General features: G+C 36.9%; 2 protein-coding genes across 4 annotated transcripts in view; both read right to left on the bottom strand.

Annotated features, from left to right (window-relative positions):
- Positions 1-7,006: 7,006 nt before the first annotated feature.
- On the bottom strand, positions 7,007-33,149 carry EPYC (epiphycan). 2 transcript variants are annotated; one of them, XM_026868662.1, is made up of 8 exons: positions 33,016-33,149; positions 31,409-31,518; positions 30,683-30,860; positions 16,136-16,289; positions 13,305-13,463; positions 11,568-11,770; positions 10,480-10,575; positions 7,007-7,883 (listed from the first exon to the last, which is right to left on the bottom strand). In XM_026868662.1, the coding sequence occupies exons 2-8, from the start codon at positions 31,501-31,503 to the stop codon at positions 7,713-7,715; spliced, it is 1,056 nt and encodes a 351-aa protein (XP_026724463.1). In that variant the 5' UTR covers positions 31,504-31,518; positions 33,016-33,149; the 3' UTR covers positions 7,007-7,712. The 2 variants fall into 2 exon arrangements, with proteins under 2 accessions (XP_026724463.1, XP_026724464.1); XM_026868663.1 differs by lacking the exon at positions 31,409-31,518.
- A 21,803-nt stretch (positions 33,150-54,952) lies between these two features.
- Positions 54,953-63,011, bottom strand: part of KERA (keratocan) — a 9,602-nt gene continuing 1,543 nt past the window's right edge. For both annotated transcript variants that reach the window (XM_026841059.1, XM_026841060.1), the window contains 2 exons: positions 61,921-62,813; positions 54,953-56,910 (listed from right to left, as the gene is read on the bottom strand). In XM_026841059.1, coding sequence (XP_026696860.1) covers positions 56,738-56,910; positions 61,921-62,806 — 1,059 coding nt within the window. In that variant the 5' untranslated portion in view covers positions 62,807-62,813 and the 3' untranslated portion in view covers positions 54,953-56,737. The remainder of the gene's footprint in view (positions 56,911-61,920; positions 62,814-63,011) is intronic.

The following is a 63,011-nucleotide window of genomic DNA, read 5'->3' as shown; positions in this document are numbered from 1 at the left end:
CCAGGTCCCTCTCTGACTGGCAGCTCTCCAGCCACTTCTCCCCAAGCCTGTAGCGCTGCTGGGGGTTGTTGTGGCCCAAGGGCAGCCCCCGGCATTTGGCCTTATTGAAACTCCTCCAGTTGGCCTCAGCCCATGGCTCCAGCCTGTCCAGGTCTCTCTGCAGAGCCTCCCTACCCTCGAGCAGATCAACACTCCCACCCAACTTGGGGTCATCTGCAAACTGACTGAGGGTGCACTCGATCCCCTCGTCTAGATCATCAATAAAGATGTTAAACAGGAGTGGCCCCAAAACCGAGCCCTGGGGGACACCACTCGTGACCGGCCGTCAACTGGATTTATCTCCGTTCACCACAACTCTTTGGGCCCAGTTGTCCAGCCAGTTTTTTACCCAGCGAAGTGTGCGATTGTCCAAACCTCAAGCAGCCATTTTTGCCAGGAGAATGCTGTGGGAAACGGTGTCAAAGGCCTTACTAAAAGGTAGGTAGACAACATCCACAGCCTTTCCCTCATCCAATAAGCAGGTCACCCTGTTGTAAAAGGAGATCAGTTTTGTCAGGCAGGACCTGCCTTTCATAAACCCATGCTGACTGGGCCTGAGCATCTGGTTGTCCTGCATGTGTTGTGTGATGGTACTCAGGATGAGCTGCTCCATCAGCTTCCCGGGCACTGAAGTCAAGCTGACAGGCCTGTAATTTCCTGTATAATCCTTCCAACCCTTCTTATAGATGGGTGTCACATTGGCCAATTTCCAATCAGTTGGGACCTCCCCGATCAGCCAGGCCTGCTGGTAAATGATGGAAAGTGGCTTGGCGAGCACCCCAGCCAGCTCCTTCAGCACCCTTGGGTATATCCCATCAGGTCCCATAGATTTGTATGTGTCGATGTGATGCAGCAGGTCACTGACTGTCTCCTCCTGGATTGCAGGGGGGTCATTCTCCCATTCTCTGTCTTCTGGCTGAGGAGGCTGGATTCCCTCTACAACTGGTCTTACTATTAAAGACTGAGTCAAAAAAGGCATTAATCACCTCAGCCTTCTCCTCATCACTTGTTACCATGTTTCCTTTTGTGTCTAGCAGGGGATTGAGGCTCTCTCCCTGGTCTTTCTTTTGCTGTTGACATACTTACAGGAACATTTATTATCCTTGATTGCTGAAGTCAAATTAATTTCCATCTGGGCTTTAGATCACCTGATTTCCACCCTGCATAGCCTCACAGCCTCTTTGTAATCACTGTGAGTGACTAGCCCCTTCTTCCAAAGGCTGTAAACTCTCCTTTTCTCCCTGAGTTGCAGCCAAAGCTCCCTGTTCAGCCAGGGTGGTCTTTGTCACCGGCTTCTCTTAGAGCACCTGGGGACAGCCTGCTCCTGTGCCGTTAAGACTTTCTTCTTAAAGAGTGCCCAGCCTTCCTGGGCCCCTATACCCTTCAGGAGATTCTCCCAAGGGATCCTGACAAGCAGGTGCCTAAACAAGACAAAGTCAACCCTTTGGAAGTCCAGGATGTCAGTCCTGTTTAGCCTTTTCCTGGCCTCTCTAAGAATAGAGATCTCTATTATTTCATGATCGCTGTGCCCTAGTCGGCCTCCAACCTCCACGTTGTCCACCAGCCCTTCTCTGTTCACAAAGAGGAGATCCAGCAGGGCACCTTCTCTGGTCGGTTCACTCACCAGCTGTGTCAGGATGTTATCTGCCACACATTCCAGGAATCTCTGGGACTCATCCTGCTCCACTGTGTTGTATTTCCAGCAGATGTCTGGGAAGTTAAAGTCTCCCACAAGAACAAGGGCAAGCGATCGTGAGATTTCTCCTAAATGCCTATAGAGTATTTCATCCACCTCTCTGTCCTGGTTGGGTGGTCTGTAGTAGACTCCTACTACAACATCTGAGCAGAACATATGTTTTCAGACTGTGGATTCAAAATATTTAAAAATACCATCCTACAACACAGAAAAGAGAATGAGGCAAGTCTGAAGACTTGGTGCCACATCCACTGTGTCATTGTAACCAACTGGCAGGAGCTGCAGCTGTTTTTGTTATGTTCCATGGCATTAAGGTCCTGCAGTGTGGAAGGCATCAGACACCTCACTTAGTGTCACACGCTGAAGCCAGTAAGTCAAGCAATTGCAAGTGTTTTCTAAAGGCACACATATTATGTATTATAAGAGTAGAATAGTGCACAAAGGACAAAGGGAGAAAGATAAGAAACTGTATTCAGTAAAACACATCCAATTTACTCAAATAGGGCTTCGCTACAGAAAAGCTGGGAATCACCCTTTGTTTTGTCTTCTTTAATTTATTTTTTATTCAGTTCTTTGTTCTTAATAGGTTTTCCAGGTTCTTGCACCAATATTGAGTATTTGGCAGAGAACTATCTGCAAATCTAACACTTTCATTTGTCACTCAGGTAGTTAGACTCTGCATACAAAGGATTTTTTTTTTTTTTCTTCAGTCTGGGGGTCAAATAATTTAAATTAAAGGAGTACAGCTGTTTTCCTGTGTTGAAAAAGTACCCCTCTGTATCCCATTAATTAATTTTTAAGAAATTATTTGATGTTAGGGTGGTCTAGGTCTGGGTTTGCTCCTAAAAATTCTGACTAAATCAGTTGCCAAAAGATGTGTTTGCATTATCAACTTCAGAGAATTAAGATTCTCTCCCTTTCTGGTGTCTTTCTGGCTTCCTTACTTTTTCAAACTCACCCACCTGGGCACACACCCTTTTGCCTACTATGAGTTTTCTATTTTATTGCCTGAAATTCGTGTTAGTCTCCCTTCTTTTTAATAAATGAGAACCCCAAATCTCATCTACATTGCTCTTGAAATAATTACAGAAACTCAGGAAAACAGTGTTTCTAAATGCAACCAAATAAGAATGTGGATAATGTTCTCACAGATGTTAATAATATTGAATGGTGAAAGGTAGTAGACTCAGTGGCAGAGAACGGAAGAGTTTATTATTTTTGCATTAACATCCACCTAACAATATAAAGGGATCACAACTGATATTCTAGATATATAATGAACGAGAATATAGTGAGTGTGCTTGGCCTTGTAAACTTGCACCAGAATAATGTCCTTATTAATGGTTTTGTTTGTTTGTTTGTTTTTCTTAGGAAGCAGGGACTTACAGTATGGGCACAGGACTGGGCACAGTATTTAATGCTTAGTTTTTTCCATTACACAGTTTTCAAGGCTCTTAGTTGTTCTGGTTTTGCACATTCATTTTGTGAAAGTAGTGTTGAGTAGAAAATTTCTAAAAGCTATTCTCTCACAAAAGTCTGTCAAAATGACATCTGTGCTACTGCTCATGGCCTTGATAATATTCCTTAGGAGTCTTCACAGTCACTGGAAACAGAAGCCAGTATTAATAGCGTTGTCTAGTTTCTGCATCTCCTTCTGGTGCATGCCAGTCAAGACATTTCTGACAAAAGGACACATTGTAGGAGGTTTTGTCTGCTTCTCCTTCGGTGCAGTTTTGGTACAACTTCTCCTTTTGGTGAAATTTCACATTGGCTTTTGCCAGTATCACACATTCACAGTTGCAGAAGTCAGAACATTTCCTTAGAATGGGGAAGTCAAGCAAGACTGCTTGAAAGACAAGTATAGGCTTAGACTTTATGTTTGGAACTGCAGTTGCAGAATACTGAACTGCAGAGGAAGACAAGCTAAGGCTCAGGCAGGGAAAATTAGCAGAGCAGGTAGCACATGCACTCTGCATGCTGAGCACCTCTCCCAAACCTCTGAAGAATGGAATTTGGTAGAGAGCTTCAGGAAGTCTGTCCACATGAAGCAGGTCTGAACCTGAGCATCACAACTGAATTCCATGAGACCTCATCTGATTTGTAATGTGGAACAGTGACTGAAGTTCAGAGAAACCACACAAAAAAGAAAAATATATACACAGAAACTATGAACTCCCTGGCTAGATTTCCACAACTGGACGAGGTCTGCATTAGATAAGTATAGCTGACCACTATACAAAGGATGGAGCTCTGGTCTGTGGTTTTGGAGGTATCTTCCAAGGCATAGTTTAGAGAGATTATATTCCATTCAATATTTCTTGACTTCTGGAGTACAATAGTTGATTTTTATCTCCCACAGAAATTTCTGTGCTTTTTTTTTTTTTTTCAACATACCTTTTCCCCACTGTCCTTGATCTGAGAGCAGCTTTCAAGTCTTCAAATTGCAGGTACACACCATATAGAATATGCTTGAGGGCCAGATATCTGAACACCCATGTTCCTTTGTATAATTGGAGTGCACTGTACTCATCATTATTAGCAAGGGTTGCCCTCTCCGACGGATACGCATCTTCCCTGAAACAGATGTGGCACGGACACCAAATCCATCAACATGGCATGGTGCTTGACCTCTGCCCAAAAGCTCAGGGACTCATTCAACCTACTGCAGCAACTGTGAAAGAGGCTTTAGTTCTCTCCTTCACTCTCCCTCACTTCCCTCTCAACCCTTGAATTTTTATCTTTCCCAGAGCACATGTGCTCCACTGAGAACATGAAGAGCTGGTGATGGCATGAGGGGTGAGATGTGAATGGAAAGACTAGAATCTCTTGAGCATAAAAATAAATGCAGCTAGAGTCTGAGACTTCTGGGATTTTGCTGCTTTCCCTGTGCTTTCAGCAAGACAGGAGAGAACAAGAATAATCTCTCTCTGCTCTCAACCCTGCTTTCTTCCTCTCTTGCTTCATCACGTCACTCCATATCCTGTCCCTGTGTCACTGCACCTCCTTCCTTCCAGCTCCATCACCTATTCAGTTCCTAGAAGTTCTCTGGCAGTAGAGATCTCTATGTTGTATTATATTCTGTGACCCTTTGAAAGCTATTTATCCTTTTTTTTTGTCCTTGGTAGGCAAGTCATTCGTTCAAACCCAGGAATTCTTTTGCTTACATCTCCATTTTCTGGAGGGGAAAAAGCTTCACAATAAGGGTCTGAAGTAACTGGTGGAGGTTGATATTCAGACATATATTTTATAGGTATTGAAACACATCTGGGTATGAAAATGTCCTTGTAATGTAGGAATCTAATATTTATGTTAATTAGATTACCATAAAATGTTGCAATAGAGTGGTTTTCTGGTTTGGGTTTTTTTTTTAAATGTTTTCTCAGGATCAGTTGTTTTCTGACCATTTCCTTCATTTATGTGATACTGCTGGGTTAACTACATGGTTACAGCCAATTGTGAGAACTTCTATCTACCTGCTGGGCACTGGAAAAGGACTTTACTTGAAATGGAGTGTAAGCCAGTGTCTGCACCTGTGTTCACATGTGCACATGTGAACTTGACTGACTAGTTCTCTTAAGAAGTCTTTGGAGATAAATTTACACTGCAATAGTAGGACTCCTTAAGCAGTAAGCTTGTTTGCATGTCACTGGCCACACCTGTGAGAGCTCCAAAAGATGCATTAATACTGCAGGCTAAATGGCTATAGATTAGGCAATGGTCAGTCTGTCTGTATATTGGGGACACGAGTGCATAGACATTTAAACCCAACATGGAATCATGGTTGTTTTTCAAAGCATGACCCAAAGCCAGCCTAAAGCTTTTGTCTGAACATAGGTGTACTCCCAAGCAACTCAAATGCACAGAAAGTGATGATGGGTGCAAGCTCTGGCTGGTATCGAGAAAGCAACGCATATCCACTATTAGTGCAGCACATTGACAGAGGCAGTTTTCAAAGAAAACAACAGCCCGGTAGAACAAATAATTGTTTTCCTTCTCAATATTCATCTTCATTTGATTGACAAAGCAATGTCAAAACAATGTAAAGCTGATTATTTAAATCTAGACTGACAGAACAGGGAAACTGAGTGCCAAAACCAAGACAAAATGGCTACAGAATAAAGCACTGTGGGTTCTCTGTATTTAAGAATGCACTGCATATTGTCCCTTTGACCACTAAACACAGCCCCTTAGGCTCAGATTTTAAGCCTGAATTGAAGGCTGTAGCTTGGAAAGTGTTTGTTTGTTTTGGTTTGTTTTGGTTTGGTTTGGTTTGGTTTTAAACCATTAACCTTTCAGTTACTATTAGAGAGAATGGAACTGGAGGGTAGAAGAAAAAATATTGTCTCAGCTGTAAGAGCATGTATCTAAGAGCAACTCGTGTCTTTGGAAGGAAATGCTAAAATTAAGATAGCTGTTGCTCTACAGTTTGCTCTGTATAAGTGTCTGAAAACAAAGAATAACTATTTTAAACAGAAGTGAAGGGTCCAGCCGTTAGTTTGGTTTGGGTTTTTTTTGCCTATTTCAGTTTCAAGTAAGACCGCCAAAATGGTAAAGGTACAGTCATAAAGGCACAAACATTGTAGCCTGTTGTATTCAACTCTGATTTTAGCCTGTCCAACGTTGTTGCCTACAAACATGCTGTTCATCTTCCCTGCATGTTCTCTTCTAGAAACTGGTGGTGAGGGTAAAGAACGTGGTCTCTGTGAGCAGAGTTTCCACTGCCTGGCTTGACAGAAATTTAGCAAGTCAGCTACACTTGCATTTTAAATGAGCATGTATGTTCAGTTAGATGAAAGGGAAATACCAACTTGTATAAGTGGAAGGATTTGTTATGTTTTATGGGAATATTTTTAGCTTTCATCAGACCTTATCACTGATGATGTGCATGTATTCTTTGTTGCTTGTGACTGTAGAACAGTATGCCCAAGTACCTGTATTGTATCTAGTAGATCTTTCCTGGAGGCTTTCTCCCTAGAAAAATATGTCAAAGCTCCCCCCCAAAAAGGACAGTTGTTCAAACTATCCAAAGGGAAGGAATTTCCTAATCTTTAACTGGTAAGGATCTTAAACAGTAAAGCAAAAAAGCTCAGTGAAATTGTTTCAAATATTGAAAACTGAGCCATGGCTTCACAAAAATATTTGTGACTTGGGTCTCTGAATTCTGGTCCTTATTATACTGAATTGCAATATTTTGTGTGACTGTGTAAATATGTCAAGGGGACTTTTTTCAACCTCCTATGCAAAATAAAGGTCACTGTTTCTCGTATAGGCTATTTTACGTGAGATTTATATTAGCCAGATAATCCGTCAGGCAAGTTTATTAGATACAGAAGACAGCTTTGGGCCTCATCAGCATTACAAAGACCAATTATGACTGCAAAGTTATTAATAGTTTATGTACTTTTGGGGGGTAATCTGATACAAGTTTAAGCTCTATATTTCATTACTGATTTAAAGAAAAAATTGTTTGCTAAAGAAAACATGGGTTTTGGGACATTGCTAGTACTTTTCTAAAATGAAGGGACCTTTAAGGAAAGAAGTAGGAAAATTGATGTGTCTCTGACAAAAATATTTAATTAAATATAAAGGGGATAAATATTCAATTGTGTACACATTTTACTTTTATTATTTACTATATTATGATTAGATTTAACATATAAAATTATTTAACTTCAGAATTCATACAGTAGATCTGAATAATTAAACATGAAATTTTGCATTTTATTGCCTTCAGTAGAGTTTTTGTAGTAAAATATATTTCTTGATACTGTTATGCACTTACAGTTGGGTAGATAATAGAGTTGTCATAGTACTTCACATTATTCATTGTATCTCAGTAACTGATTTAATAATTAATGGAAAAATTTCTCAAATTAATGAGATTGAAAAAAATGCATCTTGCTTAGTGTAGCACTGAGTTAATAATTTGTCCTTAAAGATTCTTAAAGCGTATGACAGTATTGGCTTCTGTCAAAGATTAGATGAGGTTACCAACTGGCAATCGGGGTAGACAGATGTATGCATAAGGTGTTTTACTCAAATTGATGGGATTACCATCCAGTCTGATGTCTTCAAGAGCCCTACGTACATAAGTAAAATCCTTCATTTTGCAGAAAGTGTCTTCATGCATCTCTTGAATGTTGTTGTTCTAAAAAAAAAAAAAAAATAGTTGCCTGAAAGTAATTTTTTAATATTTGAAGAAAAATTTATGGCTGTATTTTCAGTGCCTAGAGAGATACTTGTTTGATCCCAAGGGCTGTAAACCATCCACAGAGAAATTTTCCAAGTAGCAGGAAAACTCCTTGGCCAATGCAAAGCTTCAAAACTAAGTAATTCAAACCTTGTACCAGAGACAGGCTTTGCAGGAGAGGAAAGGTAGAAGTATAGAGCATTTTCATATCCAGGATCATATTGAAGAGCCTTATTAAAGCACATTGGAATCAACATAGGCCACTCCAAAAATCATAGAACTGTAATTATCATTCTGACAGCTTTGATACACCTCAAGCTGCAAAAGCACAAATCTGCAGTTTGATCTGGGACAAATTTTTTCCCTCAGGCCCTCTCACATTAGATTAACGTTAACCCCATCTAAATATATTTATAGAAAATTGAATGCTTTAGGTTTTATTCCTTTGAATTAAATTCCTCTTATATACCTTACCTTTGCTGAACTTTTGTTATTGAAGTGAACCATTTTCAATAATGAATTGCTAGAATACAATATTGTCTGGAAATTGAGACAGAATCACAGAATCATCTAGGTTGGATAAGACCTTGAAGATCATCCAGTCCAACCATTAACCTAAAACTGACAGTTCCCAACTATACCATATCCCTAAGCAATATGTCTACCCGACTCTTAAACACCTCCAGGGATGGGGACTCTACCACATCCCTGAGCAGCCCATTCCAATTTCTAACAACCCATTCTGTAAAGAAATGCTTCCTAATACTCAGTCTAAACCTTCCCTGGTGCAACTTCAGGCCATTACTTCTTGTCCTATCACTTTTTACTTGGCTAAAGAGGTAGCTGTAGAGGGTGATGAGGTCTCCCCTCAGCCTCCTCTTCTCCAGATTAAACACCCCCAGTTCCCTCAGCCGCTCCCCGTACGACCTGTGCTCCAGACCCTGCACCAGCTTCGTTGCCCTTCTTTGGACACGCTCGAGTCATTCAATGTCCTTTTTGGAGTGAGGGACCCAAAACTGAACACAGGAATCGAGGCGCTGCCTCACCAGTGCCGAGTACAGGGGTCAGATCCCTTCCCTGTCCCTGCTGGCCACGCTATTGCTGACACAAGCCAGGATGCCATTGGCCTTCTTGGCCACCTGGGCACACTGCTGGCTCCTGTTAAGCCGGCTGTCAATCAACCCCCCCAGGTCCCTCTCTGACTGGCAGCTCTCCAGCCACTCCTCCCCAAGCCTGTAGCGCTGCTGGGGGTTGTTGTGGCCCAAGGGCAGCCCCCGGCATTTGTCCTTATTGAAACTCCTCCAGTTGGCCTCAGCCCATGGCTCCAGCCTGTCCAGGTCTCTCTGCAGAGCCTCCCTACCCTCGAGCAGATCAACACTCCCACCCACCTTGGGGTCATCTGCAAACTGACTGAGGGTGCACTCGATCCCCTCGTCTAGATCATCAATAAAGATGTTAAACAGGAGCGGCCCCAAAATTGAGCCCTGGGGGACACCACTCGTGACCGGCCGCCAACTGGATTTAACTCCATTCACCGTAACTCTTTGGGCCCGGCCATCCAGCCAGTTTTTTACCCAGCAAGCATGTGCCCATCCAAGCCCTGAGCAGCCAGTTTCACCAGGAGAATGCTGTGGGAAATTATGTCTAAACAGTGACTAAAAAGGTCAACTCCTGAAATGAGAGCTGTCTGAAAATTCTTCCCTTCTCCACTGCTTCGCTAATCAGAAGTTGGTGTGGAAAATGTCCAGCTCATTAGCTTTTGTCTGTAACACATAGCACTGAATATTTAATTTACAGGTAGGGGCAGGTGAATAAAAATGTCAGCTAGCAGGCTGAGTCATTCTATAGATTTATTTATTAAAAGATAGAGGTCAAATTATATATGGTACAACAAGTTATTTAGTCAAAGTTTTTTTGCTGTATTTTGGGATAAGTGAAAACATCTGATAATCCAAATTGCACATTGGTACAAGATGAGATAAAGGGAAAGAAGCAGAAATTAAAAGGTTAAAAGAAAGAATGCAGAAACAAAGGTTTGTGTAAAAGCAAATGCAAAAACCAAAAAAAGATTACAGAGGGATTATGCATGGGATGTTCCAACATAGTTAAATGAAAAGTTTGGCTGAAAAATGTTAGCAACTGGGAATTACCTTTATTAAGAGAATGAAATGCGTTTCTCTGGGTATCGAAAAGTATTCCTGTTTGAAGATTTGTATGACCAGTGTGAGGGATTTCTGGTTTTGAAGTCTCTTACACTGATGTTACTTTTGACAGCTGTGAACATAACTTTAATCTTTACTATCAATAAATCTAGACTTTTATGTTTGAAAAATATTGTATTGCAAATTCTAATAATTAATCCTTAGCTGAGCTAAGTTTTGCTTCTTTCAAATACTGCATTCACTTTTTCAATTTAATATAGTTGTTAATTGTATTTTTCCAATAATTTGTTTAGTCAGGAAAGTATACTTTTAGATAAACAGAAGAAACAAAACAAAACAGTTTTACTTACTATTTGAACATGATCTATAGAGCCATTACTATTGTAGTGTACCTGAAGATGAAGAGCTTGGAGGCTTTCAGGGAGTGGAAAGGGAATGTGATCCAAGTTATTGTCAGTGATGTAAAGATGCTGCAGTTCATGAAGATCCTAGAGGATGAAGGAAAAAGGCAGGGGAAAACTGTAGACATTTTTGAAAATCTCTAGCAAGTAAGTTTGAAATCTATCACTGCAGTGAGCACCACTGATTACTATCCTAACACACTTCATTTCAGCATGATATGTTTGAAAAGGCAGAAATTCAGACAGTCATGATATAGGCTGAGACTCCTTCATAGCTAAAATCAGGAGAGTGAAAAAGAAAAGGGTGCTAGGCCAGAGTCTCAATCTGAGGGACTGATTTTTGCCCATCATTCCTACTCCCAAGAACTGCCTTATGCTGAGCTAGGAGAAAATATCTGATTCAGTAACTGCTCTTGGTTGCTTCACTGAGAAGCTGTCTTCCAAAGGAGGAATTCAGAGATGGCTGGTTACAACTGCCTTCTTGGATGCAACTGAATAGTGCATATGAGCCAGGTCTAACATATGAAACTAGCCTATATTCTATGACTTCAGATTTCACGTACAATTAGGAGCAGTACATGTCTGCTTCTCCCCACCAAAATTCTCAAGGAAGGGCAATCACTCAAAGATTCCAATTTCTTTCCTTTTCAAGGTGGAAAGAAAGTATATACATTTAGTGAATCCTCTAGGAAGTTCCCATGTAGGTACGTGGTAGAGTAAGTTTGAAGCAGCAGCATCCATAGCTTTGCCCTTTCCTCTTGCCTATTTGTAAGGGTACAGCAAAAACAACTTTCTGGAGTCTTGCTAGTCATGTGGGTAGTTGGTTCGTAGATACAAACATAGTATGCTATCATATGTCTTGTGTGGATCTTTGTGAAGAGGAATAAAAAGGGTTCTAATGTCCTGCTGATACTGCTCATACATCTCCCTCCATCTTTATAGATTACTGAGCAGCCAGCACAGTCATAGTGTCTATAATCTTAATGGTTTTACTAGTGTAGAGTGACACTTAGGCTGCTCTTCTGACCACATCCTTTGGAGAGAGGAAGAAAAGATTTTTACATCAAATCCAGACTTACTTTAAACGCCTCATTACGTATTCCTTTGCGACCAAGCCTGTTCTTACTAACATCGATGAATTTTAAGGTAGATGGTAACTCAGGGAGTTGTCTTATCTTATTGTCACGGAGCACCAGCTCCTCAAGTTGGGGCAACCTCTGGAAAGCATCTTCATGGATCTCTGATATAAAATTTCCAGTCAAATCAATCCTTTTTAATTTTTCTGGCAGAGAAATAAGATACAACAAACATCTAAGAATATATTTCCTGAAAGCTTTTTTTAAAAAGGCAAAGAAATACTAAATTACAGGTGAAGTGTCTTGAATCAGACCCATTCCCGACCCACAGTGTCACAGTTTTCTCTCTGTATATAATACAATAATCCATATTTGAACAGTTCCCCTAAGGAAGAGGATCAACATTTCCTTCTTGTTGTGCTTACAATTGCCTGTGTCATTCTCAGTATATCTTTCAGTGAAAGATTTTATTTAACAGTTTTAAAATTTGTGTGTGTCCTGGGAATCTTTTAAATTATTATCTTTTGGAAAAATAAAATTTCAAGGAAAATAAACATATTCTCTGTCACCTTGTTTCACGTTTCTTTATTTTCAACACTTTCCTATATGTTAGAATTCTGATATATTGGCTTTTTTTTTTTTTTTCCCCTAAAACATGCTCGAACGAATTTTCCAAACAAAAAAAGAAAATGAAAGTTATTTCTGGCAAAAATACAACAATGTCTAAATATCAGTGCATCAATATGTGTTAATTTTAAATGAGCTATTCTTTATCTTACTTGTGTTTTCCACCCAGAATGTTTTTAATAGTTATTTTATTTTATTATTTTATTCTTATGTTAACAGTATATTTTGGCCTAAATAATTTTTCCCTCTTCTTAGTCTTAATTCCCCTTGTTTTTTTATATACTAGTTGTGTTCCTTCCAAACCTTCATCTTGTTTTGAGCAAGCCAAACCATTATAGTTTTCTTTCATAAAAGGATCTTTACATTCCCTTGAATTATTGTAGTAGCCTTTTTTGACACTGATTCCACACTTCTCATCATGAAATCAGTAAGCATTTGTTACACAAAGTTAGGTCTAAAACAAACAAACAAAAAAAGCATGTGGCTTGATATTCAATCTGGTGAGTATATAGCAGCTCCTGTCTCTAAACAGGGTAGACAATACTGCTTGAAACATCAGGTATCTTTAAGAATCTCAGGTTAGAGATGTGAAAATAAAAGCTCCCTAAATCACCAATTTTGGGTAGTTTTAGGCCAGAAGTGGGTTTGGATTAGCAGTTTTCATTTACTGATGATTTTCTTAGATAATTCTGGAGTAAACCGATGAGTGTATACTCTAAAGGTAAAATTTAAAGATAAAATGCCTTTCATATAGATACTTTGTGGATATTTGATCTTAAAACTTGTCTGGTTTAGGAAAATTGTACTTTCTAATATTCTACAAATGTTCCATGACATTTGGGTTTTTTCCTACCTTTCTAAAGCTGATTAGAAGTAACAGCAAAAAGATAGATTAATGTTGTTATTTCTAATAATTCAAAAATTTGACAGAGTCTGCATTTGAAGTATTGACCTTTATGTTCAAAAGTAGCAAACTATTTTCCCATGTGTGCATTTATGTGTACAAACCTACCATCATCAAACATTACATAAAATGAATCACTATGTCTTAGATTAGTATGAGCCAGAACTAATAGTAATTAAAGCTAATTGCAACAATACTACTATCCATACTTAAGTTAGAAAAGTCATTTCTGTTGATCTTCCTGATTCTGTTGTAGCGTGAGTAGAAATGCGTTGTTTTCTTAGGCAACGGTGGAATGGCATGAAGCTCATGATCATCACAGTAGACTGTGGTCCCTAGGCATGTACACAAAAGGCAAGTAGGAAGACCTATCAAAGAATTTAAAAGAAAAGTTTGTTACAAAAAAAAAAAATGTACAAAAATATGTAAATTACTACAATTGAATGCTCACCTAAGCACATAATGATAAGATTTTGTTTATGATATAGTTTGCTCCCATTCTGGATCACCACAGCATATAATTGCAACAAGAAAGTGATTAAATTCTGCTTAAAACTGTATTTTTTATTTCCTATGTCTATTAGAAGGTCATTTAACTTGTTCTGATACAGTGTTTCTCAGGCTATAACAACCGAATATTATGTGACTGCAGCCAACCAAAGATCAGTTTCCCCCTAAGCTGGCAAGTGTGTACTTCCATCTAGATAGAGAAATAACAGCTGATGACTGAAACTTGCTATGATTTCCCAAGTTTGGTTCTATAAATAGTACTTCTGAATAATTTGCAAGAAAATTAATATTTTCCTACAGAGCTATAGAGAAGAATATCAATTTCCTTTGCATGTTATTTAATTACGTTTTGTGATTCAGAAATTCAGCATCATGAAAAACTTTTCTATCAGTCTGAGTTAAGGTAACTTGGAAACCATGTTAACAGAACATTTGGTTACCACCAGAAGTTCATGAAAATGAAAAGTGAAGCCATTTTACCTCAGTCATAATACTGCATGAATACCGTGAGCTCAGAAGCTTCTGAAAGTACTCTTGAGATTTGATGAGAGTAGTGACACCGACTGGTTTGTATGAGTGTCATTTTCATTAGGAAATGTTGTTAGTCGCTATGTGAGTTGAATTTTTGATGCATCTTTTCTTTGATTATGGGTATAAATATCTTTTTGTCAGTGTTTAATCCCATAGAAATACTTTTCTGTTTTATGTTTTTCTCCTCCTTGTAGCAGATGGCTGGTTATTTGTTCTGCTTACTTTACAAAATAGTAGCATAATTAATCAGTACAAAAATGTTTCTCTTGCAGATGAAATTTTTTTCTCCATAACAGTTGTGGCTACGTAGAAGATTTCTTAATCTGTATCAATTACCAACAGGCAGCAGTAACTAACTGAAGGACAAGCTATATATGTGTTATCTTTTCAAGCAAGATTAAAGCATCAGTGACCAGAGTACTCTTTTATTTAAGATTTTCTACTTGGGCACCCAGGATTAACATTTCTGGAGAGAAAAGACTCTTTTTTATACTTTTCCTAACTTTCTCCACAGGACAGTTTAAATTAGCCACAGGGAGCAAGCCTGACACCGAGAAAAAATAAATTGTCACAATTTGAACCATTCCAGGAAATCTGGGCCTAAATGAACATAAAGTTCAGGATGGCTGACATTTTTTCGAAATATTGCAACACAGTACAGGAAGAAAATTTCCCCTTCTGTCCTATTTTTGATCTTTGAGGGGTGCTAGTTGTCACGTATGGCTGGTGTAGACTGAAAAAGGACAGAAGTATGGGAAAGATTCAGAAAGATATCAACAAGAAAAATGAACTTGGCTTGGTGTTCCTGAGTCTTGTAGTCTTCTATTCAGTACCAAGCCAAGAACAGCAACAACATCTGACAGGAAAATATGTTGCTGAAAGGAAATAAGGACACAAAAAAACCCTGATTTGATATTTTACAGCCTTGAGCCTCCCATGCATATCTTTAGTTGATGCAGTAGTTGATTTGCATTCAGTGTTGCAAAAATATTGACAGATACAGAATTCATCATATATAATATTTACATGAAGTGTTTTGTAACATCCTGAATCTTTCAGAATTGAACAAATTTGTGTGTTTTTTCAGACCTCTCCTGGAAAATTCTCATTTCCATTTTTGTTTGTTTTCACATCAGTGTATTTATTTTTTGCCTGGTCAAGTCTCACTAGTAATATGTATAAAAACAAGATGAGAAATTATTAATTTCTCAATTTCTCTTCACTGAACACACAGTTTTAGAAGTATGAATTATCTTTTTTTTTTTTTCCTTTTAATTCCTCTTCTGTGGCACTCAGTAATAGTTTTAGGCATAGTAAAAAGTAGAATTTTCCTGTTGTATGTTGATCATCATACAACACACAGACCCATCACAGCAATGGATAACTCTAGTAAGCTTCAACTACAAGAGCAGAGTAGCTGCTAACAAATGCCAGTTATAAGCATCACAACGACTGTGTGGGAGAGGGACAGATTGTGTTTTACAATTTTAATTCCCCTGTGAGATGTTGAAAGTTCTGATTTCACTGTAGCTATTCAGAACAGATAATCAGTTTCACTCAAAATTTCTAAATAGTTCCCTTTCCTTCAGTTTCACCAGTTTTAGTTTTCATGATCAAAAATTTTTCAACCTTTAAATTATATTTTGTATGAACACATTTATGAAAAACATGTAACAAATAATTATAAAATAAAGATAGTTGGTAATGATATTGAAATGAAAGTAAAAAAAAAAAAAAAAAAAAAAAAAAAATTTTATTTGAAAAAATCTTCACTGGCACAGTTATCTTCATAGTGAAATAGTATGTAAACATTTTGTCTAGTCACCTATCTGACTTCAGAGCATTCAAGATGGACATGTTATACCTCTATTCAGTAAGAGAGGTACAGAAATTATATACCTCCTCTTCAGTAAGAGAGGTAGATATTCGTAATCAAGCACAATGTGGTCACTCAAAAGCAAAGCTGCACATGCAAAACTCATTTCTCTTTCCTACTAACCATCTTGAGTTTGGAGTCCAAGAACCCCAGACCCCTGTGCTGAAGACCCATCAATTAATTTTGGCGTTGATGCTTCCTCCTCGGGTTCTTCTGTCAATGGTGCAGAAGAATAACTCTCTTGAATTATAGCACGTAGTGCTGTCCCAATATCTGTCTAGGAAAAATTAAGAGGAAACAGGAAATGTTACTATTTACTTCCACTGGCAGCTGTTTCTCTTCCGGTTATTCATCTTCTCCCACTAGAGGTCACATATGTTCTGAGGTTTAGTGCTTGAGCTACAATTTATCTGGCAGCTATAATGAATTCTGATGATGTGTAAACAATGCATGAAACTCCAACATCCTTATTCACTTTTTATCTCAGTCTTTTAAATGTCTTGATGCATGCACACAGGCATATACTTCATTAGTGAGAACATGCACTAATAAAATGCTTTTTCCACATTCATTTAAAGTTAAATTAGATTTTTGATAAAAATTTATATATTCTGTGTGACAAATGAAACACTGCTGTGAAACATCAAAAAGATGCAAGTCATTTAACCATAAAATTGTAAATTGCACCAGCATAAATCAAAATCCAATGTAGTTGTTCAGGCTGTGTTACAAGAACACTAACATGATTTTAAAATCTTATTATCTAAGAATTCTAAAGTGTAAGTTTACATATTACTTGCTAATATGTTGGCAGTGGTTTTGTCACCTTTTTTTCTGAATTTAAATACCATAAAGCTTTGGTTAGCTTCATTTATAAGTGGCTGCATTATGTAGTGTGAAAAATTAAGAATATAAGTTAAAAAAAAAAAAAAAACTTGATTTAGAAAAATCTTTAAAAATTTGGCAGATCCTTTCATGGAACTAGAAATCTTGTTTTTTCTTCTCCACTCAACATAATTAGTCAAATCAGTAAATTTTATCATGTTAACTTTAATTCTAAAGATGCATTCTGTTAATTTAACTATATGATAACTTCAGGATAAAAATGAAGATACAAAAATTTTCTTGCATCATATCAACCCTCATAAAAAGACTATTTCAGATTTGCCGGGCTGGTTGCAGAGGGGTCTACCTTTGCAAAGAGACAGAGTAGTTTACTGTAATCATCTAGACACTGAGAATGAACTCTAGTTGTGTGATCTTTGCAAGTTATTTTACCACTATATCTTGATTTTCTCATGGGTAACAGTATTGTTTGACCATGTCAGGGCCTCCTTTGAAAATGCACTTTTTATTTTTTAGATCCCAGACAATGAATTAGTGTCTTTATAGGCACATCTGAGGTATTGTTTAAAAATTAGGTACTACCTTCACGCACTACACTGTGCGTGCTGCACCCCTGTACTGCAGTTAACACTCCTTAGCCTATATCTAAGTTGTGACCAAAAATAGGAATTTTGTCACAATATCTTCATCCCAAGTATGAAGGCACTAAAGCCTAAAATTATACTTTAATAAAGATTTTCCTCACTGCAGCCTTCTAGCATAACACCACTTGAATCCCAAGTTTTCTGCCTGATCATCCCCCAACTATTGCTGACTTTGCTGTCTCCACGGAGAACAGTTGTTGAAATCACTCACACTAGTGCTCATAAATTCTAGTTGTAAAAGACAGGTAAAAGTAGATTGCACCCAGACTGGATGAGTCGTTAGGATTTTTTAAATTAGGCTTTCTATGTAGACTATACAAGTTAAAGGAACTAACACACCTGAGATCTGGGTTCCAAGAACGAGTTAAACTTTTGCCATATTCTGATCCCTGTTTGAATCTCTTAGCTTAACTATATAATATTTAGCAGGTAGAGTCATTTTTGTCTTATTAATCCTGGATAGGACAGATTTAAAATATATTTTTATTAAATACCTATATATATTCGTAGGTGTATATACGACAATTTTGGAAGAAAACACTTTACCCTTTATAATAGACTCTCCGGATCTCTTTGTGTAGCTATATATCACTACTAGCAAGTTTAAATATTGCAATCCTGAACCACCTGAGAACATCTAAACCATCTAAAATCTACTCTTTGCACAGAAATAATTTGGTTTAAGTTATATAGTGGCTATAGGTTCAAATATTTTGTATCAATAAATTTCACTTGAAGACAGAGAATATGGAAGCAATGAAAAACCAGGAAGCACTCTGAACCTAACAGACTCAGATTTCAACTGAGCACACTTCAGGTTCTCTAGTTGTATTCTTTAGTTGTATTCCAATAAACCATAGACACTATTACTAAGTAGGGTTTATGGGTAAAAGTGCCCTGATACAGTTACTAGGATCATAGCTTTACAAAACGCATGGTGATCAAGTGAGCAAAATGAACTTCAGCTGAACTATGACTGAGTAACCTGTTCGTGTAAGGATGTACCTTGTTGCTTTGTGCAGACAAATACACAATGTTCCCATCTGCAGCACTGACAGTAAGACAGCTTAACCAGGAATGGACTTGTGGACAAATCAAAAGAAGACTTTGGGAACAAAGGAAATGGGACAGATGTTCTCTGAATGGAGGAGGCCTAGAGGGACAGATGCATTCCAGACGTTTATTGACCCAGGGTAGTACTGCACTAAAGTGTTTGCACATGCTGTCTACTTCTTCACCAGCTTTGTGGAAATCAGGTAACAGCCCCTGTCCTGAACTTTGGAACAAAATCTAGAGATTTTGAGACACAATAACAGCTTTGTGTGCATCTTTTGTGGCAGTTCTACTGAAAACAATATTCTAGAGAATGGCAGTTTCAAGATACAGTTTGTAAATAGGCTTCAGACCCAAGATAATGTTCCTTTCTCTTGTCACGGGATTGGGGTTATCTACACTGACTGTTACTTCTCTGAATACTAGAGGGAATACTTTATGGAATTCACTAGCTTGGGATTTGCGATTTGCTTTATCCTCTCTCAGTTGTTCTTAGTTGATTGACCACTATAGCTGTTGGGTACCAACGACAGAGGTATTAACTTCTGGTAGTTCTGTTTCTACGCTGTTATCTGTCTCTTACAGGATGTTATCTAGTTTTGGAGATGCACAGTTTAAAGTCTCCCCATAGTTTCCTTGCCAGCATGTTAAATCTGGGTTCTAGAGAAACTATTCCAAGCAGTTATCACTATCTATTGAGGCTCCTGCACTAGTTGTGACTGTCATAAAAAGATACCAGTTATTACAGTGAATTTAATGATGTTGCTACTTTTACACTGATAGTGGAGTAGGAGTTCACTGATACATATGTATGACATACCAGACCTAGAGCATGAACAGTATTTACTTGTTGTACATAGGCTGGACTTGAACCAGTAACCTAAAGGAAAAAAAGTCTGTTCCCCATTATTGGTTATCTGATCCATGCAGCTTTCTATCTTTTACATATTTGATAAATCACGCAAGATTGTAATAAGACAAAGATGTTTCTTGGACTATATACTGTACAGAATGATTCTTTATCTTCCAGATGTTTATTTATTTTTGGCAACATGCACTTTACTAAAAAACTAAAACAGAAATTATTCTGTATCACTTAATGGTATTATTCTCCATAGGGTTTGGGGGGGATTGGAGGAGGGGGTGAGGTTGTATTTCTTTTGCTACTCTTAAGTAATACTTTTCATGAAAAATCACAAAGCAGGAAGAATATTGTAGAGAAATACAATAAAGTGTGTTTCTTTTTGCCAATAATTACAAGTCTTCAAATTATAAACAGCCTTCCAGGCCAGATTTAATACACAGCATAAGAAAACACTGAAAGCAAACCATATCACCTACGTTTAGAAATCTAACTATGCATTTTATAGTTACCCTACTCTGTCTTTGGAATCAATCAATAGATCAAGAGATTTAGAGAATACCAATGCAGAATATTAGCCACAAAGCATGCCAAAGGAGAGGGATACATTTCCTAAAATTGTATGGAGTATTTACTTTGTCCCTCCTGTATTTATCCAGTGTGACTACATTTACAAATGAAACTGCTTAATGTGGATAGTCGAATTAGAGGCACTTTCAGACCACTAGAAGTAAAGAACACAGAAATCTACACATATCAAAGAGCAATAAAATAGAATTGGTAAAAGGCAACTTGTAACTTCGGTCACCCATAGGCTAAGCATTTAGTCTATATTAGCATTCTTTCACAGTCAGCAGAGAATGAGAAGAAACTTCTGAAAAGCAGCTCCACCCATTGCCCACAGATGCTTCTTTTAGGACGGGCTCTTATCTCTCACTGTTGGCTGAAAAGGAGGTGAAACAAATGAAAAGATTTTTAAGATTAGAAATGGCTCAGGAGGCTCAGCTGAGGGGGAAAAAAAAAAAAAGATAAGTATCTGTGGGCTAGGAGTCAGTAGGGGTGGAACAGAATAGAAATGAAGGTAAGAATAACTTCTATGACAATTATGGATCCACATAATCTATGCAAAGTAATAACATATAAAAATAAATAGATTTAAAGAGGCAAATGGCAAGGTTGGAAGCCATCTGTTGCCACATTTTTCTTCTGAGGTGGTGTAATTCCAGTGGTAGATATTTTGTCCTCTGTATTATGTCTACATCTTTTAGGATCAAAGTTGATATATTACATGTAATAAATTTAAATCCACAGGAGAATCTGAAGTGTGTCCTGTTTCAGTGCTTCTTTTACTGAAAAACAAAATACTTAAAAACACAACCAAAATTTCAAAACTTATAAAAAAAAAAAAAACATTACAAACTTGAAGGGACAGTTGTACCACACACTGACCCATCAAAAGGAACTAGTTTCCCCCACAGCTGTTCTGAAACTACCAAAGGCTTACAAGAAAATGTCTAATTATGGTAGAGGTTTTTGGTTTGTTTTCCTTTCCAAAAGTGGTTCATGCTTGTTTCTTCTTGAATTTTGATTTTAAGGTCTTATTTTCTCCTATGGTGCTATCTTAAAAATCAATAGATCTCTGAGCCATTGTGTACTAATACAATAACTACTTAGGTTTTATATTATGCAGCTCAGATAAATTGTTGTTTTCTTGTACAGAGCTACATAAAAAAGTTGTGTGGAGAAATTAGTGTAAGAAAAGTGAAATCTTGGGGAAGAGGAAGCTGATATTTTTTTTACAAAATTTCTAAGTAAACTGATTTTACCTACTCAGTCATTCTCCCAGATTTTAATCACTTGCACATTTACACCCACATACCTAAATGTGCATGCCCCTGTGGTCTGGCCAGGATCACTTGTGTTCAACACAGAGGACAAGGGATGGAAACTACTGAGTCCTTTTAGTGCCTCTAGGGTTCTTCCTGATAAGCATTGAAAACTAACATTTGGACAGGGTTTTATCTCCTTAAGATTCACCATCTGTCATAGGGCAATCTTTTTCCTCAGAGTCTTGGATACTCCAGCATCCATGAATCTTACACCAGGTTGTTGCTCATTGCCTCCTTTTCCTCATTGGGAATGTGATTTCATGGTGGCTAACATGGAAACGAATGGTATATATTGTATTCTACTACCTTATTTCCTGTTTGCTGGTGTTAGGATGAAGGTCTTCACCAAGAAGTCATCTGTGCTGTGATGTTATCAGTGTGCAGGACCTCTGATTTTGGCATAAACAGCAACATTCCTCAGTTCTGCTGATGGGAACAGTGTTCTGGAAGTGGTGCAACTGAGTACAGTGTCCTTCATTAGCAATATGGTCCATTCTTTTAACACTTTAAGCCTTCCAATTTTTTAGTTATTTTGTTGTTTCTGCTGGGTCTTACACACACATACAGGAATAAATTCCCATTCATACTTCAGTCAAAACAACCTTAATATTTAAGTTACAGAGCTCTAGAGTATTAATGCAGTTCTTTGGAAATTAATGTCTGCAGCTTATGCCTTGGAAAATATAGGTAGACCCTGAAGTTCTTTTAATTAGTCTTAGAAAGAGAAGTAGTCTTTTTAGCACCTTCACCACAGAATATCCTAAAGCTTCTTGTCTCAAAAGCTATCTAAAGTATCAAAGTGTCTATGTCATGCCTGATTTTAGCTGAATAAAAACATTTATGCTGCACAGCATTGCTGCAGAGACTTTGCTTACTAATTCTGTTGTCCGAGAATGAAGAAATTCAGTATAAATAAAGCTAATCTGGATTTCCATGAGTACAAATGAAGTCAAAGACTCATTCCAGCACTGTATTTGAAATTACAGATTTTATTTCTAATATTCTGCTTTGAAGGGCTATGTAATATCTAAGCCTACAGCAGGCACTTTTCTTTGGAACAGTGCTGAAGTTTTTGCAAGACAAAATTTCAAAGAGAAATATGCCAGTTTTTAGAAATCAGAACAGGACTCTTTGCACTATTTAAAACACAAAAGGACTGAAAACTAATCCCAGCTATTTAATTAATATTTCCACAGGAGCTCATGTTTATCCAAGCCACAAAGTAAACACACAGCCAGACAAAGCTGAAGATCACTCGGATGATCAGAGTATCTACCAGAAACACTGTCAACCCTCAGACCTGTGTTAAGGAGCTGCCTCAGCTGTACTTGCAGAGCTCACTGTGAAGGAGGGTTCAGGGTCTCAAACATATTTCCTCATGCTGTCCAGGCACTGCTGGAGCTGAACATGCTTTTGCCCAGTTCAACAGCGTGGCTTTTCCTAAATGCACTGTGATTGCTTTGAATCCAAACTAAAACCAAACAGTGTTAGAAACATGGACAAAAATGACTGGATTCACACCACCTAACTTCAGACATTGAATTTAAGTGTCCTATTTAGTAGCTTGGTCTTCTTACACTGCTGGTGCAGACAGCGGAGGAAGAATCACCTCTTGAGGGAGGTTCAGCACACATATCTTGTGAATTAACTCCCTGAGGTGTCTATCCATCTTCCTTTGGCTGTAGAGGAGACAATATAGAGGAAACTATTTTTTACCAGTCATCAAGGCCAAAGTCTAGTGCCAGATATGCTCTTCCTCTCATTTCTACAGCTTATAGTGCAAAGACATTTCATCTGATTTAATTCAATCCACTACATATATGTAGTTGCAGTGATACATGCATAGTGGCCACAAGTTGCTATATCTCCAGAACTAGAGAAGTTTCTAATAGTTTAGGTTTTTCTTCATAGTGTGGACTGTTATGCTATATAGAAATGTTCTGCTATTAGAAGATCATTCAAAAATCTTTTTAGTGACAGGACCAGGATATGAATACGGTGCAAGGAAGAAAGTGCTGAGGACAGGGGTGCAGGTGTGATGTATGTTCTGCCACTGGGAGAGACATTCTGCATCATAACCATAGACATTTCTACACAACTCTAAAACTAAGGAACACCAATACCAAAAAAATGAGTAATAATAAAAGAATATTTTTTTCTGCACATTAAATTTTGTGCTTCCTACTTTGTCTTGAACTTGTGGTCTGAATGCTATGTCCAGGATTGATAGGTGCAGCAAATTTATCCACAGCTACTATTTCCCCTTCTATTAATAAGAGCTAAGTCAGGAGTGGAAGCTGAAGAGCAGAAATTGGAAGCTGGTTCAAGCTTAAATCTCCCATAAAGAAAGCCAGAGACAAAACCACTCTTGAGAAATAACAAAGTAAATTTTCAATCCTTGGATTTCTGTGATGTCACAATAGAGATTGTGCTATATGAAATATATACAATTACTGTGGTACTATTTCTATAGTATTTTTTTCTTTAAACAAACAAACAAAAAAAAAAGTACAAGTCATTAAAAACAACAGCTATGTTGATACTGGGTAAAGTCTACCAAGTTTTTAAGCATCTAACAAGATACTAGGTTGCATTGAGGAATCTAGCAAAAGAAATTCTGTGAAGTTATACTTAGCTAACTCAAGTGCCTGAAACATATTGTGAAGCTAAAGATTCAGGCAGCAATTTCATTAGGGCTTTACAATTGTTCATGTTCTGAAAAATTTGTTCAGCTGTTGCACACTTAAACCTATTTGTGTAGGGAATGAGGCATTCCTGCACCTAAGTAATTTAAAGAACTCACCTGCTAAATTTGCACATCTGTTTTACTCCATTTCAGTTCAGATGAAAACAAAGGTTCTGGTTCTCCATTAACCAAAGCAAGAGAGCTGAGACACAAATTCCTAGCCTGAGGAGGCCAGCACCCCAAAACACTCTGTTCCAGGACATCAAATGGGGGCCAGAAGACAGTTTGGATGAGATGTTGAAGCAAAGCACCAATATACCCAAAGAGGCAAAACTCATGCCAGAAGAAGAAGAACAAGCCAAATGAAACAATTATGTAGCCTAATATGAAAGAAAGAGACCTTGAACCTTTTTCAAAGGATTATTAATGTCCCATGAATTAGATAATCACTAAACATGAACAAAATAATGACTCAGAGCAAACTCAGTGCAGAACCACAACACTCTCCCCTCTGAACTGTGTATCAAACTATGCCCTAGATTCTGTTTTGATTATCTCTAAAATGGTTCTTAAATTATTTTTAAATGGGCTATAAATGCACATGCTATTTAACTTGACCTGTGTTCAGAAAAATATATAGCCCTGGGTACAATTTAGGAATTTGGGGTAATTTTCTAAAATATCTATATCCTTGTTTCATACCCCACATCAGCTGGGATAATGCACATTACTTTTTCGTAAAGGAGCCACAAAACTGGAAGTCTGGAAATAAAAAAAGTTTAAGTGACCAGGGAAACTGAGGTAGCAAGCATCTAGTGTAAAAAGTCTGTATAATGTCACTGTGAAGTTTCAGCTGTCACGTCTCTCACAGGAATTTTAAACAGTGTGATAGCTACTCTTAAGCAATGAGCCCTAGATGGACCTGTTTAGGTGTTGTCAAACCATTACAACTACTTAGAGAATCTCACCTAGTCTGAGGCAAGAGAAGGACGTAGTTACCCTGTTCAGCTGAGGTAGTGGTAACGGGATGCCCAGTATCAGAGTTTTAGGTGCTTAGCCAGTACACTTATATTTTATAAAATTTCAGATAGCTGAGTCAGTGAGACAAGCTCTTCTTGGATTGTTGTACTAGAACTTAGGGACTAACATGCTATTTCAGGTCTTTCCTTTTCATCTTTGATATTTGATTTTGCTATATGATGTAATAGTTGAAACATGACTCAAGTATTTCATGACTACTTGTTAATCCACACAAATGTTCACCTTTTGTGAAGACATCTTTACATAGGCATATGGAATTGGTTATGAACAGCCAAGTGAATATAAGAGCTGTAGTCAAAGCTTTTCTGATAAAGTAAAAAATTTCCTATTTAAGGATACATGGTAAATTTAATTCTCTTATCAACTATGTAGTTATCTGACTTCTACATTACTTGTACCAATTCATAAGTGTTCTAGAAGTATATATGGCATGTTCTGAAAGTCATTGCATATCCACCCTCAAGTCTCTTATTTAATCAGATGCCTACCACAAAGACAGAAACAGCAGTGTAAGCCTCTTTCAACTCTGCCAAATGGCAAGAGGGAGTTCTTGCACAAGTAAGACCCATCTTCAAGCGTGTTACGGCAACAGCAGAGATGATTTATGTGTAACATGCACATCCAGGTAAGAGAATGTGTTTGTGTATGACTCAAGTTCTAAGCTTTGTGCAGACACCTGAATACCCTATTATCAGTTTGATTCAAATTCAACAAGCTAATACAGGATTAAATATTAGACTTTCACAGTGCTTATTTCTGACTATTTTATGGATTGTACTTTCCAGGTCACCTCTTCTGTGTACACAGACCCAGTCCAATCTGTATTCAACTCCCTAACTCCCTTTTTTTGCTGCTTATGGAGTGCTAGGATAGATCCCTTACTCATGAGACTTGTTGGGAGTCTATTTTATTGATGAAAATAATTTTCTGATGCCCCTATATTTTCACTTCTTATTTTTCTAACTTAGCTTTTCCTACCTGAAGGAAAATGTACTGGTTATGTTTTACAGGCACTGTAATTAAAAATTTACAATACAATTTTATTAGACATTAGTAGCTGATGTACATAGGAATCTCTCTCCATAATTTTTTTTTTCTCACACATTAGCCAAACAAAGTTTTAGTTTCAAAGAGGGAAAAACTCTGAGCCTTCTGTTTTACCAGTGATAAACTTACACAGGAATGCCTTTGACAGTCTGGCTTGATATTATCCACTTTAAAGAAGGAAATCAGTCTTTGTATATGTTTGCAGAACAGTTGGAACAATGAAGACCCATTCTTGACTGGGGCCTCTGGACCCTATTGTGTTATAAATATTAATTGAAAATAACAATGAAACTTATTGTGAAGAAAAGGGGTTATACAGCAGCTCATGTTTATACTGTTTTAACTGTCAGTTTCAGAAGAGAAATCCAACACAAACTTTCTACACTACCTTACAGTGACATTCCTTTGCAGTCTTTTTCTCCTTTAGGACCTTAGAATGTATTCATTGGTAACAAGCTTTTCTTTTACATTGCCTTTTTCACCATTATCTGTGAAAGTGTTGATACTGTTCTCTCTAAAGTCTCTATACACATTTTGTTTCTGAGCGATATGTTACTTAAGGCTTTTCAGTAACAGTTCCCCTTTGGATACAAGCTTTAGCTAAGCCTTCCATGTCTCACTAACCTGGGATCTTGAAAACCACATATTTTATAGTCCAGATTTCACCCATCTAATATATAAGAATGCATAGCTTTGAAGATCCAATACAATTCCTTCAAAAAATTCACAGTTACAGATATTTTCCAGTGCAAAATCTTTGCCTTAAAAAATGTGTTCCATGTACATATCTTGAATATAATGAAAAGAATGAAAGAAATGAAACAGATCTGATGATACTAGTGGGCAATGCTATATAACCTCTAATTTCCATTTATTAAGTAACTTTTCCAAACCTTAAAGTTACATTAAAATCTATGAGAAAAATAGATTTCAAGTGGGAAAATATCAACAGCTGTTATCTAGGTAAAATGTTCTCAGAAAAATATTTACAAGCCAATGTGTGTGTATATATATGCATACACTTAATTTTTGGCATACATAGTTCACAAATAAAAATGCTTCCAGCATATGGGAAATAGAAAAGAAGTCATGAACTTGGACTTATCCACTCTTGATCAACTTTATTAAGCTGAAATTTTGGTGCTAAGCCTGAGACAGGTGCCTAGGGCCCATCCAAAGTTATTTGAGGAAGATGATAGGCATATTGGGTCTGGCTGGGATGGAATTGACTTTCCCCATAGTGGCCCTCAGTGTTAGAGAAGCTAGAAAAGTGTTGATAATACACCCATGTTTTGGCTACTACTGAGTAGTGCTCTCACAGAATCATGTCTCTCCAACTCCCTTCCGCACCCTAAGGCTGGTAGGCTGGGTGTGGGCAAGAGGTTGGGAGGGGTCGTAGCTAGGACAACTGACCCAAACTGACAAAAGGGATATTCCATACCATATAGTGTCACACTCAGCAATAAAAGCTAAGAGAAAGTAGGTGGGAAGGTGGGGAGGCAGTCTTTGTTATTAAGGCATTCCAAAGTCTTCCAAAGCAACCACTATGTGTACTGGGGCCTTACTTCTCAGGAAGTGTTTGGACATCACCTGCTATGGGAAGTAGAGAACAAATCTTCTGGCTTTGTTTTGCTTCTGTGTGCAACGTTTAATTTTCTTCACTAAACTGCCTTTGAGTTAGCTCAAAATTTTTAATCTTAATTTCTCCCCCTGTCCCTCTAAGCAGGGGAGGTGAGAATACAACTTGATGGGCACCTGGCAGACAGCCAAGGCCAACTCACCACAGTAGATATCCCAAGAGAATGATGCAGACTTGTCTTTGAGGTTGGACTTGGGATGCAACACCTAATTTTAGCCAGATTGAATGAGTGAGAGGAATCTTTCTCTAATTACCTTAGGTCTCTCCACATTTTAGTGGTTACACATGGAACAAGTGATTACAGTACTCAATAGGTAACATTCTGGAAAGGACATACTGGCATAGGCACTTCAGTTTAATTCCTTAAGATGCACAGATGCCTAATTCCCATTGAAATCAATAGGACCAACACACCAAACGCATCTGAAGTCCTAGAACCAGTCAGTCTCCTGGGATTTCTGAAAATCAGTTGTATGCACAACATTGGAAAAGTTTGCATTTCTCCAATGAGTCTAAAAACATGTTAAACAGAATGAGTTATATTTGCACATAACTGAATTATAAAATCTTAAACTGAAGACTGCAACAGCAGAAAATGTTATTTTGTTTTTTTCTCCACTATTTCAGAAGACTAAAGGCATGATTCGGAGTTCTCTAAAAGGAAATGCAGGTCTTAAATCGGGCCCTAAAGAGTTACTGTACACAGGCTAGATCTAATGAAGGCCTGCTGTATGTCTGGGTCTCTGGTATTCCTCATCATTTTAGCTATGTATAATAAAAACTAACCTGTGACCTTACATAAATACTGGGTTTTATACATATATCCACTTGTGTAGTTCATGTCTTTATGATAACAGGATTGTAGGGATGAAAGCCATAACCACAATCAAGAAATCAAATGCATTCTGTTTAAAACTTGAGTGACCAATAATATTCAATGTCTAAAAGATAAGTTGCAAGACTGACATGCATGTCTATAAAAGCTCCTTGATTTCTACAGCACTGACCACTCTGAGCTCTCCTGGGTTTAGGGGAACTGTGAATGCTTGGGTTTCTTTTGGGTGGTACATGGTCATAGGAATGTAAGCAAAAGATTTTGGCTAAACATCTAGAAAAAAAAAGTCTCTCACAGGGAGGTCCATCCATATGCAAAGTAACATTCCTTCCAACTGCTATGATGGATGACTTTCACTTGATGAATTTTAAGAAGGCTGTCTGAAGACCTCAGTAATGGAAGACAATCCTGCACTGTAAAAGAAGTTTACAAGACAAAATGAAAAGACTATTTGGACTTTGCCTATTCCATGCTTCCCTAAAGAAAGCAACCTGTGATAGGACTTGTATCTTTTCTTTCTGAATGCAATATTGATCATCCTGAATTTTCTTTCAGCTGGAAAAGAACCACAGGAAGAACCACAGGAGCCTTGTCTTTTCTACCCTTCACTCAGAAACTTGGAAATGGGACACCCCATGTTTCTGTGTCATAAGACATCACAGAGCAAGCACAGCACAGGAGAGTCCCACCTACCATTCAATGCATTAATAAGGAATCTCGTTTGAATGAGAAAATCTCTATGGTGAGGCACATACAAAATAGCCTCTTATTTCTGGGAAGGAAGACTTTTCTGCAGGACTGATAGAGGCTTCATTTTTAAGAGCAAAGAAAGACAGGAACCGTGACTTATTAGTCAATGTGAAATAGAGAGAGTCCAAGTATCCAGTAGCTAAAAGTGGGGGTGGCCATCAGGGAAAAGAGCTCAAGTGAGTGGATATGTAAAGAGCTTTTATTCTGCATGGCACAGGGAAGCAGGCAAAAAGCAAAGCAATTTGTTTAGAGCAAAGATTTTCTAGTCCTTCTTATATGAGAAAAATTATTTCCTCCAAACTGTAAGGTTGTGAACTTAGTACAAACTTTCATATGATTTTTATCTTTTCAGTTCTCTGGTTTTGGGATATATTTATTTTTAAATTGCCTCTGTCCTTTGATTTCAAGGCTGGTATCCAATTTTGATCTCACCATGATGAAAGACTAGTATCTTGTCCCTCCTGCTGCAATCATAAATCACTCGGAGGAACGTATTTTCATGAATCATGTACTGTTATGTGAAAATGTGCTACAGTATTATGTGTAATAGTGAAAACCACATTTTATTATTTAAATTTTAAATTTTTCACTCAACTTCTATTGCACTCAGTCCTGCATCATACAGTACTTATATTACCTTCAGGGAAATTGTGCCCATATCTAAGCAGCAGAGTGAGATTAAAATTAATGTAGACTTTTAGTAATATAGAGAAATACAGAATTATAGGAGGGGAAGGAGGTGCTTAAGTCAGCAATTTGAATCCCTTGCTTATACAGGCAACATATTTTACTATCTCATCCTATAACAGAATTTCAACATGTTTTTTCAGTAATCTTTCTTACTTTCCTGTTTTTCAATTCAAGTACTTTCCCTTTGGTTTTTTCCTCCTTCTGCCCACTTTTATAAGAGAAATAGAAACCACTAGCATTTACAATCTGAAAAGCTTGTGTTGAACACATCTATTACTATAAGAAATAACCTCAGGAAACAGCATTTTACAACTTCATTGTAAAGGGAATGCCTGATGTCCTATCTCAGCTGCCTCTGTGCTTCATCCAGACAGAAAATCACATGGACAACCTCCAACAGAATTTGGTAATTCAAGAGACCAGAGGGAAGCATGGTAGCTTTCACCTTCTGTCAAAGATTTCCACAAAAAACAAAAATCTGGAAATATTTTGGCCACATTTGTAGAGTAGGGAAAATGTAAATGAACTGCAGTGTGTTATTAGCACTGAAAACTGTTGATCAACCAAAGGCAATAGCAACCACATGAGTAGATTTGTCTGATAAATGTTTCCATGGCCAACAAAAACTCATCACTACCCACTGCATTTGTGCACTTTGGAAAGATAGAATAAATGAAGTTCTGATTACCTCTAATTGGTCAGACTCGTTTTCATCATAGGCAAATGAGTGAGGCATCTCTCCAAGTGGTATGCCATAGAACTCATCATCATAAATTACAGTATCAGTGATAGGTGCAGCTCCAACAGACTCGAAGATAAAAAATCCCAGAAAAATATTTACAAAGGTCTGCATTCTGCTTTCTTTTCTGAGAGAGAAAAAATAGACAAAATGTGGGTAATCTGGTGTTTGCAAGAAATCTATTAAAATTAAAATTTCATCTCACAAATACAGTACAATATTTCTGGTGGATAGCTCATATTTATTCATGATGACTCAATGATTTATTCTGTTTTGCTTCATGAAGAGTCCCTGGATCTGAGAATTTCTGCAAACTGTTTTGGCCATACTAACTTTTCGATAATTTAGGAAAGACCTATTGAGTTTTCTTGGCATAAAAATAAACCGGTGTCAATGAAAAAGTACCTGAAAAGGTGAAAGGAATATATATATATTAATCTTTTTCCCCTTTCATCTAACTTCACCTATTTCCACTGCACAATTAGAAAAGAACTTTTGAGAAACTAGCCAAAAGCTAGATTATTAAATTAATTGTGTCTACCACAATAAATAAGCTTTTGAAATGTATAACAATGTAATTTTGTCTTTCTCTTCCACCACAAAAAAAAACAAAAACAAAAACCAAAAACCAAAAAACAAACAAACAAACAAAAAACATTAAGACCTCTTTATTATCTGTGGATGAACACAATCAAAACACTTTTCACACCATAGCTGTTTTGCCAGTATATAGTTTTAGTCGTTTGAATGGTGAGGCATATTTGAATCATCACATCTGCAAAGGTCTAGGGAGCAAAATAAAAAGATAGTAGTGTCCTCCATAGCCCAGAAAGTGACAGTACTCTGCATTCCTTAATTATTCAATCAAACCCATTTTTAAAGTTTTGAGAAATGGTAGCATAAGTCACCTGTTTTCCTTGGAGAATAGAACTGTAAAATCAAATTATTATCCATTTAAAAGTTTCATATTTCAGTAAAACAGTAGAAAAATCACACTAGGCTTGAATATTAGTGTTTTTGTGTTCCCGAGTCCTTGCAAGTAATTAATTATTATCATATAATATGGCCGACACAAGGGTCTATTCATCATTCTCTACTTACACCTTGATTTAGCCACAGTTCCCACTGTTTTCACCAAAAGCACAGACAGTGATAAATCTAATAAATTGTACTCCTGATGTGATGCCATAATACACACACTTAAATATTTCAATTTTAACTGTAGCTAGTTAAAATAGATTAACTATAAGAAATGCATGAGACATTTTTTGAATGTGTGTGCTGAGCAACAAACTGGATTTTAAGTTCATGAAAAGACGTCTTTATGAAACTGGTTTAGGCATGAGGATATGAAATTCCTCTGGGGATGGTTAGAAACACAAGGCATTCATTTTTCTCTCATTTGCTTTATTGAAAAAAGACTTTTCAGCTGCTGCTGGGAGAAGCCAGAGTCACTTGGGCTTGTCTTTGAGAAGACTTAGTTGAATTGCACCTTTCAGTATTAGCTTCCAGTATTACTGAAGGTATTCTGCTTTGTTACAAAGAACTGAAATAAAATAAAATTAAATTAAAATGCAATTGATCTCTGAAATAAACTGAAGTACACTGAAGCTTGGTTTTTTTTTAACTCTCTTTACATTTTCTGCTGCCTAATTTTGACAGGACTATTTCTGGTCTTGCTTTTCTTTTGCATGTCATTTATTCCAAGTAATTCAGTGATAAAGGATGTTATCTTCTAACCCAAAATGTAATACTAACATATCTAGTATAATTTTTCCTCTAAATAAACAATTTCTATTTTTAAAAAAAACTTATTATTCAAATTGTTTTAATTTCAAATTGCCTAGAATGAAAAGGTTTTTAAAGGGTATAGGGCTTGATAAGTATTTAATTTTGTAAATATATAGACAAACCCAGCAAATATAATTATAATGTCTGTGAAAGACAGATTATTTACCTATGACTATAGTATCTGAACTAACTTGCAGTTTGTCTCTGCACGTCTCTCTCTGTATGTCTCTCTACTTCCCCTACGTGTAATATATTGGAACATACTGTAATGATATTGGCATATGCAATAGCTGTAAGATCAAATATTTTGTTAAAGATTATGTACTCCTCTCACAGGAAGGAACTAAGACATATCCAGGGAAAAATAAATAGTTTCAATCTGCAGCCTTTGAATCAGTATTATGCATGATAAAGTAAAACAAATACTATAAAAATATTTCCCGTGTTAAAAATCCAATTAACTGTTCTAAGAGAGAAGTACCAAAACTTACCTTTAGCTTCCAATCTCTCAAATGGGATGGAGTTACTGAGAATGCAGAGCCAGAGGTATTAGACCCTGACCAATGGCAGTGGCATTCTGGGGCTGTGGGAGGTCGTACAGCTTCTACCCTCAACTGGAGACCACAGTTTCTCGGACTTCAAACACCTTTATATTGGATTTTGCTAAACTGAATTTTAGCAAGGTCAGACAAAGGTTTGTTGTAAGCAAATGCCATTTATTTAACATCACAGATTTTAACCCCCCCTCAAATTTCTTACTGCTCCTACTAATATACCAATAACATTCTCAGCTGCATACTGGAAACAATCTTTTGGGTGTCTTGATAATCTGGAAATGAATCTTTTCTAACATCCAAAATCAAGGCCTAAGCAAATTTGTTTACATGTGAATATTTTTTCCTAGATGTAAAATTTATATTTTGGGGCTCATTTTATGTGATAATGTTTAATGAATTTTCATCTGCGGAATATCTGTGGATATTATCTTCTATGTATTTGAAGATACTTTTGTTTCTTTTTTCCCTTTACTTTTCTGTGAGTACTTATGAGGCAATTCACATAGGATCTACTCTTTCCAGTATGGTTTCCTCCTGCAGAGAAGTACCATTTCCTTAATAGATATGAACTGCTATAATACACTGCAGATGGTGGGCATACACTTTATTATCATGAACTATACTACACCAGAAATAGGTTTTACAAGGTTAGCAGAAGTCAAGCTATCTCTTTCCTTATTGATGGCATTTTCTTTATTATCAATTCCCACTTAATTCTGTGCTTACTTTTATATTACCAGTATTTTGTACAACATACAACCATTCCTCTGAAATTTTCATCATTCCTCCAGATCTTCAATGAAATATGCATTCTAATGCTGACAATGTCTTATATCAACTCTTAGGAAGAGGCAGAACACATTCCTTATCTGTGGAGGAATATAAGATTCATGTAGAGGATTCCAATGTGCTAAGCAAACCTGAATCCCTTTACTTTATGATTTCCACATCAAAATTTTTCCAATAAGAAGACCATCCTAGAAAGCCAAATTTGTATGAGACACTGAAAGAGTGTTAAGAATTTTAAGCTAGCTCTCAATAATTTGAGTGTCCATCATCAAACTTTTAGCGTTAACCTAGGGAATCCAAGACATTTGAAAGGGTTTAGCAGAGAAAGAAATCAAAGGACAGAAGATCAACACCTCTGTCAGCAGATAGGTAGAGGGTAGGATGTTGTAGGATATATCAAATGGCACTAGGTATCACGTGCTATTTTGACAATTGACACACGTCTGCAGTGCCTTACAGTACTATGATGACTCCTGGATAACAGATATCTTTCTAAGGAAGACTCAGCATGATTTGCTTCTATGAAAATGGGGACCTTGAATCATTAAATCAGATATTTATATTTTCCTTATTCACAGTTCCTTCCTACCGTAAAAACAGCTTCTTTCATGCAGAATCAGAACAATAAGTACAGTGAGAGTACCACACTATGTCCTTCCTTTTTCTTCAGGTCAGTATATTTGTCCTCAGTTTACTCCTTAAGCTAGTAATGTTTGCTTTCAGTGCCTATGTACGCTCCTTCCTGGCAACAAAACAAATCCTGTTATCTTCTGCAGCAAAATTAATCATTTCACCTTATATCTTCTACTGCTAATTTTTACGATTCTCCATGTGTTGAAGTAACTAACATTATTTCAATTTTAAGTATTTTATCTTTTGCTGTGCTTGGTCATTTAAGATTTACTCTACTAAATTCTCACTCTCAACATGTCTTATTCATTTACAAAATATATTCTTTCTACACAGGCCCAGTGTTCACTGATTTAACTTGTAGAAAAGACTCCAACCTTGTATTTTTTATTGAAGAAAAACTCTTATCTACAACAAATTCTTCATATCTACATTGATGTTTTTTCTTCATTCTTACAGTTGATTTAGACATAGATTTCACAGGGCCTGAAGCATTTGTGTCCTTTAGTCTGCTTTTTTGTTTGCTTTTTTTGTTTTATTAAGACCAATGAAGTTCAAACCACTTTGGCTACGGTTCTTAACTTAATCTTGATTTTAGTGACTTACTGTATTCCTGTCAGACTGTAATATGCTTTCTTGGTCTTGTTTTCCAGAAACACTAAGCAAGTAAAATTAATTGAAGGCAAACATGAATTTACAAACATTGAAATTGCTTCTATTTTTTGTTAGAGCTATGGAAACTTATCTGGAAATGGGTATATTTTATACAACACATTTTACAAACTTATGAGGATGGTGTTTCATACGGCACACAAATTTTGCCAATAGGGGTCAAACAAAGAAAACATCTTTGTCTTAATTTATGCTTTAAAGAACCAGAACTTAGAGATTGGGTGGTGGACACACCTTAGTTGATGCTGGAATTAATATTTGTCGCTTTTTTTTGAGCTTGGATGCTAGAAGTCCTGATACTAGCAACCCTAAGACTTGCTAGAAGCCCAAGAGACCCAGGATTTAAGCAGCTCAAGAATATTATGCCATTAGAAGCAAAGGAAAAGAAAGACTGCTTATAGCCATTGTGGTGTTGCTGAGCAGAAAGACAAGCATTTAAAAAACCTCACAGAAAATCTGTGCTTGAGCAAGGAACTGATTCAGATCACTGTTCCTTGTGCTTTCTGAATCCTGTTATCACAGAAAATAATGAAATTCCTGAGTCTGACCAAAGGACACTTGGGAGTGAGTTTACATGTCCACCAATTAGTCCCTTCACTGATACTTGTTTTTTTTCCAGATCCTCTGGCCTTGTGCAGTTTAACTTACTGTCTTGCAAACTTGCTTCTAAATATTGCTGTCTGATTGACAGACTTGGGTTTGATTAAAAGCTCACTGAAGCTAACGGAGAGTTCCATCACATTCAGTGGGTTTTGGAGCATGACTTCAGCTGGAAGCACATCCAGCTGTGGTCATTGCCTAACACATTCCTAGCTAAAGTGCATTCCCATTGTATAATTGCTGGCAGTGCTAAATGAATTAATTTATCCCCTTGGTTTTTGAGAGGTCTTTGTTTCCATTTCAGTTCTCTCAGTTCTTGGAGGTGCAGTGACTCCTAACTGTGTTCTTGAACTCAGTGCCAAAGCCTCAGGGTTGTCCTATTCTTGTTTTTCCAAAACCTTGATTATAAAGCAGTAAGCCTTTGATTCAGACTGTCAGCATCCACTTGATATAATTTTTTCTTTGCTTTGTTTTCTTTTGGACCTCACAGATTCATCCCCAGGAACTTCTGATAAGGAAGAATGTGTGGAAAAAAATACTAGCTTTGCCATAAAATGAAAAATCCTGTCTGACCCTCAGAAGGAGTTTGTGTATGATACCAAGTTTCCCTTTTGGCACCTTCTCAGTCTGTCAGCCTGAACAGAGTAGAAGTCTTCAGTCGACTGTGTCAGCTCTGGAAAGTTCTAGTGATGATTTTTAACAAGGAGGGCAAGATAATATCCAGCTTTGGAAGGAGTGACAGAGTTCCAAAATAAGTCATGCATTTGATTGTTTCTACTTGGCACCTCACTGAAAGGTGCTCCTCGTCTGAAACTATCGATTAAGACAAATAAATGAAGATGTTGATGTATTTTCATACAAAATGATAGTAACAAAGTGAAAAATCACCTTCTCCTGTGACAGGGACCAGTCTACATAAGGGAGAAGAAATACATGAGCATTCCAGTACTGGTGACAGTAAGTTCAGCTTCTTGGGCCTCAGAGTTTTTTTTAAAGATGCGTTGATCATGTTTCCTCCAATTCTTTTTTACATTCTGTGACCAGAAGTGCATCTGCCAGATGAACAAAATGGGATCACTCACATTATGTGATGGGGACAATTGTGTTTTGGTCACGTGGGAATTCCCTAAGTATTCATTTCTCAATATATGCTATGTCTTACAACCAAAATGCAAGTAACATTAACACGTTAGTATTAGCATTAGCTTGTTAACACTAGTATTAGTATGAGTAAGCTAATGTGGGGCACTTACAAAAGAAGGCAGCAAAAAATAGCCAGGTTCAATTATTATAAAGCATTTAGTAAGCCAAAGACTACAGTATAGGCTAAGCAAGCAGAGGCAAGAGACATCTATTTTGAATGAAGTTGTTAGGAGACTGTAACCTCAGTGGGTATAGAAAACTTGGTCTTAAACTTTAGAATTTATATTTTTGGCAGATTCCTTATATATTTATTCAAGGATTATTTAAAGAAAAAGCAATTTTGTGTTGTTTTCCTAAAAGCCCTGTATAATATCTAGTTTATTCTCTGGTATACTAGGAGAGAATTCATAGTTGAAGTAATAAGATGCCATACATTGTGTCACTTTGGTTACTAATTTATATATACTATCTAATTTTTGAAATTTTTGCTTCTTTTTAAATGCTTATAAAATTTTGTCTGTTCAGGTCACATTTCACACATGTACCCTTTATAAACAAATTGCCCACAATGAATGATTGTTTCCTTTGACTTTACTGTAGAGAAGAGGCCGCAAAGTAGATATAAATCCTTCTACAGACATTCTAAACTCTTTAGTAAGATACCTATTATTGTGAACTTATAAAAATTTTCTTTTACAATTTAATATATGTTTTTAAACCAATATCCTCTAACCTGTATATAGGTACTTCAACCTAATCCAATTGGATACTTTTTAGTTTTCTAAATAAAATTCATATTTTGCACTCCAAACTATGTTCATTTTCTAAATAAAAGTCATGAAGAGCTTTACTAAGGCACTTAGCAAAGAACTTTCCCTTTTTGCATCTGGATCCATCTCCTTTGACATCCTACTTCCTTCAGGCCTTTAATGCTTGAATCTTCCATCTTTTTCATTAATGTTATGTACTGTACCAGAGAGTCTGCTTGTCCAAGCAAATGTTTTTCTCAGATTGTTCTTGGGGTGTGTTGTTACTATTTACAGAATCATTATTTATTATTTATTTTCCAATTTTAAATGTGTGGTCAGAATTACATTGAACAAAGAGAAAACATGATGTGAAATCCTGGAATCACTGAAGGATTTAAATCCTACAATCAATTTCAGGGCTAAAGTTCAGACCAGTATTTTAGAGTGTTTCCTTCTGAGGTACTGAACACTCCAGCTCTACTTTTCTTTTTGTTTGTTTGTTCTAAAGGCATAGTGAGAGGATGGAGAGGTAGGAAGCTGCTTTGACACATCCCTTGCCTGTCTCAGTATCACTTGCATTTCATGAATTGCTGGATTGTGGAACCTCATTCACCCCAGGACCCTGGGAAAAGAAGTGCATTGTATGAACTTCACTGGAACTAGGGAATAAAGATTGGAGAACAGAAAAACAAATGTCTCCGAGAGAAGGAGAAAGGAAGGAAATCATGTGTCTGCAGAAGGGATTAGCAATTCCATTTTGCTCATCAAAGTTAAACAAAGTACAAAAGAAGGATTTAGAGTGCTCCAACTATTCCATCCCTTGTGCAAATCACCATAAACAGGAGGAAAAAGAGAGGTAAACAGAAAATGTGAGATAGATACAACTGTTTTTACTAGTAAAGCCTTGTTTAGGTTTAATTATTTCTGCATAAACAGAATGCAAGGAAGAAAGAAGGCTTTTTAATGAGTCACAGAAATAGCTAAAAGCCCATTGCATGTGGATCAACTCAAGTGCCTTATTTCTCACCTCAGTTTGCCTGATTTTTGATTCCTGATGGATAATTCCCTTTCAGCTCACATACCCATAGTTATTCTTTTTCTTTAAAGTACTTTTACTGTGACTCTTAGTTCCATGGTTGATGTAGCAGATTCAAGTGTCAGGTCTTGTAATATCTTCCAGAAAAAAAGTAAGGTGCCTATTTAAAATTTGTCAGATGTATGCTGGATCTAGTAATATTAACAGTGAAATCTCAGAGTATTTTCATGCAGTCTGGTCTACAAGCCAACAATGTTTTTCTAAATAAGCACCCAGAATCTTGTTTTCTTGCATATGTAAAGCCCATATCTATTTAGACTCTGATTCATCATTGCATTCAGTATACCTGGAATTTTTTAGCTGTTAAGAATAAAACACTATCTTTAACAGGGACCATGCATATTTGCAGTAAAATTAACACCAAATCCATAGTTACAACACCAGGAACCAATGGATCCCCCTTTTCTTTTGGAGAGGATGATTTAGAACCTTCAATATCTGCTTCTGAAATTATTAAACTTTGTTACAAATTATAAGCATGATCCAAAACTATTACTTTTAATCATATTTAGCCAGGCTTGCTGTCATGACTGTCCTATAAAATTCAAACATCATCCTTAAATACATTTCCAATTTTACCTCTCTAACATTTGTTTGTATAATCAGCCCATAACTTAAATCCATCACAGCATGCTGTTCATTCTTTCTGTATCTTATAAATTCTCAAGCAGATGAAAAGCTTGTCAGAGTATTACTATATATTATATAGGAGCAATCCATATGGTTATCTTAGAAAAGCACTTAGAAAATCAGACAACTGATTATTCAAACTCTGCTAAAAGAGGTTTGAAATAGCCTCTATAATAAACTATATACCTTGCACTTTTTTTTATTTGATTGAAAAGTCTCAAGAGTATAAATTTATCTCAGGATATTTAGTAATTTTGGTTGGGACACAACTGGCAAATAATACTGAAATGAGCTCTAAATTGAGGTTGGTGTTTAACATTTTCCTTGTTCCATGTAAACATGCATAGGAGAGATTGCAAGATGCATTTTCTGAAGCTTTTGCTGGAGAAATAATAATGTGTCAGGTTTTTTCTACCTTGTTACTAATCCTTTCATACTTTTGAAATTAATTGGGTGATAACAGATGTGCATTTTGTGCTCCAGTGGTCTATGAGCTAAGTGTATGCACACAGATGTGTGTAGGTTATACCGTAACGCATTAATGAAGGCAATCTCAGGCATTCCCACTGAGGCTGAAGACGGGAGTTAGAGCTGCAGAATCACATACTTGGGTTATATTCCACTCACATTAGACAGACTGCCATTCTTCTAAAACCAAAGACACAGCTTGCTGTTTAAGAGGTATAATTTGCATCACTTTTGAGAAGGAGTTGGGAAAGAAATCTCTGTTCTTTTTTTTAATCATAGTTGAACATAAGATAGCACTGCTGAGTATGCAAGCATGTGGTGTTGCAGAATGGTTTTTATTAGCATCCAGAGCTATTGTCTGCTGTTCCAGCCCAGTCTGTGGACTGGTGATGTTAGACCCTTTCAGGAAAATGGAGTTCCTGGCCCCAGTTTTGCTTAGCTAAACAAGTACAGTTCAGAACTGGGTTATCATATTTATCTCTAAAAGATCTAAATGTTTTGCTTGAAAAGGAGAAATAATCCAGAAACAAGGCTCAATAAGACAAGGATTTGGAATTCACTAGAGCACAGGCTTTGTATCGGTATATTGTATGTTGACTTACTCATTTATTCTAAAGAAATGGTGAAGACTGTTATAATTATTTCACAAACAGAGACTGTAAGAGATTATATGTAGCATAATGAGGGTCAAAATGTCCTCAATACCCTGAGTAAATTTGAAACTGAGGTCATGATTTAAAGTTGATTTTCTTGTTAGTATAAATTTTACCCAGTTTCCTATAATGTTTGAGTATGAAATTGTATGTGTGTGCTTAGGTTTACATTTTGACTGCGTATACTGCAGTGTTTCATACCCTCCACATATGCTTCTAAAATGTTCAAAAATTGCTTGTAAAGAGGATAGCATGATTGTTTGCATTTGAATGCCTTCATGTAATCCTACAGTTGTAACATAAAAATGATCTCTGCTTTCACTGAATTTGCTTCAAAATGTATGAATATTAATTTTAAAATGTCAGTACAACTCACTACCAAATAATTCTCACCTACAGTCATTCAGAGAAGTTATAATTGTTCCAACCTGCAGAAGATAAACTGGGAATTATTAGTGCAGTGTATAAACCAGTCATTATCATACTTTGCTCAGGCACCAGTGTGTCAGACATGAAGTTGGCATTCATGTTATAATATCAGTTGCATTCTTCAATGGCATTTATGCATTTTCTCCTTTTGATCGTTTCTTCTAGCAGTAGCCAAGTTAGTGGCTCTGAGGGCACTGATCTTAAGGGAAGCCCTACTGACATAAACCTACATTGCTCTGGTCTGGTATTTGAGAAATGTATTCATTCTCTTAATCTCTTATAGAATCAAGTATTGAATATAAAAGTGTCTTCCCCTGGAAGAAAAAAACCTAGAAAAATGCTCTCTATAAAGCAAAATATGGACAGTAAAACAGCTCCCTTTTTTTATTCCAACTTTTTTTAGACATTTTATTTTTAAAAAATATTTTTAATCTTAAAAGTTTTGTAACATTTTAAAAAAATTATCCCATTGCAAAAGCCAGGAAAAAATGTAAGTAGCATTGGAATATATTTCATAGGATTTTATAAAATATTAAAATTGTAACCCTATATTAAGGGTTGTCAAAATATGCTGGTGTGTGTATTCTGTTTTCTAATTAATTTACTTTAAATACATACTCTGTAAAATAGAGCTGCAGATAATAGTTGAAAGTGATTGTAGCAAAATATATCTCTCACTATATCCAGAGCTTAGCTGAACTTCATCAGGATTGCTATTGCCAGTTCAACTGACTGTCTACAATTTGTTTTCTTTCCATCACTCTAATGGAAATGATTTTTTGAAATTGCATATGTTTTCATAGAGTAAGCTGTTGGGGGTTTTATTAGCAAAAGTCTTTTTTTTTTTCTTTTTCCCCATAACAGCCTCCATTCCATGGGAAGTTTTCTTTCTGTTAACTAGCAGTTTCTGGCTTTGAAATATCTGATTTAGAAAAAGTCCATGGTCCAGGCTTGTTCCATACACCAAGAGTTTTAGACAAGCTGTAGAGGTGTGGAGCAGCTTCACCATCATGTCCCACTGGATGACTTGGGGCACCAGGGAGTGGGAAAAGGAAGGCAGGGAGAAAGTACACCAGCTTTAGTAGCCCTCCTTATTGCTTCTCCTAGCAAAAGTCAGCATTGATAGGTGAGTTCATGAAAGAAGAAAGACTATCCTGATTCACAGATGCATGCAGGTAGCTGGAGTGATACAATGTCTATATCCACAGCCAGCACTAGGTCATCTGATGGGGGAGTGACCAGGCTAAAACCAAAGATGTGTCTCCCAGTAGAGCTTCTGAGAGACTATGGGTCCTGTTAGATGATCCAACTCTGACAACACAGCATTTCAAGCTCTCTCCAGCTTTTGGATGTCTGGCTCCAGCTGACAGAAACCAGCCAGCATTGACTGGTGCTGTTGGGAGGTACAGGAGGAATCGTGGCACTCAACAGGGAGCGTGGGAGTTTGATGCTGAGTCAGGGAATGCAGTGCAGAAATGACTGAGCCAGTTGCACCGAGTGAGACCGACGTAGCTGGTTTGTGCCATGGCTAACCACAACCTGACTCCAGGACCTCTGGCACTGTAAATAAGAGACACACCACCCTTCAGCCAATATTTCTGTTTATTTGCTTTGAATTTCTGATTTAAACTCTTTCTTTTCTGAGTAGACTTGGAAATGTGTCTTTTAAGATACTAATGCACAAAGAATGTAAGAATCTAGATTTTTCTCATAGGCTTTAAGGGAAAATATTAATTTTCTTAACTGTTAGCCAGACCTACATTTCTAGCAGTATTTGGAAAACATCTTTTAAAAAAAATATTAGTCTATAGAAAATATCAACCCAGATAGCAGGTCAGCAAAAGTGCAGATTACTATTAGTATGACAATAAAGGAAACTCTAATTGGTTGAAGAGCAATATGTGAATTTCTCTACCATTTTACAGGTCAGACATTCATCATATTTTTAAAGGAGAATATCCAACAAAAATACCCAAATTAATACTTTGTGATTATTTTTGGTGTAACTGAAGTATTAAAATGTTGCTTTTCAGTTTCTATTTGAAATGTGTGTGGCATTTTCCAAGCATCTTTTTCTAATTTAGGCACACACACATACACACAGAGATAAAGATCCTGGTAGCTTCACAGGACCTCAAGATAATGTAATCAAATGGCCTTAAAAGGTCTAATTTGCAGGATTGTCTTTTAGAGGGTTTTGTTTGTTTGTTTGTTTTGCTTCATTGCCTGCACAATGTGTCTTTGACTTGCGCTGCTTAAAATTAAACTGCAACCAACATTTATGCAGTTCACCATCTGCAACAAGTTACCATGTGGCCTCTGCTTTGTGAGCTCTGTCATCCCTGTGTTGCCATTAATAGAAACAGGATCAGAGTTAGGTGATGAGAGACTTTTTTTTCTAACACAGTCAGTATAGCTAAATATACAGATAAAATTCTTTGCTGAGTGAAATTTTCACTACTGTATGTCATCTGAAGAGATAAACCAAAACACAAGCACCAGATCTAAGCAAGTGCTGGGAAAATACACAGGACTGGATGACATACAGAAGGGAAAAAGACAGTTTTAATGTTCAAGGTAACTGCAGATGCAATGTATCTCAGTGCTATTTCAAGATTGCTGATGTCCTGTTTTACACAAAAATGTGCTGATGAATGTGTGAGGGGCTCATTCATGAGGAAGTTTCAGCTTGTGCAAATTTCCTGAAGTCAGGAAACTCAGATTAATCCAGATTCATCCAGTTTTAGACTGAGGGAATTACTCCAACTCTGGTGTGGAGGAAAATTCTTCATCCAAGCACAAGGGACACAGGGTTAAATTTCATTGTATAAATGGCGCTTTCTTTCTGTTTCTGTCCTTTGATGAGCAATGTGGTGATTGCTGTTTGCCCAGATGCCCACTGTTATTTTGCTAATTCCTTTTGGTAGTCAGTTGGTCCACTGTAAGTAACTGGGGAAAAAAATATGTCTTCTGACACCACAGCAAAAGGCCCTACATGAGCCACATATAAACTCAGGTGGGAACTTAAAAGCTTTCTAACTGTGAGTAATAGATTCTAGAGCAACAGTCCAGTGGCAATGAAAAGCCTTTGGTGGTTTTAGTGTAAAATCACAGAAATTAATGATCTGGATTATGTGATAGCAAGTAACTGAGATTTTTTGCTACAAAGGAACAAGTCTTACATGTAGATCAGAAGCTTGAATTTCATCAGCTAGGTAAAGGGAGTAAGTGGAAATGTTCAGTTATAGCCTGATATGGTCAAATTGATAGGCAAGGAAGATGATTTGAAATGGTACATTTCAATATATGTACATATAGATCTATCTGAATGATCACGTGTGAGGAGAGAGAAGAAAAAAAAAAAAGGAACTGTTGTACTGAAGACCAGAATTAAGAGATTCTATTAACTGACTTTTATAAAATACTGATGAAAGCCATGCATGAGAATAAGAGTTCAGGCATAGGAAACAGTATGACATGTAGTGACAAAATTCAGACCACAGCAGGAAGAAGGAGGGGTCCAAAAGGAGAGTGGGGGAAGAAATTAATAGCAGTAAGGAACACACATAGATAGCATTGTGGAGAATTACAGATGAAAAAGAATAGGCTCCATGTTTTCCCATTCCAAATTCTAGTTTCTTTAATATAGCCTTCAGGAGGAGTTTGAGGAATCTTCACCAGAGAGGTTAAAGATAAGTAGAGTGACTAAATTGACTTGTCTAAGGAAAGTGAGAAATAGGAGATCAGCAGGGCATGGGAGGAGGGTGAAGGAATGACTAAGATCAACTGAGGAATGACCTGAGATGTAAGAGGACATGCAGGAATGGATGTTGCTGTTAAACCTATAGATAAGATGCTGAACCACCAGTTGCTCACACAGTCATTTTCTGTAATGAAAATAGAAATTTCAGTTTATCTTTGTTATGCAGACATGTAAGTATGCATCTCATTTGTAATCTCTCGTATTCATAGATTATGTCCTCTCCTTAGTAAATTCTGAGGAACATAGCCGCAGCTGGTAAAAATCATCAGATTTTCAGATCAGAGTGCAGATTAAATGGAAGCTGAGCCCTGAACATTTTATGGTGGTTTAATGATAGCTAATACACAAGGATGATATACCAAAGCTAAATACAAATTACAAAACAGTACAGTGTGACTTGTAAAACTCCATTACTGAACTAAAGACATCTCTGAGGTAAATCATTTGGAGCCCATAGTGAACCTAGTCTGCTGGAGAAAGTCCTTGCTTTCATTTATGTCTCTGCCATTAACCAAGGCAGATACTACTTTAAACAGAACTTAAGAGCAGTAAAAAAGCTAGACATTTCTGTCATTAAAAAGAATCCTGCTGAGGAGACTGGTCTGTTTTGGTTGCTACTGTATAGTGTCAATGACTGTCACCGTATCAGCTGCTGGAGAGAAAAGTTCATTCCTGTAGGACATTTTGCGATAGAGTTTGAAATGGTTTAATTTAAATACCTCTGGGTAGTATGTCTGCAACTTTAGATCCTCGAATACAGATAATAAATGGGAGCAGAGGAGAACTCCATAATATATTGTCTGAGAAGAAGAATAACCAAAGGCAACAAAAACTTTCCTGTTGGCAGTAATTTTTTTCCCTTTTACTCCATGAAACACGAGAACTTTTATTATATAAAACTGCTTTCTTGTGAATTTTTCCTTTAGGCTTGCCAATGAGAGATGATGATTTAATTCTTTCCAGATATTCAGTTGATTTAATATAATTTCTTTCATGTGGAACAGAATGGGATGAGTGGGCATAGGTCCTAGAATATCTATTCTTTTTCACAAATCCTTAAGGGTACTTATCGTGGAATCACAACATATTTTTGGCATTGAATTCTTGCACTAATTACATGGTGTTTGATTATAAGGCTGTTTTATTGAAGATCATATGGTGTTTGTCCTCTGTGCTTAGCCCTGAATTTTTTCTTTGTTTCAATGGACAGAGACATATGCTTGAATTGAAAATACTATTTAAAACAGATATATTTGAATAACAGACCCCCTTGCCCACATTCTCTAGACACAGCTGTTACTGTTGCAAACCAAGAAGCTTTCATGTACCTCATTCTCATTTCATTTCTCTTGGATTATTTCCGGAATAGCCTAAAGCATTGATTATGGTTAAAAGCTTCATTTTTCTCTAACTAAAACCAGTTTCATGAAAGTCCTCATTTCATAATAACTTTTTTTCACTTCTGTGCCTCTTATTCTACCCTGTGTCTTATGTGCACGCAGTATGTTTCTTTCGTGTGCTACACACATATTTAATTGGAAAACAACATACTAAAAAGAGCATACGTATCACTCAATCATGTGCTGTTGACACAAAGAACAACCTTGCAAAACTGTGGGATTCTGGCAAGAAGATATATCAATGTGGAGAGGAAATGCATGATCGAGAACAGCTTTTTTTTCCTTCCAATTTGAGGTAATGTATTGAAATAAATATGCCATAGCATTAATGTTGAGCCAGAAAGCAATACTGTGAGCAGAGGGGTTTGATACGAGAGTTATTGAACCCATTCTTCTCAACGTTCCCTTCTGTTTGTCACTGAAATTCAACCTTCAAATTTAATCTCATTTTGCACTGTTCTAGATATTGCTAAAGTAGAAAATGGCTTAGGGAAATTCACACAGTTTTCCTTTTACCCCTTTCTTTTCCCTTCATATTTTAATAGGAGCCCATAAATTCACCCTCACCATCTGGGGACAACTTCTTCACTGACTTCATAATCTGGGATGAGGGAACAGAAGAATTTTGTTGCTCTTGATGTCATGGCCATTTCAAATTAGTGATGCTATTTTCACTGTCAATTTGTTGACCAAAATCCATTTGGAGTAAGAAAAACCCAATATATCCATGTAATAAGTGATTCACTTCTAAATTCCTGTAATCCCAAAGGAGATCAGGTGTTTATCTGCCATTAAGAGAAAACCCACCAACAAATACAAACTTGAAAAATATTTATCTGGAAAGGTAATCTGTTCTCCAGTGAAAAAATTCCTGCTAGTTGGATTTCTGATATTCTGATATTCTGCAATCTGAATTTAAATTTTAATTTGGTCCATATTAAGTATCCATTTGTCTATCTGTCATGAATAAGATAAATTTACAAAGCCATTCCATTCACAAGAGTAGAGATGTCAAAGATACTGTGATTAATCTGTGTTGAGACTGTACTTAGTATTCTTTAAACGTTGTTTCTATAACCATCCAGTGTTGAAATTTCTCCTTCAACTTGGACACTTTTTCTGGTATTCCTAGAAAAAATGAGGACTTTTTTATTCTGTGATGTTAAGTGGAGGCTAGCAAGAATCAAAATTTTGCTTTTCAGCTTGTAGTACATCTGAGCCGTGATTCAGCACCTGAAAGTTTTTAATGGGCCATAGCACTTCTGAAAACAAGAAGTTAGCGTGCCACTGAAAATTAGTAGACCATGGATCTTATATCAGACAGTGTCTGAAACATTAACTGATAAAACTAAGCACATGGAGAAGCATATGGTTTACAGGATAAAGGTCAAGCCTGAGAACACTGCTGAATTGATTTGCCAGCTGACATTGCCTCTTCATGTGGTTTCCAACAAATCTTTAACGAAATTCATGGTTGTGGCATATTACCATATTCCTTCTGGAATTCATTCTAAAAGGCAACTCCACATCAGCATAAAACAGTGCACAGAATATAGTAATGCATGATCTGAAGAAAGCTCATGGGTGTTATTTTCACATTGGCACAGTTTCTTTGTGTTTGGACAGGCCTTAAATGTTGGATTACGTATTAATCACAGTGCTTTAGACAGCGTTACAAATATTAAACACTTACTATTAGCTGTTGCTATCCTGCCAGTTCCCAAAAGAAGTACTGCTAGGCTGAGGTGTTATAAGTATTATGTTTTAGGAAAGACCACAGAACTGCTACAAGAGGTATTGTGGGCCAGCAGTTTCTAAGCTTCCAGGCTTGCAGTTTTCCTTCCTAAAAACATCTGAGATCTTTGTGTCTCCATCCCCCTCCTTTTACTCTCATGAAAAGGGATGCCCAAACAAGCATCCCTCAGGCTTCTTTATTTTCCAGATTAGTCTTATTTTCCTTCTTTCTCTTTTATCCCCCATCCCAAATTCCTTCTCTACTTTTCCCTCCCTAGTCTTCTTTTTCACATCTCTCTTCTAGTATTTGACTTCCTTTGTCTCCTTCCTTATCAAATTGTGGTTATATCGGTGACATGACAAATGGCTGCACCAAGATCCTTTTCATATATCTGGAAGTATTGTGTAAATTTGATACCAACAACTTCTGAAGCTCCTGCACAGAATCTAAGGATTCTACCTCAACTGGCAGTTTTTTCCACAATTACAACACTGTAAAAGGGCATTTTTTTCAAATGGGAAAGACCATCAATGTGGCAAAAGCTAATATAGCTTTCTAAGTAAAGCAGCCACTTTGGCTGTAATCTATTAACTGATTTCCCATTTGTTCGTATGACTGGGCTTTATCACATTGTTTATATCTGCCCACAGGTCAGCAATAACTGACAACATAACTCCATGATCTTCTGATGCAAAGCAGGAAGCACCACTTAATCCTGGTCAAGGGCTGTATGAGCTAGCTAATTTGCAGTGCTTTTAGTTTCCTTTTAGCTGTAGAAAGAACAGGACTTCAGCATGTCTCACTCATCTTTAGACAAGTTAAGAGGCTTTGGTCTGAGGGCTTAGTCTTGAAAGAATAGGAATTTCCATTCCCAGCAAGCCAGTAGACTGCAGTCACCAGTTCAAGCCATTCCCAGTTCTTCAGACATCTTGTTGAATTTGAAAACAGTCTAAAAGCTAAAATATATGTCTCTACTCACATACAGAACAGGAACAATTTAGAAATTTTAAGTGTTTTCACTTCAATGGGATGCAAGTATTCAATACAAAATATGTCTTCCAGCAGATCAATGCAAAAAGATTTATTTAAACATTTCAAATTGCTAATGATAAGATATCCTTGTTTAAAGTTTATTTTCTTTTAAATAAGGTGCATTAATTCATCAGAACTCTTATAGAAATGGTTTCTAAAATGAAAAATTTAGTGAAAACTGTTGGAATATTTGACATATTCTTCCTCAAAAAAGTAACAACTTTCAAAGGAGAGGTAATTTTTTTTTTTATTTTTTTTTAACAAATGATATGTTTATATGAGCTTTCAGCAGCACTTATAATTGCTGAGCTGTGCCTGAACTGCTATGTCTAAACAGTTTCTGGAGACTTGGAAGAGCTGACCAATGACTGTTTAGATCTGATCACAATGTTCAGTATGAAAAAAAAAGAAGTCACAAATCCAACCATGTCACCAACATACTGTTTACCTCTAAGAAGGTAAACAAGAAGGGACAAATTGTTATACATTATTAGAAAACTTATTTAGTCAGTGCAATCAAAAGAGTCAGTTTTGGGGAAAAAAAATGTTTCCATTTCTACATTCACAGCTTTCCACTGTTTCTTCTCTCTGAAGTCCCTCTGATTTTATGTCTTAGCAGCAAACTGCTCAACTTACGGCACTGAACCAGGTGAGGCTGAGGAAGTGATGATGTTTAAATTCTGTTCCTCAAGTCACTGATTATAGAGAATTTCAGCTTTGGTTAAAAAACAGTGTAATTTTTAGTCCTATTGCACACAGATAAAGTATTATTTTATAAACCCTATGAATCCAAATGTTAAGAATCCCCTTAGTTTAGGTTGCCTTTCCCCCCCCCCTGCTTTTATTTAGACAACTCAGTCTAAGAGGCCTGGCTCATGTCTCCAGTCACCAGGGGCTGCCGTGAAATTTCCTCAGCCAAACCAGGATCCTTCCTTCCCGTGCCCCTTATTCAGTCTCCAGACTCCCTTGTGGGAATGGAAGCACAAGAACTGGGATGTCTTTTCTCCATGTAGTTCATGGACATACAGATAGGTCAATCTGTGTGGATGGCTGCTTGTAGGAAACAGGAAAAAGAGAGATACCCTCCAGAGTGCATGCAGCTCCCACCTGAGGAGGACTGTTTGCTGACATTGATATAGATGAGGCTGTGAATTTGTATCCTAATTTCTTCTTCACGGTTAAGGTCTGCTGCAAAGAAAATGTAATTCAGAGAGCAGTTCTGTATAACTGCTGACAGAAAGCATGGCTGATATACCAAGGATTTAGGGGTTTTTCCTAAATTTGATAGAATTATTATGGGTGTTTAAAGTGCCAACCAGAATGCATCAGGTGGGCTTTTAGACTTCAGTCGGTATTAGGATCCTCCAAGCTTGAAACAAATTTTTTAAATGGGAGTTTTTTCATCATTGTTGATACTCTGCCAGACAGATCTAATTATTACCCCTCTATTTCTCACCTATACGAGTTTTTGCACATATTAATAAGCCTCACAGTTTACTCCAATTACATCTTCATCTCCGTCTGTCTTGTGCTGGATGATTTTCTACTCTGCGTGTTTGTGTTACAATAGACTTCATTTAGTTGTTGAATGCCTTTCTTGCCTTGATTCCTACCACTGAATTCAACACCTTCATAAGCCTGAGCTTCTCGTCACCTGCTTCAGCTCCGCAGACACAAGGCCCACAGGCTGTCATTCTACCATCAAGCCCAGATGGCCCATGTTAGAAGCATCCCAGTAGCAACAGGATTTATCTGCTTCACCCTTCATAGTACCAACATTAGAAAAATCACAGTATCAAGGTAGCATTAAACCATCAGGAATAAGCCCCACAAGAGTTTCAGGAGGTAGGCAGTGGATGTCTAAATAAGAGGAAAGCGGGGACTATGGAAAGCCTTGAATTCCAAGAAGCACTGTATTTCTTGCACAGGCATCTTGCACAAACACTGACGACAATTGCAGTTGAAACAGCACAAAAAACGGAGCCTGTACGGAGAGCTCACAAAAGTAGGAAAATACAGGCACAAGTCTTATTAACACTTTCAGGAGAATAAGAAGCATTCATAATACTGCAGCTGAAACCATTCTCACTGTTCTTCAATATCTGATAAGTCCGTTACGTGATCCCAAACAGAATGGCAATGTGAAAAAGAACAATGGAGGAAAAAAGGAAAGCATGGAAATCTTGGCTTGAGAACAGAAAACTGGCTCGTCTGTTTGTCTGTTTGATGGTTGGACCAATATGAAAACACTCATGTTTATTTGACTAAGAATTAAATATTTTTACCTTTTCTTCTTGAAATAGAAAATAAACCTCACACCATGTTTATATGTTGAATTTTAAATTGAATGCTAAAGTATTTACATCAAACGAAAACAAACACATTAATGACTAGCTTTTGAAAAGATCCAAAACACCATGTCTTTCAGAGAAAGTCTTTACCAATAAATTTAACTTCCCCATTTTGACCAGTAATTCAGAGGAAGGGAATTTGGGTGTCCTGTGCCTGGCAGTTTTCTCAGAGAAGACATTTTATGTGTAGCTCCTGCCTATTCTGCTGCTAAGCAGTGTTGAGGAAGGCTGCTAACAGTCTGTTTCATTTGAAGCAGTTCCAGCCATTAAAAGACACAAATCTTAGGTTTCACAAAACAAAGTCGATGTCTAGTCTGTTGCTCAAAACAGCCTCCTTGGAGAAAAAAAAAAAAATGCACTCCAATTCATTCTGCTTCTGATTCAGATAAGGATTTGAGCCTAGATCCTATAATACCATGAGGGCTATCCTCACTGCCAGGATAGAGAGACAATGATAATTTCAAGTCCTGAAATAAAGCAGAGCATCACAAGGAGATTACCCTCCTTGAAATAGGCTTTCTACTAGTAGGATCATGATTTCAGAAAAATTCCACGGTTTCATTACCTGGAGAAGGGCATACATATCATGCTATATGGATATCTTAGCAAAAAGACTATTAAATAAGAAGCATGACCACTATTTTTTTCCCCCCTGACTGAAACTATTTGCATTTTTTTTCTGAATTCACTAATAATTCATAAAAACTGTCATAGAGCATTTTAATAAATAAATGATTTATTAAAAAAGACTAGCTTCACTAAAAACTGCTGATTCCATATCTAACTTTCATTGTCCCAGCCCCTACTTAAGAACAGCTTTTGTCTGTAGAAGATGTGATTCCAGCTTCTTTGCTATTTTTTTTACAAAAAAAGACTGGGGGTGGAGAGGGGAAGCCTTGGAAAAGAGATTTCCAGATATACCCTATCTACATGACAGCATCAGTCTGGGTCCACGCATGTGCACAGGGGGAGGTGTGATGCTGTGACCACCGGGACATGCTCTTCTGCTGCAGTGTGTGTGCGACAGCCAGGACAGCGCTTTCCCTAGAGAAACCCAGATGCAGCCGAACTGCCAGAAGAAAGATGAAATCTGAGCAGCCATTAGCACAGCATGCATAAACATGCTTAAGCTAAAAAACACTGAAGAAATGAAAACAAATCAATCTGACAGACAGATAGGTTGGTCAACTTTATATGCTACAGAAACCATGACAAAACTAGTAAGGATACCCAGGCAGTTGGCAACAGTGCAGGGGGTGTAAGAAACAACTGTATTGGGAAAGGTTTCAGATTCTTCACAGTATAGAGTTGTTTGAAACAACACTGACAGAGCAAGCACAGGGCTCAGAAGCAGTATAACCTCTAATGGGGAAGAAGGTATATCAGCTAAGGCAGAATGTTATGTAAATGATGCATATTGCTTCATATGCTTGACTTGAAGTGGTTAGTACTACACCTGAGTATCATCACACAGACAGTGTGATGCCTTTCAGAGCTTTACTTTATGTTTAAATGGGTAAGAAATTATGGGGGGAAAAAATCAGTTATGGAGGACACTTTCAGTCAAGAGGAGGATGTTATCTTGCTGACTTCAACAATGCCAAAGATTCTTTGCCACACATGGCAGAAGTGGGATATTAGCTGTTCGACAACCAATACAGCAGTTTATGTGTTACAGTAATATGATTCCAGATAGATGATGAAACTAGCTGCAGTATAGAATCAGCAAATAGTTTTTCTAAGCTGAATAAATGACAGCAAGTGTTTGTGGCAAACATTGGAAACCATTTGACTGTAGCAAGGCTGAATGAAAATCCCTTCAGTGACACAGGATATGTGTTGGACTTAGCAATTACAACATGAAAATTGGTTTTCTAGTTGGCTTCCAAATTTTTACCTCTTACTGTTTGTGTTTCTTCCTTCGAGTGTCATACAAGCTGGTGTGGTCACTGGTGTCTGCAGATGTTTGTTATAGTGGTGGTTTTCATTAAAAATGTTGAAGAAGGTGGTGGTGGAAAACTGCTTGGAATATTGATAAAGAAGCAAAAAATGCCAGAGAAGAGTATGGAGCAGGGACATTCATGCATATGGCTGAATTTTTAACTATGCTGGCAACATCTATAAAGGACTTTTCTTCCTGCAGAGCCAGCTACATTATAAAACCACACAGTCGTTTGATAGACCTAACGTCCAGCCTCCAATCAAGCTGGTAGATGTGTCAGAAATGTCTGGGTATTTCTCAGTTCTTGAGCTTCTCACTTTGCTTTAATGCTTTTCTTTACAGATCAACTGTCCATACCTTGGACTGAGGTAATAACACATCTGTGTTAATGACCATAACTTCAAAATTATCTCATACATAATATGCATTTCTGGGAAAGCGCTAGGTGTTTGTGGTTTCGTTAGTGATTGACCACAACTGCATTGTGCTTCTTTGTTCTCTATTTATGCTTGTAAATATCTTTGTTTCTATACTTGATACCCAGTTCAAAACTGTTTGCATCGTGCTCTGACAATTAAGTGAAACAAATTTCAGCTTTATGAAAGCAACTGTGGGTCTGTTCCTCCCTCCTTGCAGTGGAGGAGACTGCATTTTTTTTTTTTTTTCTGAACGAGGAAATATCAGTGGGGAGTCTTAGACCAATCTTGGATTAGGAAGAATTAACATCAGACTTTCAAGCATAGTTATGTTTTTTACATTGTTTTAGGGATCGTCTTCACAGGGAAAAGGACACTGTGTTTTTCATTTGCCTTCATAGTCTTCTGGCATAACAAATGGATTGAATGAGGTGTGGCAGAGAGCCTACATTGTTTAGTTCCACACAATAATACAATTTAGGCCTGCTATTGTAATCTGAGGGGAAATTTCACCAACTTTCCCGGAATGTTTAAGAACATTAGGACTGTTGCAAAGAGAGACATGCATGCAGTAAAGCAGTTTAAACCCCAACCAGGGTTAATTTATCTTGTGAAGGTCACTGCAGTAATAGAATTACTTTTCATTCTACTTCATGCTTCTGGTTCTGGGAGAGGGAATCAAGATGGGACAATTAGCCTTAATGAGGATACTTAGGATTTTCTCTTTACTAAACAGTTCCCAGATGTGGAGTCAGTGGGTTGCATCAAAGGTGTAGAACACAGAGCGCTTGGCAGCAGCAGCTCTTCAGCTCAATAAAAGTTTGTCCAAGGATATATTACGAATTTGTGTCTTCACTCCGATTTGACAGGGACAAGTCTTGAGTATCAGTCTGTATGTGTCCAAAGAAAGACTATTCTGTAAGATAGTACTGACCTCTGAAGAACTAATATAACACTTTCCACCCTACAGCGGTTTGGAAAAAAACATTAATATCAGGTCAGCTGGTGGAAAATTATGTGTCCCTGATTTCATCACATAATGCTCCTATCAAGAAAATTAAGTACCTTGATGCTCCAGTGTCTCTATATGATTTTACATATGATCCCTTCTCATATATAATTTTGACATCTCTCTGGGAAAGGGTTAGTCTTTTCTGTTTTAATATGTATATAGTGCCTAAAAGGGTCATAATTTTTGTCTGGAACTTCAAGACACTTTGCTGTACAATCACTTAGAACTGTAAATATGATAATAATATGCATATATGCCTGGGAATATTCACTTTGGAGTATGTCTGTTCTTTGTTTAAAGTAGAAATTAATTTCCAAGTACAAGCAAATAGAATTATAGATATAATTTAATTAGTAGTGTTGTAATTTTTTTTTCCAAAAATAAATTACTATGCTATTATTGAGTAAAGAACATATGTAAACATGCATACATATTGTAGAGATTCTTTAAATTTGTGGGTTTTCATATAGGGTAAACACAGAGGTACAGAAAATGTTTTGCTAGAAGGGCTGGAGTTTCTCAGCAATCACATAAAAAGAACTGCAAGAATAAATGCTTCTGTGATAGGATTTCCGAATGGATAATTTCTATGCTGGGTTTCTATACTGGGTTATTTCCACAAATGCACTGAAGTACAATAAGGCCTGATTTTCAGATAAAAAGTGATTGAATGTTAAAAGATGCAGTTCTCAACTTTTTTTTTTTTTTTAAATCTATTTTGAAGAAAATGCTTCATCTTCAAAGAAAAAAATATACCATGTGCATAGTCTTTAAATGTTTGTTACTGAGGCCGGTCTTAAAATGTTAGAATTAGATGCAAGCTATCAAAGAGCAACTAAGTGCTTCTATCTACAAATACAAGAAAACTAAAATAATATGACTGATGGATAATCTGTTGTGCTGGCTATCAGAAATAAAAATGTCGTACTCTCCCAGTCAATAGCTGACTCTAATATTCAATTTGTGTATTGAAATACCAATATTATCTTATAAAAACAGAAAAATAAAACAAACGGATTTTATAAAAAGATGCCTGCTGATATATCCTTTGTTTGTGAATTGGAATATGGTCTATTCTGGTCTTCTCTAAAATCTGATATTATGTGCGTGTGTATGAGTAAACAGATAGCTAAATACTGCTCTGAGTTGATTGTATTTGCTTAAACTGATACAATTCCTATACAAATATTTGACTAGTTCAGTAAATAATTGGGAGGCTACATATCTCTTAATTACTTATTTTTGTCTTTATCACCATTATATTAACTAGCCATTCCAACTATTGTGAAGTACCTAGTCTATGAAATACACTGTCATTACAGTTCTTGGTTTTATCTCCATGGAAACTAACATAAACCAAATGTTCAATGACTATCCCAAAGCTACAGAAAGAAATTGTGTCAAAACTAGAAATGGAATACTGAAGAATGAAATAGCAGAAAAATGGCATTACTGTAGATTAAGATTTTGTCTCATGTTCCCTTGCCCCTGGATTTGAGTTGGATCAGTGTCTTCCAATTCTGAAATCATATGCTGAATGAATCCATACAACAATATATATGCAGTATATTGCTTTGGACTCTGAGCTTCATGTACTTCATGCCATAAAAGTATCAGTCTTCAATGGATGACTGCAATTTATGAATTATTTACATGCTAAGTGTTCGTTCACCATCAGTCACTATCTTAAAAAAGACAAAGGCAGTTCCAATAACTAGTAGTCATGCAACTCATTCTTTTTCTAGCATACATATTTAGCCAGGTGCACTCAAATTCATTGAGTTATTATATAAAAAAATAAGAAAATATAATTTGTCTGTAGCAATGTTAACAGGATAGACATTGTACCATTTGACAAGAAAGATGGAGTAGACAATAATTTGCTTTGGAATATTTGGGATCTTACACAAATGATTTTCAATATATTCTCATTAGGAATTCTTAGGTAAAGCACATGTTTCATGTCCATTGAATATATCTTCTGAAAGAAGAACAATCTTTTCAGCTGTAGAAAAGATGCAAGCAAAGAAAAAATTAAAGTCAAAATAAAGCTGTTATTTCTTGGTTTATGAGTTAGAACAAGTTTCATTCCAGCAAAACTTGTGTCTTAGCACTCTCACAGAACAAGAGTAACAGTGCAATATCTTTATATGACAACAGCTTGAAGTAGTCGGAAACATATCATGATGTCCAATGGGATTGGAGGTTGAATTTCATTTCCATCCAGGCGAAGGTATCTGAGGCGAGGGGTGTTGCCGTAAAAACCATAGTCTTCTGCTATGGCAATTGAGACTGGACATATTTGAGTACCATTGACACCTGAAAATGTAGGTTAACATGTTAGGTAATTTCCATGGGTAAGTTTCATGAATTAAAAATTCATTAGGAAAACAAATAAAACTGGCTTCCACTGATATTTTCATGGTAGATAATTGTTCCTATCAGAGCTAGAAAATGCCAAATTAACAATTAAATTCTTCTCTGATCAAAAAAAAAAATCTTAACATAATACAATCTAGATCAATGAATCACATATTTAATGTGCTACAATTATGAATAAATGCCACTAGATGCATAATTTTACCTTGGAGGGAGGGGAAACTAGACAACTACTGTGTAACCATTCATTGAGAAATAGATCTCTGCTCTCAGAGAGAGCAGAACAAGTTTAATGCTGAGGGATTTTGAACATTTTACTGCAATGACAGTATATTAGTTTTAACTGATAATATTCCCTGTTGAAGACCTTGCATTGAAAATAACTGTATGAACCAGAGGAGCTTTCCATGTAGTGTCTGTAACTTTTAACATCTGGTACTTTCCCCTTCTCTCAAATTCCTCAGTACAGTATGTTTTAATTGCAAGAATATAACTTGTGCAATGGGATATTTTTCTTTCTAATATGAAAGCCAGAAAGTTCTTAAGATTATTTATAAATCAGACATACCATGTCTCAATTCAAGTAAAATTTTAAACCATGGCTTAAATCATTACCCATTTCCATAAGAGGTGAATAGATTGGGTTCTTTACATTGTCTCCCCTGTTACCTCTGCACTGTCTCTTGCGTAAACCACTTTTCATATTTTGCCTTCTGTTGTCGAATAGTGAAGCTGCCACTGCCCTATTTCAGCCTCAGAATGTCCTTATTTGAGAAAACACTGAAGCAGTGTTTGTTTATCAAAGATGTCAAATTCCTTTGACCAAATTATGGTATTTAGTGATTGGCCTGATTGCTTGATGATTTTGTTGGCCTCAGACCACCTGCAAAAAGTGGTTGAATAGAGAATATGTGTATAACAGACATTTTCAGCACAGATTTTTTCAGCAGCCCAGAAATAGGAAAATAAAAGCTTTCTGCCCAAATTTTTCTCCCCTTATATATAGCAATGGTAATATGCACACATCTTTTGATTGCAATCCCCCAAATTATTCCCAACATTATGTTGGGGGAAAAAAAAAAAAAAATCCCAAAAGAGAAAAACCCACCCTATTTTGAAAAACTGCCGAGATGTTTACAACATCTTGGAAACAGACTTTATCTTTGTCATGGAAACTAGATAAATAAATTCATTTGGCCAGGGCCAACTATCCCACTGCACTAGTTTGCACTGGGTTAATTACTCCAGCCTTAAACTGAGGCAGCAGTTATCTAACCACAGACCACCTATGAAGAAGTTATTTCCTGATGATGTGCGGTATGAACTAGTTTGTTTGTTTTATTGTTCTATTCCTGTGAACAGTAAATCCTACCCAAACTATCAGAGGAGTAAAAGCCTCTCTCTCTCTCCTCTTCTCTTGCAATCTTCTTTGGTATATTGCTGAATTTTGCTTAAGCAGGGGGGACAGGGCAATGTACCTACATGGGTACAATTTACCCTACCTAAACTGATCCATGTAGAGAGTAAATGTTAGTCTAAGTAAACCATTTAGACTCTGTTTATAAACTCTGGAGAGAGATGAACACTGCCAAAAGGTGATTCACAGCTCCTTAAAATGGGACAATTTTCCCTCTGCAATCGTGTCTTTTTCCATTGAGTAGGTGGTCCGTATGACTAACCCAAACTAGGTCCAAAAATCTAGGATGGCTAATTCACATATGATGAATTCCACCTGTTGTCAATGGTATTGTTAAGTGGTGTAATATTTAAACATTAGACTCTTGAGCTGCTGTAGGGGAAAGCTGCAAAAGTTTGTCATTAATGGCTAATACTGTGTGTTTGGTGAAGTACCACAGAAGATCTTGTTTCTTTTCCAGTAAGACTCATATTTTAGAAACATTCAGAAAGTAAGTTGATCTACAAGATCGATGTGTTCTGATATATATGAGTGTGAGGGTATTTCTGTTCTATACTTGTAACCTCTAGCTGCAATCCCTGTAGTCCAACATGAACAGTTGGACTCCCTTTCCCCTTTTCACATAATATTTAACTGCAGCAGACATGGATCAGCATGGAAATCTGTACCTTTCTGGGCTCTTTCATCAAAGAAGCCAGTACCAGCTATAGCGCATGGGTCTGACAGTAAGTCAGGATCTGTAACTTCAACCATTTGTTTCCAGATATCCTCTAATGGTTTCTGATAGACTGTAATTGCTACTTGACCCAAAGATTTCTCCCTGTCTCTACATGTGGAATAATGTTAGCTCAGAGGAGCTATCCCAATCTCCTGGTATTTCTCTAGGGAAACTTACTGTTTGCTCTCTTTTATCACTCATTTGATAGCACTGTAATACCACCTGCTTGCTCTTGCTCACTTGGTACATCATTGTTTCATGCCTTCTCTCTTTGCTTCCTCTAGCACTCCCTTTCCCATCATATGACATCTCCCCAGAGCCTCACATGTGTATCTCATAAATAAAAATATAAACATGTGTGTTTAAAATGCCATGGAACAAGTGTGGTGCATATCTGTTGTAGGCATAAATAGTTTTGGTTGTATGTTGATTTTGCTTCCAACTTTCAAGTGCTTTTTTTCCTCTGCGCATTAAGATCCTTGGGGAAGAGACGACAAATGAAACCGTGGTGCCACTGAGACCAGTGACCAGGCTATCATTGGCTTCACTGGGCTTCAGGATATCTTCATAAATGGTCATGAAGGAATAAGGCCTTAGACTTATATAAATAACTGATGCTATACAATAAAGTAAACAAATAGTATTTACAAAGAAATTTTGATGTCTGAGCTCTTGCAGTGCCAGCAGTGTAACTATGAACCACCAAGAGAAAATAAAACAGCAATTAACTGTGTGTAGGGGTATCTGAGAATTAATATTATATTATAAAGAGGGCTTCTACTGTACACATAAAAGTAAACTTTCAGGAGGACTCTTTTGTGGAGAAACCAGATGCAGGCTTTTACAGTTATTTTTCTTTCAAACCTCTTACACTTATTATCTTAAAGTAATTGTTGATCATCAACTTCCTGGGTTTAGGAATACAAAAACAGTCTGCAGAATTAGTGCCACAACTTATTATAATCCTGCCTGATGGAATTGCATTCCTTGTTTGTGATCCTAAACGCCCTTTGAGACATTGTCTGTAGAGCAGTGTCTCATGAAGACTATGTCGTTATCCCTTACCTCTTGAAAAATTATGCTATGTAGTAGAATGTGCCTTACAAAGTACCTGAATTTCATTTCAGGTGTCAGATTGTCTTTTGTAATATTTTTTGACTACTTTATATATAGTTACTAAAATTATAAGAATACTTTGGGGTTTTTTTTAAATTAAAGGCAGTGTTGTGCTTCAGTTAGTAATGAAATTTGAAAAGTGGTAAAAGCATTAAGGAATATAAGGTTTGTAGAAAACTATTGTGATTTAGGCTCATGGGTACCCATGAGTCGCTGGAAAATGGGACTTGAGTTTTCACATACTACACAGGTTGATTTTTATGGTTTTAAACTTTTTAAAGCTTATTTAGGAAAGAAAGATAATTTTGGCACCTCTTTAAATACTACCTAGACACAAAACACTTCTTAAACTGGACAGGTTACATTCCATTGATTTCATTTAGTGTCCACTTAAAGTGACAGGAGGTAAGGTGTACACCTGAGGCCCTGCAGTGAAACAATTAAAATAAAACTGTTCTTAACCAGTGGGCAATGAAATATATTCAGTAAGAATATATGTACTAAGCCCTAACTCTTATCATTAGATTTCTCGCAGGCCACTTAAATATGTGCCAGCTGAATGAAACTGATTTTTCTTTACAAGGTTTAATACATTGTTTTGCAAAATGCAGTGAATTAATCGAACTTATTAATAGACATCTTCCTTTGATATGTCCTTGTTTCATACAGAAGCCAAACCATTCTTTTTAGTATATTTGTGAACTACAGTGATACAAGACGGGATTAAGGAACCATTTATTCAATTAAATCGCCATGACAAGAAAACAAATATAGTGACTTGGTTACCTTCTCTAGAGTGATAAGTAGACAGCCATCACTTTGATTTTGGCTTTTGGCATGAAACAACGGATCTAAGGTCTCTAGAACTTACTGAGCAGATAATTTACCCAGTGTCCCTAACTACCATATCCCTGCTGTACCCGGATGAATCTGGAAGCAGTGCTAGAAGCAGAACTTGCATACAAAACCTTGTCTCATCTATACAAAGTGGAAAAGTTAGAAGACATTTGATGAAATAAACCTTAGTAAGACAAAGGTTCTATAAAGTCAATGGAAAGATTTTTCATGAAGACTAAACCCAAGTGTCAGCATTTTGTGCTGATAAACAAAAGATGGGGAGGATATTCAAGCCTGAAATATTCAATATCTACATTCTAGTTATCTATATTTGAAATGGATTGTGTGACTACAGCCAACATTTTATTCTGTTTTAAGGGTTCCTCACCTTAAGCTCCTACTACATAATTTAAGTAAGACACACTCAGAACAACTGAGTGTGCAGCAATTCTTTTAGTTTAGTGAAGTTCCAAAGGTGCTCAGGGACTTTAAAATCTAATAGTAATACAGATGTGGAGTGAATATCCTAACTTGTTGCACCCACTATTTTATTCTTATTTCTTGCTTATTTACTCCTAGCCTGTCTGTGGGAAACTCAATTTGTTCCCACAAAATGGTTACTTGCATGTATAGCAAAATGTGAATGCACAAATTCTTAATCCACTCATATGTCTGATCTGCTTGCCAAGTGTTTCTGTATGTATATGAACATTTTTCCCATGTGGTATTACTTCCATTCACATATTTGGTTGTCATATTTTAGACCTGACTTGAAAACTGATTGTGGGAGGTCCTCTTGCTCATGTCTCTATAATCTACATCACATTTTTAATAGGATCCCGCACTGACAATACATACTTACTTTTGATTCTGTTGTGATCAAGGTGAAGGTGCTCGAGTTGAGCATTGATTGGTGGAATTTTAGTGAGCTGGTTGTGAGACAGCTGTAGATCCAGAATAGATGAGACATTAAACCCATTTGGGGGAATACCGTCATCAGATAATTTATTATAGTTCAGCCTAAGGAAAGTTACTTTGGGTATTGCACTGAAGTAGTTTTCTGGTATCACTTCAATGGAGTTGTTGTCCAAAAACAGCTGCAGTGTGTTAGCTGGAATGCTTAAAGGCATTTTCTTGAGTGAATTTTTTGCTATGTTGAGCTGCATAAGATTGTTGAGTCCTTGGAAGGTGTCACTTTGAAGAGCGCTGTCCAACAAACTGTTCTGGTGCAGATCTAACATAGTAAGGTTTTCCAAGTTGCTGAAGACTCCTTCTGGGATTCTGGAGATTTTGTTTCTAGCCAGTCTGAGCTGTTCCAGGCCCACTGGTAATGGGGCAGGCACTTCTTCTAATTCGTTATCTTCAAGGAATAAGTAAAGCAGCCTTTTCAGCTTGCTCAGCACACCGCTCTCAATTCCATTGTTGGTAATCTTATTCTTGTTCAGATTTATCCATCTCAGATGAGTGGCATTCACAAAAGGCTTCTCTGAAACTGTTTCAATTAGGTTGTTTTGAAGATAGAGGTACCAAATTCTTGCTGGAATTGCAGGTATTTCTTTAAGTCCTTTGTTATCACAGTATAATGCATTGGGGAAACTAGGAGGACAAAAGCACTCTCGTGGACACTCAGAAGTGTAGTGAGACCAATGCTCAGGATCCAGATCATCATAAACTTGTCTCACAGTTCGAGTCCACACAGAATTGACCAAGAATAAAAGCAAAAGGCTTGTATAGACTTTTAGAGTCATTGTTTGCCTTGGAAGGGGAGAAAAACAATTAGCTGTCTCTTAACAGAACTCTCTAACAGCATACTAGATTAACAAAGCAGTGTTACACAGAATATTTCCTTTATAAACAGCCAGATTCTGTCCTCTGAGGTAGGTATAGGTATAGGTATAGGTATAGGTATAGGTATAGGTATAGGTATAGGTATAGGTATAGGTATAGGTATAG

This window comes from Athene cunicularia, assembly GCF_003259725.1.
Source record: "Athene cunicularia isolate RWA chromosome 1 unlocalized genomic scaffold, athCun1 chr1_part2, whole genome shotgun sequence".
NCBI classification, from domain to species: Eukaryota; Metazoa; Chordata; class Aves; order Strigiformes; family Strigidae; genus Athene; species Athene cunicularia.
Note: the sequence above shows the minus strand (reverse complement) of the source record. Positions and strands in the feature narration are given on the sequence as shown.

What these genes read in the sequence shown, in the direction of transcription:
- EPYC (XM_026868662.1), bottom strand. Translation starts at nt 31,503, where the DNA reads ATGATTCAAATATGCCTCACCATTCAAACGACTAAAACTATATACTGG. An exon ending in TTGATTGTGTTCATCCACAG is followed by an intron (nt 30,861 to 31,408) that starts ATAATAAAGAGG and finishes TTTCTCTCTCAG; the next exon opens with AAAAGAAAGCAGAATGCAGA. An exon ending in TGGACTCCAAACTCAAGATG is followed by an intron (nt 13,464 to 16,135) that starts GTTAGTAGGAAA and finishes ATTCTTTGATAG; the next exon opens with GTCTTCCTACTTGCCTTTTG.